Source organism: Cricetulus griseus, assembly GCF_003668045.3.
Source record: "Cricetulus griseus strain 17A/GY chromosome 1 unlocalized genomic scaffold, alternate assembly CriGri-PICRH-1.0 chr1_0, whole genome shotgun sequence".
NCBI lineage: Eukaryota > Metazoa > Chordata > Mammalia > Rodentia > Cricetidae > Cricetulus > Cricetulus griseus.
In genome coordinates, this window is record NW_023276806.1 from 25076221 (window position 1) to 25148309 (window position 72089).

The 72089-nt window shown below is 37.7% G+C and overlaps 1 long non-coding RNA gene and 1 other non-coding gene across 6 annotated transcripts; both read right to left on the reverse strand.

The window, feature by feature from the left end:
• Window positions 1–3870: 3870 nt before the first annotated feature.
• LOC103159931 lies at window positions 3871–39105 on the reverse strand. Of its 5 annotated transcripts, XR_004771853.1 has the most exons (7): window positions 38967–39105; window positions 15964–16124; window positions 15609–15763; window positions 14872–14994; window positions 12964–13858; window positions 6122–6206; window positions 3871–4509 (listed from the first exon to the last, which is right to left on the reverse strand). It is a non-coding gene; the product is annotated as an uncharacterized LOC103159931 (long non-coding RNA). The 5 variants fall into 5 exon arrangements; XR_003481277.2 differs by lacking the exons at window positions 3871–4509; window positions 6122–6206 and having other exon boundaries at window positions 12395–13858; window positions 15613–15763; XR_003481273.2 differs by lacking the exons at window positions 3871–4509; window positions 6122–6206 and having other exon boundaries at window positions 12395–13858.
• Window positions 26310–26453, reverse strand: LOC113831587. The gene has a single exon (XR_003481348.1). It is a non-coding gene; the product is annotated as a small nucleolar RNA SNORA48 (small nucleolar RNA).
• Window positions 39106–72089: the final 32984 nt, after the last annotated feature.

Here is a 72089-nt window from a genome sequence, read left to right on the forward strand (position 1 = left end):
TAAAGTGGCTAGAAACAAACATCATTACGGCCGGGAGTGGCAGTAAGGGAGCGCTTTATGCACCAGGCAGAAGAGAAGTGGGGACAATCTGCCCTGACTTGCCAGTCTTTCTCCGAAAGAGGCTCTTCCGCTTCCATGACAGGGAAGCATAAAGAGACAGAACCCTGGAACATGCAACATGGGAAACTGATAAGCCACAGGCAGCCGAGCTAACTCAGGAAGGAAGCAGATTCTAGAGAAGAGGCTGCCAGAAGGCTTTGTCAAACAGCATTCCTGCATCGTTCAATATGAAGGTAGCCAGAGAAAGCAAGCAAATTTTCAGACTAGGACTAGAAATAGAAATAGAGTAATTATGAGGAAAGAAGGGTGATACGTGGGAAAAGGGTCTGTAATATATTTAATAAATGTGAGTCACCAGAATTAATTAACCTGATTTGAAGGGGAACACACACACACATTCACAGATTCAACTCTCTGTGAACTCTGACCATGAATAGCACACAGTGATTTGCTTCCAGTATTCGACTAATTATGACATTATATTATTTTCTTGAGTAAAAAAGAAGTATCTTTTTGATTGTAAGGGTAATACATGTTTAGCCAAGAAACTTTGGAAAACACACGGAGACCACTTGAAAAATCCAACCAGAGGGACCCCGGCCACATTCAGATGTAATGACTGTTTCCTCACTCCCCCCCCCCCGAATCGAAAACGTTCTCTTTATAGAATTAATTTTCCTAGGAAGACTTTATGACTATTTTCCCCTGCTATTAAAATGGCTGAGAAGCAATGTGGGTACCGTATGACAGGCAGAAAAGAGAAAATGGGCTGAGGAAGAACTAAATGCAGGCGACGGACTCAAGTTATGAAAGAGGCCAGAAAGATAATTGGCTTTCTAGTTCTAAGTCTATCATGGACTTTTTGCTTTCGGTGGTTGATAAGTACATATTCAATAGCGAGTGGACAAAATCCAAATTGAAGTCCCACAGCTTCTGCTCTGACAAGCAGCTCTATCTGTGTGGACGTTCACCCAGAAGTATAGCCTTTGGTCTGGTAATTTTTTAATGAATTTATTTATTTATTTTACATCCTGAACAAAGTGTCCCCTCCCTCCCCTCTCCCAGCCCCCCCCACCCTCTCCTGTTCCCGCCCATTAATCTGCTCCCCTTCTGTTTCTGTTCAGGAAATGGCAGATCTCCCATGAGTATCAACAAAGCATGACATGTCAAATTCCAGTAAGACTAAGTACTTCCCCATGGGCAAAGTGACCCAGTATGAAGAGTAGGGTCCCAAAAGCCAGTAAAAGACTCAGGTGTGGTTATTTTATCATCACCATCATTTGTAACTTTTTGAAATAAAGTTTAAAATTTAAAAAGTAATATTTCTATTAGATGTACGATTTCTTATGCAGTAGACAAACACAATGCTCTTTTAACAGCTTCTTTTGTCCACCAATGTGTCATTGGTATTTGGTAGGGCTACAGATTTTTTTGAGTTAATCTGGTATCCTGCCACTCTGAGAGAGACATACATGATCCCCTGGAGAAGGGGAAAGGGTCAAGATCTCCTGAGCAAATTGGGAGCACAAGAAGAGGGGGAGGGGAGCTAGGAGAATGAGAAGGGGAGAAGAGGAGGGATGCAGAGGACATGAGGGAGCAGAAAGGTTCAGTCAGGGGAAGAATAGAAGATAACAAGAATGGAGATACCATAATAGAGGGAGACATTTTTGGTTTACAGAGAAATCAGGCACTAGGGAAATGTCTGGAGATCTACAAAGATGACACCAGCTAACAATCTAAGCAACAGAGGAGAGGCTACCTTAAATGCCCTCCCCTGATAATGAGATTGATAACTAACTTATATGCCATCCTATAACCTTCATCCAGCAGCTGGTGGAAGTAGAAGCCGACACCCACAACTAATCACTGAACTGAACTGGAATCCAGGTACAGAGAAGGATGAGTGAAGAGCAAATGAGTCCAGACCAGGCTGGTGAAACCCACAGAAACAGCTGACCTGAACATCGGGGAACTCTTGCTCCCCAGACTGATAGCTGGGTTACCAGCATGGGACTGATCCAGACCCCAGGAACATGGGTTTCTGTGAGGAAACCTAGGAAATCTACGGGACCTCCTGTAGGAGTTCAGTATTTATCCCTAGCATAGGTGTGAACTTTGGGAGCCCATTCCACATAGAGGGATACTCCCTGCGCCGAGACACATGGGGTTGGGCCTAGGTCCTATCCCAAAGGATACAATAGACTCTGATGACACCCTATGGAAGGCCTCACCATCCAGGGGGAGCAGAAAGGAAATGTGATAGATAGGGTTTTAGTTTAGGGGGTGGTGGTAGGGGAGGACAGGAGGGAGAAGGGAACTGGGATTGTCATGTAAAACAATCCTGCTTCTAATTAAAAAATAGCTGGAAAAAAAGACAGACACGCTGATGAACTTAATAAAATGATGGGAAAAGAAAAAAATAAAAGCTTCTTTTGTAAAGTTGGACTTTCACTAAGTTTTGCTTTATTACTGTTTTTAAGTCACCATATACATAAAGGCATGCACTTTAAATTTTTACTCCTTTTTGAAGTCCAAATAATCTTCCAAGGTTAAATTATTGAATTATAGGACAATAGTTTATCTCTTTTTTTGTATGACCATGCACTCACAGTGAATATGGTCACCTGCATAAGTCTTGTATGGAGCATGGAGCAACTTCCAAGGCCCAATCCCGAGTGTAGGAGAAATTGACAGTTGATGGCTGATATGAGGGTGAGAAGTTGCTTTTTTGTGGAGTTTCCCACTGGCAAATTACCCATCCTTAGTGGATAACCCCACAGCTATGGATGTATGGAAAACGCTTTTAGGATTCTTTGGATTGTAAAAAGCCAACAGAGGACTTGAAGTTGGAAGGCAGCTATGCTGGGGAGAGGGACTTAGGAGGGGTTGGTGGGAAGGAGTGAAAATATTAGGATATACTTATGAAAGTTTCAAAGAATAAGAATAAACAAAAAATGGCCTTAAAGAAAATGCTCTTGAAGGAGAAGTGTTTCCAGTTTATTGCAGCTCACATTTTAAAATTGTTCATATTTTAAAGTTAAATTTATTAATCTATATGATTGCTTACTTTCTGACTTATGTAATTATTAGATTTCATTACATATAATGTTAATTTTATTGGTTTAATCTGCTAATTTTAAAAGAGATTAAAATGTATAAATTTCTATTTCTTTAAGTGCAAAAGCATTTTGTTTCTGTGTATTCTTCCTATTGTTCTTTCAACTATGGCATGAGAATTAATTCCTTTAAGTCCTACTCATGATAAATATCACATTTTCTCTGTGTTTATTTTTAAATTGCATTTATAATGTCCAGCCATTTAGAAGTTTAAAATTTTTATTTGATCTCTTTGAATTTTCTTATGATTATTTTCCATATGCTTTCCAGTTAAAAAATTTAACCTAGATAAGAATACATAGACCCAGAGTCAAACATATGCTGTTCAATTTTCTTTAACAGAAAACAAAACTTCCTTTTTTCTTTTGTATATGTATGGTGTGTGTGTGTGTGTGTGTGTGTGTGTGTGTGTGTGTGTGTTCACATATGTGTGGATGTGTATGAGTGAACACATGTGTGAGAATGTGTACTGAGGCCTGAAGCTGACATCAGTCAAGAGTCTTTACCAGATCACTCTCCAATACTCATTAAGGTAGAGTCTCTCAATTGAGCCCAGAGCTGGTTTATATGCTATTCCTGCTGGATGGGAATTCTCTTTCTGTCTCCCAAACACTGGTATTACAGGCAGCAGCCATGCCCATGTGACGTTTATGCTAGGGCTGGTTTATGCTAGTGTCTCCAGATGGGGACACTGGTACTCAAGCTTCCATAACAAACACTTTATCAGCTGAACTATCTCCCAGCCTCCATCCTATTCTATTGTCTTAAGGTTTTCAATTTTTGATTTAACAAAGTATTTAACTTAAAACTTGCTAGTGTGAAACATAATAAATAGGGTACCTTTTGCCCTCTCGCCCATTAATTTATTTAATAAACATGTACTCAAATTTGCATGCTACATTAACTGTATGCTGTCTTGAGTCACTCTGCAGCAGGCATGTGTGTGCAAAGTAAACCCGGATTTACACATCTTTGTATTTTTTTGCGCAAGTGAATTCAACAACGTCATAAAGTGGCAGGGAGTGAGGTCCTGCGTGTTCGCAAAGAGGTAGTTATGGTGCTCCTGAACAGAGGTAAGCAGATGGAGGTATGCAGAATGGTGAAGGAAGGGGGACGTTTGATGGGGACAACCCACAGGATCGATGACGAGGGGAGAAGGACTTACAGGAGCTAGCTGAGATGATGGAATTTTGAGGTTTCCATGGGACTGGAGATACTGGCAGTCAAAGATGCTGGTACTGCTGAGGGTTAATGCCCTCTTGAAATTGGTCATTGCTGTGGCTCTCCACTTCTAGCCTGGGGTTGAGTCAGGTGCATGAAAACTGAAATGGTCTATACAAGAAAGCAGTGTGATTGAACAGAATTAAAACAAACCAGAGAGTAAACTCCAACAAAGAGATGGCATGTCTCAGGAACAGTTTAGAATGGCACAAAAGAGGGCAAGAATTTTATAGACAGGATAACAGCAGACCTGGCCCTCAGACAGGCAGGAGGAAGGAAGACACATCTCTAGACAGCAGTGGACTAAAGCCCGCCTCCAGACCCAGAGGGATGATCCCAAGGAAGGAAGTACAGAGAACAGAAGGCAGGCACAGTGACGGTGCTAAAAGCTCATGAAACTGGAAACTGGCCCTTGCTCCCAGCCTCCATATGTCTCCTCCCGATCGCCTTTCATCTCTGCAATCTGCTGCCTGCTCTAGATCTCTCACTTTGGCAAAGCAACCATACAGCTTCTCTGGCCCTGTCCTCCTCATCCCACAGCTGATGGCTTCATTTCTGCCTCTGCTCGCTTCCAGAATGATTCTAGGAACTGACCTTGTCGTCTTAGCTAGAAGACCTCTAGCCCTTAGGATTTGCACAGGAATCATGGGACTGTGGCCCATCTTCCTCACACTAATGGGCCAATTTTAAGAATCTGACCTTAACTTCAGTTACTGTATACAATTATACGTCTTGATTTCTACTGCATAGTTTAGCTTCCCTGGAATTTTTCAAAGGAGAACTGAATGAAATTGGGGCGAAGGAGGGAACCACCAAGGAACCTAATTCCCAATCAATACCTTTTAGGACTTTTACTAGAATTATGTGTCTGTAACTTTTAGCTAAAGAAAACACTCAAAATTCTGGTTCATGCAAAATAGAACTTTTTTTGAAAATAATAGTTCAATCTCTGATTAATGAGCTTTCAAGGTTTTTGTTATTTTCCCCTGTTTTGTCTTTTTAAACTTCAAGAAGTGTCACACTTTCAGGCAAGGTGTATAAGTTTATTCCACTTTTGTGTTGTCAGAACCTTCCCAAGAAGTACACCACTATCTTGTGTGTGGAGTTTGGTGTATAGATTTATTTCAGTGTGTGTGTGTGTGTGTGTGTGTGTGTGTGTGTGTGTGTGTGTGTGTGTGTGTGTTCTGTTTTCTGTTTTTAGATATAGGACTTTAGTCTATTTGTTATTCTCCTTAATGAAAATATGAGCCATGAAGGAGAATCTACATTGGCCTCCACTCAGCCAATATTTTGTTTCTCTGTAGAACTCAAGAACTCTGTGCCTTTTCCACACTCTCAGAGGCTCAGCTATACCATGACCCTTTAAGTGGTAGATTTACTAGACATCATCTGAGGTTGTCCTGTAAGTCATTTACTCCATTTCAACGGTTGGCATTTTAAATTTAAATAACCCTTCTGCAAACTACTCATGTATGTGGAAACAAACCAGAGAAGAATATTTCTGTGAAAATAAAGTTGAATGCTTTGAAAAGTCTTGATAAAGTTGAGTCATAAATTGTGGTTGAATTCTGTGTACAAAAATAAAGGATGTGGAAAGGTGGGAGACTGAGTTTTGCCCTCTAAGGGCTTTAAAAATGAACTCTGCCTTAATGAATTCACAGCTGAAAATGTTAAACGCTGAACTGTAAATATAATGAACTGAAAAAAATAAGTCAAGGCTTACCTCTAACATCAGGTGAACTGACTTGCCAGTTCCAGCAACAGTGGAGAGGGCTGAATGGACTGTATGTTCTTCAGACTCTGAAAATCTAAGTTTAGAGATGATGTATCAGACTAAGACCTTGCTTTACCACTATGGTAACATTAGGAATTTTAGATTTTAAAACAAAGGACCACAATGGCAAAGCAAAACACAACAACAAAAGCCTCTACATCTTAGAATATTCATTAGTTACAAAACCCAAGTTCTCTTCTTTTCAAATCCACATTTCTCAAAAAAATAGATTGACTCCTTCATTCACTACACTCTGGGAGCCCAGGATCAGGCGTAGTGCTCTGGACCATGCCTGGAACTGAGATGGACAGGCCTCATCATTCTCCAGCTTCCCTAATGACCTCACTGCACAATGAGGCTGCTTCCTGCTTCAGCCTGCCTCCTTTTTGCCTGCTCCTCCACCTCCCTGTCTTTGTTCTGTCTCTCTCTTGCAAGACTGATTTGCATGTACTCACTTCATGCAGAATTTGTGAATGAACCTCTTATGTCCTTTCTTTAATTTCCTGATTATAAAAGCAAAACATGGCCATGACATCAAACTGGAAATTAGACCTTGTCATGAAAGCAACTTCAAATTAAAAATCATGCATGAGAATTGCATCTAGTGGTTACTACTCAAATCCAACTGATACTTCTGCTGTTTCTTGCTTAATATAACAAATAGAAATAATAGGATATCCCTGTTCAGTTTTGATATGCATGATGACTTTCTACATAGGTATTATAAAATAATTTATAGTGACCAATTTATTTTATTAGTAAACAAATTTTTGTTTTTAGAAGTGAAGCCTATTATCTGAATTTGTGCTAGTTTTTGTAAGTGTTCTGCCTTCCCTGTTGCTTAACATTATCTTGCTTTTATGTTTAAGCTTTTATTTTAATCTCAAAATAAGAATTTCACTTTTAACACATTGTCCAGGACTTTGTACATGCTAGGCAAGTGTTCCATTACTGAGCTACCTTTCACCTTCCTGACTGTTGAAAATAAAAGTAAAATAGATGGTTTGCCAAAACCATACATGTTGAAGAATGTACTCCTACTTTCCTCACCTATACGTGACTTGGCCTAGAATTCCTAGGTCAGATCTTTGTCTTATGAGAGCTTCATATTTCAGCTTTTTTTTTTGAATTTACTTTTATGAAGCAAAAGTACAAAGATATGCTTTAGCTTTTATGAGTATTGTTTTTTTCTTCACCTATGAACTAACAACTTTATTGGCCTATGTCTAGGACTAATTTCCAAAATTAACTCTGTTAGAGCAAATTCATCAAGGGCCAGCAATATAGAGAACATGGGCATTGGCACCTTCTTCTAAAGTCATAAAATTGTATTTTCTTCGGATAAAACTGGCTGCGTCTCATATAATAGTAAATGTGTAGATGCTGATAAGCAGTCTTCAGACTTATGAAGCAACATAAATTTAGAAAGACTTTGGCAAAAGTACTAGGATACATTATTCAATTCTGTTTTAAGACTTATAAACGTACCCATTTTATGACTCTAAGTTATTGCATATTTGTACATAACAATGATTTGTAAGTACATTCATGAACACCATTTAATTTGAGTGTCATCCCAAGTGTGTGTGTGGGGATGCTAGGTTACTCTATATTTTATATATAAGGAGTAAGAGCCCAAAGAAACTCAGTGACTCTCCCAAATTTAAAGACTAATTGAGCTTGCTTTTGATGCCAGATATGATTTGATGTGCCCATTATGTTGAAATTTTTATGTAATATATATAATCAAGAGCCTGGGAACAGGCAAGCAATTCATGCCACCCAAGGTAAGGCAGGATTTGAGCCCAATGTGTACTGAGAAACATTCTGTCCACCTTAATCCCAGTGTCCCTAGGTTGATTAGATAGACATTCCCCCCACCGTGTTTCTACACAATATCCATTTTAAATATAAACTTTCTGGCAAAAAACACAACTTGTTTTTCTTTGAAGGGGGAACACTTGAACATTAACTAATAAACATGGGAGAAAAAAAAGAACTAGTGTGAGAAATGTACAGTAGCTAAGAAAAAATGGAAAGTCATGTTCATTGAAAGGAGCAGGGAAATGTTCTTTCTATTTCATAATTATCCAGTATTGCCTCTACTTGAAGGCATGATCACCTAGTTAAAGGCCTAGCATTCATATCTGTTGAATTGTCACCTAAAATTGAGTAGGCCTGCTATAATTTAAATATTTTTTTAAATCTGATAAACCTTATATGTATATAAAATATAAATTCCAATACATTTTCATATTAAATAATTTACAGCAATGTAAAAATTAATGAATTTTCTATACATAGCCCTTTTTTATTTTCTAACTACTAAAATAGGATAACACATTACAGTGCAACAAGAATTCAAATAGAACATTCAAAATATCATGCCTGCTGTTTGATTACTGGGTAGTGCCCATCATGATTAAGAATGCCCATAGCTTTTGTTTTCTACATGTATGTAGGACTTGAATTTTCTTTTGGTGGCCTCTTACTCCGCATTTTCTACCTATTAATGCTCAAAGGGACAGGTGGCAATTTTAGAGCTTAGGGGCTGCATCACTCAAAAGAAGCCCTAGACTTAAGATGGTGACTTCTGAATGCCATCATGTCTCCCCCTGCTCTGGAGGAGAGCACTATGTCCCAAGAGTGTTTGCTGTACAAAAACCATTGAAAGATTTGGCTGGAAATAAAAGACTAATGTTAACACTTCCACAATGCAAAGCAGGGATGTGGAACTGTCTCCCATCATCCCTTTGCAGTAAGTTTATCACTGTATTAAGAGATGATCTCTGACTGTATAAAATCAATAGCAGCTGTGCTTGCAAAGGTCAGTCAACATGCAAGGACTGGGTGGGTGGTCTTCATGCGCCCACACTCCAATGTCTTCTGAGAATAGAAGAGTCAGTTCTCTGGTAACCTGAACACACTCCAGTGGATAGCCCCACACCCAGAACTAAATAAAGAACAAAGATGGGAATGGATAGATTGATATTAAACAAATATAAAGGACTTGAAGATGGAGGTTAGTAAGGCAGATATAGGAAGAGTTGACAAGAGAGGAGTTGGGGATGAATATGATCAAAACACATGAAATCTTGAAGGAATTAATGAAAACATTTATTTCAAAAAGAATATCCACTAGGGAGAGCTCATTTTAAAAATCAGTAGTATATATTTTTATTAATTTTATAAACATTTTTCTTTTTCCTACAATATTTTTGCAACTAGTGACTTTCTTTGTGAGTTTCCCCACTGGAAACCTGATCCAACAGAAAACGAAGAGTTATGTCACACAGTGATCAGTATAGGGAATTCTTAGCATTAACTTGTGACTACATGTTCATATTACAACCATTGATGTTTCTGAAGAATAATCGACAAATAAGTTGTCAACCACCGGTCTTAATCAAAACATGAAACAAATTTGAGATCCATACATGCCTATCATATAAAAACTAACAAATTATTTTAGGCTACTCATAAAAACTCTTGGGTAATTTGCTAAACAAAATTAAAATTCACACATAATGAAATTCTTGATACTGATAAAGGGCACGCATGAAAAATATAACTACTGTACTCAGGTAGTCAAAAAATAGGTATCCTCCATTAGTACTTAACCTATACAGGCACATTTTGTGCATACAGTATATAGTATAAATATTATGTAATATATACAGGATTTACAAATATATATAGATTATACATAATATGTCAATATAATCTTTTATTATTTTCATAGATTCTCTCTTTTGGTGATACATGTGGATAGCATAGATGTAATTAAAAACTCTTGTTTTTCAATATGGTTTTAAATATAGTCCTGCTCCTTTTAAATAAAAACAACCAACAACTAAGAAGGTGCTTGGGAAATGCAGACAATAAGAAGGCTGGACAATACTTCTTCAAATAGAAATAGATCTGTCCCCTGTTCAACGATGGTTCAAACATTCATTATCACTCAAGTTACTGCCAAGCAATTGAAATCTCTCTAATTGCGAGTACCTAAATGTAGCTTATTGCCTTCCTCGTGCATCTCCCGACTTCTCTGGGTCATTTCATTCGCACCTCTCTTTCCAGCCATCTGGGATCTCTAGCAAGGCGAGCTTTAATGCTGAACACCTGGCCTGACTGTGTCTGCTGCTCTCTTTCACCTGCCAGCCCTTTGTTCCTCCCGAAGATTGAATGAGCTCTGCAAGTCCTGTCAAGCACGCACACACTGCAGCTTTTCCTGTGCTTGGTCTCTTGCGCTAGTCCTTAAGTCTGCTAAATCCTTTCATTATTTCACCTCACCCACCTAGCTGCTCCATCTACTTTGTGATCTCTAGAAGCTAAAAATCCACACAAGAGTTATCCACACGTGGTACCTCTAGAAGGCTGACACAGAGGGAGGAAAAATACAACTGAAAATAAATCACACAGAACCATCCTGCTCTTGTTGGAAAACAGTTGCAAATGACCTGGTGGTAGCTCAACTCTGAAAATTCACAGGAGGCTATTTGAAAGTATATGTCATCGGTAGGAGAGTGGGGTTAAGCAGCTATTCTACAAATTAGGTACTCCTCACTCCAAGCTGGGTTTTTCATTCTTTGCCTGGCACCCCTGAAGATCTGTGTCCCAGCTCTTGGGTTCCTCCTACACACAAACCTCCTTTTACATTTCCAAAAATAATCTCTGATCTGACATTCCCAGAGATATTGAGTCTATACCTCAACTTCCATCTGTTTCCTACTCTCAATTTCTATAGACTATACAACTAAGAATATGCTAACTTGGCTTAACACCCACTCCTCTTAATTATTCACAAGTCTTTCCAAACTTTAGCCTTTTTCGAGCTGCTTCTTTCAGTCAATACAGAAGATTTCCCAGTTTAACTCAGACTCAATGACATGTCTCTGACCAGGGCTTCTGTCAAAAGCATGTCACTGCAGTGTTCAGTGAGACAAAGCTGGCAGCATAGTTGCCATTCCAGTTGCCTAGAAAAGGGACAATGGAAAGAGATAACAAAAATTCCTGTTGGGTTTGCTGATTAAACAGCAACAACAAAGAAGAAAAGAAGCCAGATGTCAAGGAGATGTGTGTGTGTGTGTGTGTGTGTGTGTGTGTGTGTGTGAGAGAGAGAGAGAGAGAGAGAGAGAGAGAGAGAGAGAGAGATTAGAATATTTCAACAGTCAAGTCCTATACTCCCTGCACCACTGTATGCAGAGGCACAAGCCTCGTTAGTTCTAAGATTCCTGGTTCCATATTAAAATACTATCATAACAAACAAGAGAGAGAGAGAGAGAGAGAGAGAGAGAGAGAGAGAGAGAGAGAGAGAGAATATTAACAAAAAGCTCTGAAGTACTCAGCATTCAGAATGAGATTAGTAATTCGATGATACACTTTGTTGAAATCATAAGGATGAAGGTTTTATCATAGGCAGTCTTTGAATTAGTTAGGGGAAGCTAGGCTTTCCCTGATTCACCTTCAATAAGATGCTCCCAGAAATATTTTTGTAGATTATATACAGAAAACAAAAGAATACCAACTCAGCCATGTGATGGTAGAAGAAGTTTTAAACACTGGTTCTTCCCTGTTTCCTATTCTGCTGCACTATGGTCACATTCCTGCCTGCTTTCCCCCCATTCCAGGATCCATTGTCTGCCTGAGACAGAAGTAATTTTAACCAGTAAGCAATGAACTATAATTAAGAAATTTATAACCCAAACAGTATGGGAACTTGGATAGCATATATATGTATATATATGCATATATACATATTCATATATTTAATCACAAAACAGTGAAGAGAGAAATTCTAATCTGAGAATTGGGAAATAAAGAGAAACATTTCAAGCATAACCTGTTGTCTGTTAAACATGAGGTTAGGGCTATTAGTGGCTGAGTTTTATAATTCAAGGGAAAATATAGTGAGACTGGTATAACAGAAAGCACAGCCTGGTTTATAAATGTCTGGTATCTGATTTCAGCTAAGGAAGTGAACTTTCACAATGCCATATGGAAAAGTAGAAGGAGAGGGATCCTTGGTTTAAAAGGCAAACATTGGAAGAGGGTAAAAAGCACTGATTATAGGATGATCTGCCACTCCATAGCTACGGAAAAGTCCAGGAAGACAGGATACAGGAATCCAAACAATAGGTAAAGGAGACATGGGTATAAACAGATCTAGATCACCCCCAGGAAATTTCAAAATGGAAAAAAATAGAAAGGATAGACCTGGGACATGTGTGAAGATATTTTAATGGCGATTTGGAACCTCTGGACCTCAATGACTTCTTTCAAGATTCCTTCTATTGTCTTTCTTCTGATAGTCATTTTGGAAGTATTTTGAATGAAAGTATAAATGACATAATGTATCTACAGTAAGAAAAAAATAGACAAAGATACCCCTAGATAGTTTTCCAATTTGCATTTCTTTCACTGGTCCAGTGGCAGTATTACTCTCTATGGATCTTGATCATGGGTACACAAGTGTCCTAGGTTGTTTTCTATTGCTGTGATGAAACACCATTACCAAAAGCAACTTTGGGAAGAAGGGGTTTATTGCAGTTTATATGTCTTGATCACAATGTATCATAAAGGAAGATCAGGGCAGGAACCCAAGTCAGTAACCTGGAGGCAGGAACTGAAAGAGGCCATAGAGGAACACTTCTTACTGGCTTGCTCTGCCTGGCTTGCTCAGTTGGCTTTCTTATATACTCTAGGGATACCTGCTTAGGGATGGCACTGTTCACAGTGGGCTGGACCTCTCCACATCAATCATCAATCAAGAAAATGCTCCACAGACTTACCTATTGGCCAATCTGATGGTAACATTTCTCAGTTGTGATTCCCTCTTCTCAAATGACTTTAGCTTGTGTCATCAACAGAAAATTAGCCACCTCAATGGTTCCTTCTTCTCCTTCCAAAACACATATTCTTAGCAATTTTTGTAGGATGACTTTTTCAGCAACAGTTGCACCTTGGACATGTCAAAATGGCTTCTACCTTCACTATCCACCTGACCAATATTTAGTAATATTAAAACTGTGAGAAAGTTGTAAACTCTGAAGGACTTATTTCATTGGTCTTTTGTGCCTACATGTTATGACAAATGCACTCTTGGTGTTTGATCAGTCACCATTTTTTTGTTCTCTTATGATTCCTTTAAAACATGGATTCTCCTGTGTTCTATTTGTGTTCCATTCTCTGCTCTCTTTCAGGGCAACATCACAATTTATACTTCTGTAAAAGTCTTAGGTCTCTGAATCCCAGACCAAATATCTCTTGAATATTCTAAATGACATTCATCAAAATTAACAAGAACTAGATGGGTTTCCACTAACCTATTGATCTCTGAAAGGTGTGGGTTCATAAATGGACACAGAAAACATATAGTCAGCCATGACAGACTACAAATTCCTTTTCAAATTTCTGCTCTGTGCAGAGTGATGTGTGTAGATTTAGACAACTATAGTCAAGCAACTCTAGAACACAGAGGAACAAGGAGGGAGTTGATTAAAGGGATCTTGAATCCTTTACAAGTTTTCATTATAATATCATTTCAAGGGCACACGAAAAGTCTATTGTAAGTTCTGAGTTTTCACCTTCTTATTGAACTGTTTCAGTTTTCTGCATGCTTCTTATTTCCAACACAGCAAAAGGTTTACAGACTTATCCTTCCTTTATCGCTGCACCATTCTTGTTCTAAGGAGAGAAAATGTATCTCTGTCAGGGATGCCTTTCTACATTACAAAGCTACTGGTTATTTCTTTGTATAAAATGACAGCTTGAACCTTTCAAGGAAATCAGCAAATATTAATTTAAAACTTAATATAAAATTTCACACTTCTTCCTGGCACTTGGATGCTGTAAGCATATATGTATTATTGTTCATTATAACATAGGGAGACCAATAGGGTTCATCCAAAGCTATAGAAAATGGCCCTTCCCTTTCTTGTTCACACACCTTCTAACTTCGCTTTCTGCATTCCAAGCATACACGAACACCACCACCTCTAAATGTAGATTTTTTTTTAAAAAAAAAAATCAAACAAACTGGTTTTCGTATTTCAACTTGGCTTTGATAAAATCTTAATTCTGAGCTGCCCTTTAGAAGTTTCTCATATTCCTCCACTGTGGCTTACGAGCATGGCAATGCTACTCACAAAGTACTTTATGTTAGGACCAATGTTAATTCTGATCCTGCACAAACAGTGGACAATTATAAAAGCAATCAAGGCACACGCAATAGATATGGTACAAGGAACATAATTCGAGGGCAAGTAGAGTATGCTTTCTTTGCTCCATTTATGAATGATGCAGAGAAAACAGCTACTTCTCTTGCTTATCATTTTGTATCATGAGCTCAAAAGCACAAATAGAAGATGACTAGCAATGAATTAATTTCTTGATTGTAAATAAGCAATAATCACTATTTCCAGTGTTTCAACTATTGGTTTTTACGTTCAGATACCTAGTTCTGCTACCTGGGTTTCTTATTTTGTATCATTACAAAAATTCTCAGGGGCTTAACAGTGAACATTTATTATTTCTTTCTGCCTGGCAGCTGGCCTTGGCTATAACAGGAATGGTTTACTGCAACATGATGTCACTCCTTATCCTTTTTCTATTTTGCATGAGCACAATTGCTTTTTCCTTTTCCTTGAAGATGTGTGACAAGGTCCTTGTCTGATGTGGCTGCCCAATCTTGAACTTACTCCAGAACAATGAAGTAGACTTTTCCTTATAAATTATCCAGTCTCGGGAATTTTGATGCAGCAACCAAAAAGTGGAGTAGGGTGAAGAAGTATGAATGAGACTTCCCATGCTGTTAAAACAAACTGCAAAGACACAGTTAAGGTAGACTATTGTAGTTACCATTATGGGAGGGAAGGTTGTCTAAAACACAGTATTTTCAACTCTTTCATGTTTAAAACAGATTTGGCTGGTTAGAAATTTAGACAGGATGCATGAAATATTCTTTGGGTCTTCATTGTTCTTAGGAAAACTCAAAGTCTAGGAATTGCTGGCAGATGGGGATCAGAAACATGAGAAAGTATACATCTTTTGAACTCTCTGTCCTCATCTTGTGAGATTATTCAAAGGCTGCAGAATCTTTGGGAAATGGAGCATGTCTGATACAAGAAGGGAACTAGAGGCAGGCCTTTGAAAGTTATACCTGCCCTGTCACCAGCCTGCTTTATCTTCTTCCAGTCTGTTGTCATGAGGACTGCCTCATGTTCCTGTGGTCATCACAGCCCCAGCATGTTTCTACCATGTGTTCCTGGCCATATTGGACTAAAACATCTCACACCATGGCCTCCCTTCCTTATGTTGTGAAATACATTGTCATGGCAATGAGAAAAGTGACTAATAAAGAAGATTCACTTGCTCACATCTGGGACTAAGGGCTAAGAAGATTAAAACACTACTAGCATGGAATGGAGGAGCCTACCTACTTGTGGCTCCCCACAGTGATTGGCTTCCACAACACATGGTAACCACAGAGTAGTCAGATTTCTCAGGCGGCAGCCATAAGCTCAGAACTCCAAGACAAAGCTGCATTGTGTCTCACAACAGCCTTGGAAGCCATACGGTATTCATTTCTTCCTATGTAATTAAGACAAACACAAGTCCATCCAGATTTGGGGAGAAAGCATCCTTTGCTTGAAAATAGAATGCTGAAGTCACATTGTAGGTAAAATATTATTGTAGCTCTCTTAGAAAAATGAAATGTTACAAAATCTGTTATGACCTGACATTTTAACTCTCATCCAGTCATATTCCTCACACATGAAAAATGCACTCACCTTCCTCTCAGGCCTCTATTATAGCATCAGCTTGAAGTCCAATGACTCATTACCTAAATCAGGTCCAGGCGTGGTTCAGGCTCCATGGTTTGATTCTTGGTGTTCTGCTCCTCCCCTCTAACCTCATGATGAGTGAGCTAAAGGGCTTCTTTGTCAGGCTGCTGTGGGAATGATGGCTTCAAGAGTTTTAGCAGCACTAATTTTTGACAGAAGAGATTTGGGGGGGCGGGTATGACTGATTTCCTCAGAAAGGATTTCATCTATTTTAAAGGGTCTCTGAAGTATGAGAGTTGATTTCTCTGATGTCTTAACAGGCTAGGCATAAGTGGTATGCAGCTGATCCCAGCTGTTTTTGAGGCTGAGATCGGAGGATTGTGAATAGGAGGCGAGCCTGGGTACATAGTGAGACCCAATGGCAACAGGGAAGGATAAGGGTAAGGTCTTAACAAGGGTTACATGGAAAGTCCTTTTGTTTTATCATAATGCTAGTAACTGAAACAGTTGTAATCCCACTCTGTTTCTTAGGAGAAACTGCTGCAACAAACTGTAGAAAACACAACCCATGATAGTAGTGATGCCAGGAGACCCTGAGCTATATAGGATTCCAATGTAAATGATGCACCATGCTTCCTGAAACAGTTATTTTTTAGCTTCTTAATCAAATATTTAGAGGATTGTCTATTTTTTGGGTTCAGTTCTAGGCACTAGACGGAAAGTGGTGGACAAAACATTGTATCTTCGTCATACTCAGGGTGAGACAGACAAAAGCTCAGCAGACAACGTAGTAGATCTGGTGCATTAAGTGTAGAGAGGAGGGGAAGTAGAGACTGAAAGAGAGGAAATTTAAGTGGCAGATTACAAGTTTGAGTAGTCTGACTAGGGAGGGCTCATTGAGATGTTCTGAGCAAAGATCCAAATCCAGTTAAGGTAAAGAATACCTGAGGGCATTGATTCAAGAAGCTTACCCAGTAAGAAATGCAAAAAACAAAAATATAAAAAGTATTTTAAAACTCAAGACATTTATCCTAATAAACAAGTTGTCCTTATGCTGAAATCACTGAGTTCAAAGCCAGCCATATAAAAAAGTTTAAGACCCCATACCCATTTGAATATCAAAAAAAGCTGTTAGAAGTTCTTCTTAAAGATAATTAAAAGCATTCTTTCCTGTTTTAAATTGGTCTTTTCTTGGGAATGTTTTAGTCAGCCTGTGGACAATCCATGAATACTGCGAACACTTGTCCCAGGAATCCAGGCATCTGCCCTTGCCATGCAAACGAATGTCCTTCCATCTGCCCTACATGTGGTTGTCCCAGGCTTGTTTCCTAAAGTCTCCCCTCCATGAAATAGTCTCTAGTCACTCTATCCAAGACTGATCTCTAGAAATGCTTTTGTCCCCACTTTATTTCACTGGTGTTGTCTCCTTCCTGATTAGGGTATAGTAGACCCCTTTGAAGGAAAAGATGTCTCACACTCAAAAGGTGTGCATCACTTACACTACTGAATCTGTGGTCTAATAAAGGTAGCATACTTTTGGTAGGAAAGCACAGATTTAGATCAAGCATGAACTTAGGCTTTACCAGACATCATGCAAATTGAACAAATACTCAACCAATCCAAGTGTTACTTTAAACGTTTATTACAAATCAAATGGGACCCACTTGCCAGAATTACGCTGAAGGCAGAATGAAGGGCCATACTGCTATTAGAGGCATTCTTCTGAGGATATAGTTGTGCCATATGCTGGACCGCATGATTGGGCAGTACTGCTTACTCAGCACCATATCAAACAGGACAGCTCATCTGTTACCCAGGGACCTTTGCCTCAGTCTAACAGTTTCCGTAGCTAAAATTCCCATGTCAATCTCATCCTTTTTTTTACCTTGAATGGTTTTACTCTTCCAAATAGTTAGAATTCTTAAGGTGTTTTTTTAAAAAAAAATGGTGAAAGGGACTGCTCCTTTATAATTGTAGGGATTGCTGTTATCGTCCAGGTAAGCAGTGCTAAGTCCACCTGCTAAAGATGAGCAAGCACACTAGGCAAAAGCAGAAGTGAAGGTGAATATTTCTGCTCCAAGTACTTTTTGATAATTAGCAGTTTCACAATAAAATTTCCAAGTAGTTTTTGGCTTTTATAGTTGTTACAATAAATCTTTCTGCCACCATCTTGAGTTCTGCTTGCTATGTTAAGGCCCCAAATAATACACAGAGATTTCTATTAGGTACAAATGCTGCTTGGCCAATGACTAGGATTTCTCATCTGTTAGCTCAGTCTTAACTATCATAAATATATTTTATAAGACTTATCTTATTTAGGATGCCTTCCATTGGCGTCCTCATCCAGGGATCACATGGTGACTCTGGAGGAAGAGAGAATCGGCCCACTTCCTTCTTGCCCTTGTTTATATATGAGTCTCCCTGCTATGTCACTTCCTGCAGATCACCACTTCTTTTCTACATTTCCCAGAATCCTCCTTGACTCCTAGTCCCGCCTAACTTGCTGCCTCATTGGCCAAACAGTACTTTATTTATCATCAATAAGACAAACACATACACAGAAGCACTTCCTCCATCTTATAGTGAGTACCAATACAGTTATCGAGCACCTACCAAATGTGATTCAATGGCGTAAAAGGCAGCCATTGCTTTTGTGCAAGCTTACACATATCTTTCTTCAGGTCCTTACATTACCTTAAAGTTATGGTGTGTATTTAGTTATGCCAATATGCTAGAAAGAAATCCAAAGGCAAGATGAGGCAAAAAAAAGAGAGAGAGAGACAATCAAGGAGAGTCCCTAATATATGCCTGAAGAGGATGTTTTTCTAGAGACTTCCCTGTGGAATTTTGATTTTTTTAAAAAATAGATTTAGTTACAGGACTCAATCCTACCAACCACAATGTTCTTTCTTAAAAATTTATTGCTGGTTGTAGCTCTCTGGCATGTAGGATGTGCACATATGTGTTGAATTTTTTAATTTTGTTGTTTTTAAGTGTGTGTGTGTGTGTGTGTGTGTGTGTGTGTGTGTGTGTGTGTGCAGATGAGTGCAAGCATCCACAGAAGCAAGGAGCATTGGATCTACTTAGAGCTAAAGTTACAGGTCATTGTGAGCCTTCTGCTGTGAGTCTTCAAGGAGAACAGTACAAGCTCTTAGTCACCGAGCCATTTCTCCAGCTCCACACAAATGCATTTCTAAGAATAGAAACAGAAAGTTAGAGTGATGTGGGAAGTAGCAAGAAAGAAACAATGCAAGCTCATGGAGATGGGGGAAGCCTGTCCTAAAAATGCACAGAGCTCTGGAGGGAAGCTGGCATACTGTAGGTACTCTATAGCAAATATTTTCTGAAAGGATGGATCTATGGAAGGGTGAATAAGTTAACTGGAGACATTCAAAACTATAATTATAAAATTGGGCAAAATTCAAACCTTCCTTTTGGGCCATAGAAAGAAAGACTTTCCCTTTTATTGCTTGGTGTCAACCTAGAAATATTCCTCTCTGCTCGATCGATTGATATCTCTTAATGATGACAGTAGAGGTAGTTTCTAAGTCGAAAGTAAGATACTTCAATAATTATGTCTTCTAACTTTTAATATTTAAAAGATTTATTTTATTTTTAATTATGTATATATTTGTGTGTATCTAAGTATATGCACAGGTATGCAGATACACTAGGGATCTAGTGGATAGCATCAGGTCCCCCAGAACGGTAGTTATAGGCAGTTGTAGGATGCCGAATTTGGATCCTCTACAGGAGCAATGGTGACTTCTAACCACTGAGACATCTCTCTTGCCTGACTTTTAATTTTTTGTTTGTTTGTTTGTTTCAAGATGGGTTTCTTTGTGTAGCATTGGAGTCTGTTCTGGAACTCGCTCTTTTCTGTAGACCAGGTTGGCCTTGAGTTTACAGAGATCCACCTGACTCTGCATCCACAGTGCTGGGATTAAAGGTGTGTGTTACCACTGCCCAGCCTTTTAATTTTTTGATATTCCTTTTTGTCAGTGTTTCATTTCTGGACAGTGGGAATTTGTTTTTAAACAAAGATCATGTTGGTACTAAGTTTATTTCACACTTTGTTAATTAGTTAAATAGTCAAAATAGTATTCCAAATAACTTCCTTGTGTACCTCATTATACCTCTAAGAAAATTGGGCTCTACATAAATCAGGAGCATGGCACAACAGAGCTTGTTCCAACTCCCATTTCTGTGGTTGTCATATGTTATTATAGAAAGCTTGTCTCCTATGGAAACATCATGAAGAAAATCTTCAACTAGATAAGAGGCACTAATTTACCTCCTTATAGCTATGCTGGTCACTAGTACTGTAGGGCTGGATATGGGGTCAGAGTAGGTAATGCCACTAAGCAAGAAACAAGACAAAGATAAATAGCATGTGTCAGTGTGTTCAAAAGTCAGCCATAGGCAAGAGCAAAGATAACACAGGAAGGAAACAAAGAGTGCGGAGCTATTACAGGGCTGGAGAATGAGAAAAATGTGAAATTCTTGGACAGTAGCCAGAATTCAGAAAATATATAGAAACAGAAAGGGTCAGAACAATAGCAGGCAGGAGAGCAGAGCACATTATGGTGTCCGTCAACCTTAATCACTGAAGCAGATCCGTCCTCCTCAAGGGATTTTTCACCACTGTATGTACCAGAAACAACACTGCATTGCAGGCCTAGACACAGCATAAAGAGGCTGAATTGGCAGCTCCAAACCAAGAGGTCAGGGGAACACTACAAGCTGCTGGAGAGCAGCTCCTGACACCTTAGCATGCATGCCTTCTGAACTCTGAGTTTCCACGATCTGTCCTGTTTCCTTTGAAAAGGGAAATTAGTTCTACAGTATATATCATAGATTCCCAGATGGAAGCCTGCAATTGTGGATTGCTGGAGTCCACCGTGGATGACGGGATCTTTCTTCTTTCCTCTATCAGGAAAATGTGACTTGTGAAGACTGTATATTGGTGTCATATGTAGGGCTGTTCTCTGTGCTCTTCTGTCCCTCATCCTATGTACCAACTCACTTTTGGTACAGATGTACTTTGAAATGGCACATTGTCAAGATAAGCAAGACACTGTGCTGGCTAGAGATGATGAAAAGATGAGGACATGATCCTGCCTTTGAGGTGTTTACAGTCTACACAGCCTGGTAATCATGGCTAGAAGATTTAGAATACTTAGAATGGGGGAGTGTTATTATATTTATTAAATCATTTAACTCCAACAACCCTGTAAAAAAGTGAGAATCCTATCCACTATTTAAAGAGGAGAGACTGACATAAATGGGAGCCAAATAAATCACTCAACATTATACAGCTAATGAGTAAAATCCTAGAATACAAAAAAAAGCACAATGATTCCATAGCCTTATTCCCAAGCATAGTGATGTACTCTTATCATGAACCCAAAAGTTATAGATCACAACTATAAGGGCAATGCTCAGGACATATGGATGAGGTAAGATAATCCTGTAAAGTGGTGAATGAGTGAGGCTATGTCCACTGTCACAGGACTCTTGCTACACTTTTCACTTATCCATGTCTAGCATTATTCACAGAGGGAACAAGGTCTACTTCCAGGCGTTAGAATAAAAATAAAGACTGTACATAAAGACCACAGTTTTTGGTTTCTTATGCAGAGTGACCATAGGAGACACTTAAGAAAAGATGCCGTAAACCTTCCATCTGAGACTTTGAAGTTGCTACAGCAAGTTGTAGAGGAAGTATTTCAAGACATTGATATAGACAGTGAGTTTCTATTTAGGAAAGAAGAACACAGGCAATACAAGAAAACACAGAAAGCAGGAATCTAGCAAAACTAAGTGGCTAATGCACAGCAAAATCAACAATCAACAGGATGAACAGAAAACTTCTGGACTAGGAGAACATGTTTACAAATGACACATCCAGGAATGACAACCAAAATATGAGGAACTAACAATAATGACCAGCAACAAGATAAAATTAAGAAACAGTCTAAAGAACAAAACAGACATGTCTCAAGAAGAGTCATACAAGTAGCCAACAAACGCATGAAGAAGCCATCCAAATTCTATAATTATCAGAGGAATGTAAATCAAAATTATAATGAGGTATGATGTCACCTGAATTGGAGTGATCACTATGAGGAAAAAAAAAGTAGTAGTGAATTCTGGCAAGAAAGTAAGAAAATCAGTCTTAGATACTGTCAGTATTCATGTGAATTATTACATCTATATGGGAAGACAGTATGGAGAATCTTCAAAAACAATATAGAACTCCAATATAATACAAAACAAAGGAAACAGAGCTCTCCTTCCCTCCTTTTCTTCCTCCTTCCCACCCTTTCCCTTCTCTTTCTCTCCTTTCTTCCTCTCTCCCTCTGTTCATAAGCCTGTTCCCTGCTCTGTCTAATTTGAGGTAGGGTCTCAATATATAACCCAGGAAGATCTGGAAATCACTGTTCAGTTACTATAACTAACAATTCTCTGGGACTCCTAGAGCTTGGCTTATAGGCATCCACTAACTCCATGATCTAGGAAGTGAAATCTTTATAGCAAAGACAATACTTTCACTCCCCTGTTTATACTGTGCACAATAGTCAAATATGTAATCATATCCATTTAGTGTCAGTGAGTGGATATAGTGTGGCATAGTTCCACAGGAGAATAGTAGTCTGCTATAAAAAGGGAATCCTGTCATTTGCAGCAACCCAGGTAGGACTTTGGGACAACTATTACTTTAAGAGAAATGCCTGACAAAAAAGACAAATAACACATATTCTTGCTCAGCTGATGAAACCAATAAGTCAACCTTGTAAAGGTATGGAATGGGAGAGTGCTTATTAGAAGGGAGGGAAGGAGAAACTTTTTAAAAGTAAGAGTAGTGTTTAAGGACTAGAAACAATCCTGGGGGAAGAAGACAAGGACCTGGGTAGACAATGGGTAGAGCACATGATGAATACACAGATGGGAATATTAAGACAAACCTCATTGGTATTTTTGTATAATTAATATGAATGTTTTAAAAAGATAAAATAAGGTTTATTGGAAATAACAAAAACAGTATTATGAAGTTTGGCAGACTAAGTGACACTGAATTGTACCCAGAATGACCACTAAATATTTTCAAGATAGATAGGAGAAACAGAATGTGTATAAGATGTTTGGAAAATAAAACACTAATTTTTTTATAGAGTTGATCCATTTTGTGTGTGCACTATCCACGTTTTTGTTGTTGGTGTTTGTTTTCAGGGACACAGTGCTTTTGCTTCCTTCCAGATATATTAAAGTTGAAACATACTTGTACTTTAACACAGAACACAGTGGCCAAGTATTCTGTTTACCCTGTAGTGTGTGTGCTGTCCCTTCTGTCTACAGCTCAGGAGCAAAGCTGGTGGACCATGATGAATGAATGTGGCTCAAACATCTCCTTGAGTGACTTCTGGGAGCTTTTGCATCTACTGATGGTCCTGCTTTTGGCTCAGACTCTGATATCAAAAAAATCTTGACATAAATTTGTGTACGAACATGCTTTCAAATTGTTAAAATCTATTCTTCCTGTGAGAGTACTAGCATACATATGAATACATCCTTACAAATGTATATGACAAGATTCTTTTTTCTACAACTACATGACATACCAGCTTGAAATAAACCTCTACATTCCAGAATTAAAAGTACAACAGTAAGTAAATAAATACTTTGCCAATAAATTTCCTGCTGGGAGTGGCATTAAGCATGCATCAATTTTGAAGGATCAAGAAATAAAAACCTAATGTCATTTCCTCTGGTCTTTTCACCAGCAAGGTACCTCAAGCCTCAGTAATTCTGGACTCTTGTCCCTAATATGATGAGAAATCCCCACTTCCCTGTGCAAACAGATGTATTGTCACCATTCTTTTAGAATTATTGTTTGACTATTTGGTAATTATTGATGTTGTATTGGGTCTTATTCCATCACTTCTGTTTGTTCACATGGCTTAGGGGCATACGAAGTTATTACATACAAATAATTGCATGCAACTGCTTTCGTAGCATTCTATCAGAAATATGGTGGTTGTGACTTCAATGACAATTACAGAATCATCTTTATCTGACTACTCAAAGCAACGCTTGAAGTGAAGAGTATCAGTACCATTCTGAGGTGAAGAATACTATCCCATATGTCTCTCATGACCCTTTTGCCATGATTTGAAAGCTACAAGATTATTGTTTTAATTTTTTCTTAGAAGTTTATCAGACTCACTTCTTTTGTGGTGGGAGGGTGGTTCGAGGCAGGGTTTCTCTGTGGCTTTGGAGGCTGTCCTGGAGCTAGCTCTTGTAGACCAGGCTGGTCTTGAACTCAAAGAGATCAGCCTGCCTCTGCCTCTCAAGAGCTGGGATTAAAGGCATGGGCCACCACTGCCTGGCCCAGAATCAATTCTTAATCATCATTATTAGCCATTTCATTTTAGACATATTTAGTACCAATATTCAGATGTTTGTTTTGCCAGAATTATATAGAGAAATAGTTTCATTTTCTCTGTGTAAAATGAAAATATAACATTTTCAATGCTTAAATACTGCATTAGTTCTTACTCCCTCACACATTACTCAAGTGAAGTCTGCTGTGATAACAATCTTTCCTGCCATTATTTATGCCTTGTTCCCTCTTATATTAGATAAAGGCTTAAGATTACCATCCAAACCCATTGCATTAGCCTGATTTTTCTAAGTAAAGGTCATTCTTTTCCTTAGATGTATATCATCAAAATAATGTATCTGCCTTGCTGCTATGCGTGCTAACTTAGTCCTCTTCAACATAGCACAATCTGAAAATTGCATTAACATATTGTTTACTCTCATTTCGAGGTGATTAATGTGGATATTAGACATGACTATAGCTAACATCAATCCCTGTATGAGTGGGTTGGATATTTCTTCAAAATAAAATAACATTTTTATCATTACTTGTGATTTGTGTTTCTATCAATTTTCTTTGCTGATGGCATGAGAAAGTTACATGCAACTTAATTTTATCTTTTGCGTGTCTATCTCAGATTGCTAAAATCAAATATGTGCTTCTGCTGCGTTTCTCACATTCATTCATGGTTTCTTTTTTTAATTGTGGACAGCCCAGGTGACATGTAAAATTAATTTATAAATCCAGGTTGTCTTTGAAAGGTGACATTATCATCCTGGAGAGGTTTAAATATCTATAGGGATTTTTGTAGGCTTTGTAATATTGCTGGCCTTCTTAATGTCAACCAAGAATCTTCATTTCTTTTTCATTTGCAAAGCTAAAGCATCCTTGTGACTTTTTTTATAATACCTCCATGGAATTTATTTTTTTTTCCATCATTTTACTTAGTCTCTAATTTTAATAGTTGCTTGAAGTGTGATTTTTTCTTGTTTGTACACATGAAAAGAAATGGGTATTTGGCACTTAAAATTATTTTGTTTTGTTTTAAGCAAATAGGCAATTAATAAATTGTTTTCCTAACTCTCTTTCTGAGCTATGGACAGATAAAACAACATGACCAAAAACAACTCCAAGAGAAAAGGGTTTACTTCCTCTGACTACACTTAGGTAATAATCTGTCATGAGGGCAGAACTCTAGAACAGGAACTTAGCGATGGAAACAAAGACAGAAGCCATGGAGGAGTGGTATTTACTGACTTGCTCCCCATGGCTTGCCCAGCCTGTGTTCTTATACCACTTGCACAGTGGGCTCCTTCCTCTGATACTAATTATTAATAATTAAAATGTTCCACAGACTTGCCTACAGACAATCTGATAGAGGCATTTATCTTCTTCCCAGGTTTGAGTCAAGCTGACAAAACAACCACAACATAAAACCCACAATAAAACAGGGTGTTCTCTTACAATGTATAGATTAAACTAATCTAACCACTGATAGCATCTAAGCCATTTCTTCTCAACACAAATGGGGCAGTTTGGTGTGGTGGTAACATCCCCATACCCCATTCTTCTACAGATGGATTAGGCTAATGAATCACACCCCCAAAACCTGCTATGTGAGTAATAAAACCTTATGTCAGTGGTAATAAATGTGTCATGAGACAGGGACCCATTTAAGAAGCCTACACATAGGGATCTGAGCAGACAGAAAGAACTACCACTGAGTACTCACTGAGGTGCCAGAGTAAAGTCTGAACCATCAATCTCATTTCTAGGCTGACTAATTTCCAAATACGCAAATGTCCTTTCTTTCTCTGCAAAACCATCCATCATACAGAAGGCCAAAACATTCTTGAGTAGTTATTGAGCATACACTCTGTAAACTTAAGAAGGAATGAATTTGCTTAGGTTCTGTCATTAATTCAATTTAAAATTAAACTTTACAAAATTAATTATTTATTTCTTTATTTTATGTGCCCTGGGCATGAAACAGCTTTGGCCACCAAGTCAGCCATCAAGCTAGGATAAACAAAGGAATGCCATCCACTCTGCCCCTGGCTGATATAAAAACAACACTACCAACAAGGTCTCTCTTTGTCTACTGCCAGGTGTTATTTATTTATTTTTATTATTTGCATTATGTATGGGCATTATGTTGAGGTCAGTGACAACATTTGAGAGTTTGTTATTTCTTCCTATCTTGGGGTCAGGAGACAAACCTACTCAAGCATGGGTCCTCAAGATTGTGTGGTGAACACTTTTACCTTCTAGATCATTTGGCCACTTTTCATCTTAATGTACATGCCATAAATCACAGAAGTCTATGAAGGACATTTTTGTAACTGGCCCAATGTTATGGAAGCATGGTGAATCACATCCAACCATAGCTGCTACTGATTCCCAAGAGAGGGAGGGAGAATGGACGCAGAAGATTTTCACAGCATGGTCAAGACAGAACATCACTGGGAGTTGCAGGGGAAGTTGGGGGTGGTTATGACCAAGACACACTGTACATGGATGATTACTTCAAGAAAGATAAACAAAGATAGAGGAGAATTAAAAGCTGACAATTTTCATGGAAATGAGAGGACAAAGTTTCACAAAGGGGATAGAACAGGCATCAATGAGATCAGCATCAAGAGAATGTGAGCGTTAAAATTCAGTACTTATATGAATTGAATTTCATTTCTAGGCTTTAAGTAGACACTCTGGTATGCAATGGGAAATCAATCTGAGGTAGTTATTGAAGAGATACATAAGAAGAGAATAAAAGAATAAAAGCAAATGTATCATATATACCATTTCTTTTTCCTTTTCTTTCTTTTTTTTTTTTTTTGGTTTTTCAAGACATGGTATCTCTGTGGCTTTGGAGGCTGTCCTGGAACTAGCTCTCGTAGACCAGGCTGGTCTCAAACTCACAGAGATCCACCTGCCTCTGCCTCCCGAGTGCTGGGATTAAAGGTGTGCACCACCAATGCCCAGCATATATACCATTTCTTATAGAACTAAAATGATCACTATTTCACCTACATCACAATCTCAATATGGAATTGTTTTAACCAGAGTGTCTTCACTGTGTGTTCTGAAAATTATGTTCTATCAAAAATCTATGGATTCTCTATCTATTTACCTACCTATCATCTATTATCTATCTATCAATTATAAACCCATTATCCATAAATTATCTATGAATCATCTATTATGTACTTTTCAATCTATTTACACTCCTATGCAGCTATCAGCCCTTTATATATTAAAAACCCATAAAATCCCTACCATCTATCTATCTATCTATCTTTCTATCTATCATCTGTCATCTACCTATTATCTAACAACTTTATCTACCCACCTATCATTTATCTGTTATTAACCTAACAGAGCAAGGGCAGAAGCTGAATTATTTCTAGAAATCGCACCTTTTTCCCCTCTGCTTGATTGCTTTTTCAGGAATAGCCACAACTTTTAATGGCTCTAGCACCATGGCCTGAGGTTCCCCAAACTTTCTTGTTTGAATATGAAATTTCCTTGACAGTGGCTGGTCCCAAGCTGATGATGCACAATTTTGCCAAGCTCAAATTAGGAAATGACCATCTTTTGTCACAATTTTCCAGGAAAAGTCTAGGAAACCTAAGACTAAGTGGTTTGGAATATACAGATCTGTAGTCAATTACTAGCTAATATTGAAAATGAACTATTATTACAAAAGCTCCTAAATTTACACAAAAGTATTTTAAGAAATATTTTCAAAGTGCAGCTATAGTACCACTTACCAAAGTAATGCCAAAATACAAGAAAAATAGCCAATTAATTTATTATCTACTTTGAGTAGAGTGCAATTACAAAATGCCACCTTTACTGTGAGAATTCATTTGAACCATCAAGTGTCACCCTTTGTCTATGCTGAAGCTGAGGCTTAGACCCTGATGAACAGCCACAAGTTTGCAGAATTGTGAAGGGATCTCAATGAAGTTAATAGCAGATTTTCTGACACAAATAAATCTTCCTGGCATATGGAATATATAAAATGCTTGTGACCAAATAACTTGTATTTGATCTGTTAGCAAGAACAGAACAGACTTATACAGTGATGGAGAATATGCTAGGATATTAAGAACATCTTGACTTTCCAGTGTCTATAGTTACACAGTAGTTGCTCTACTTGTTTCCGTTCTTGGCCATCTAACAGGGCCACTCTTGTCGTTTGTCCAACACATGTGTCCAGGAAAGCTGACTGTTTTAACAAATGGCTGTGCACAACGGTGAGGGAAGGCAAATAAGAATCATCTTTGACCTTTGGCAGTTAACACAGACTTGAAGGAGACAAAACATTTATAATTATTTTTAAATATATGATAATAACTGACATTCAAGTTGTCTATGAACAACAAAAAGCAGAAAACAGAAAACTATATATTTGCAAATGAAAACACATTTTAGCACATTTTATAGTCTTTCAGGCATTAATTTTTTATTTCCTTTAAAAGCATCCAGTAATTCTATTAGAAGAACCCACACAGTGAATTTAGTAGCACCAACCTGATGTGTGTTTCCATGTGTGAAGCATACTTTCAAATGTTCTGCATATAATGCCTTGCTTAATATAATGAATGCTCCCTGTGTTTGTTGAATCAGAATGGCCCCCATAGGCTCATATATTGAATCTGAATGCTTAGTATTCAGGGTGTGGCCTTGATAGAGGAAATGTATCACTGGAGGTAGGCGCTTTTATGTGGGTTCTTGGTGATATGAACTCAGATGTACATGTTTTAGAGAGCAAGCCTGTTATCCACTGAGATATCTCTCCTGCTCCGAAAACCACTAGTTGTTGATAATTGATTACATATTAATGTCAGCGAAGAAAAAGATTCAGAGGTAGCCTTGTGTTTTGGAGCCCATGTCTTAGGGCAAACCAAATTCCTCCAAATTTTAAGCTCAAACCTAAGCTAAACTGTTAGGTTTGCTTTGGGAATAGGTAGCTTTCTTTATAAAACTGAAAAAAATTCCTTGTTTTATTTAAATTAGAAACAATCTTATTTTACATATTAATCACATTTCTCTCTCCCTCCCATCCTTCCATGCCCCCCACCAAACCCCATCCCATCCCCCTTCTGCTCCCAGGGACGGTGAGGCCTTTGATGGGGGAATCATAAAAGTATGTCACATTATTTGGGGAAGGCTAGGCCCTCCCCCTTGTGTCTAGGCTGAGAGAGTATCCCTCTATGGGGAATGCACTCACTAAGTCCATTCGTATAATAGGGATAAATATTGTTCCACTACCAGAGGCCCCATGGACTGTCCAGGCCTCCTAACAGACACCCATATTCAGAGAGACTGGTACTGTCCTATGCTGGTTTACTAGTGGTCAGTCTGGCATCCACGAGTTGCTCCTTGTTCATATCAGCTGTTTTTGTTTGTTTCCTCAGTCTGGGCTTGACCCCTTTGTTCATCACTCCTCCCTCTCTACAACTAGATTCCAGGAGTTAGGCTCAGTATTTATCTGTGAGTTTCTGCTTCTGCTTCTATCACTTATTGGATGAAGGCTCTAGGATGGCATATAGGGTAGTCATCAATCTCATTATTGGAGAGGACATTTAAGGTAGCCTCTTCACTTCGATTGTAAGTTGAGGTCATCCTTGTAGATCTTTGGACATTTCCCTAGTGCCAGATTTCTCTTTGAACCTACAATGGCTCCCTCTATTATGGTATCTCTTTTCTTGTTCTCCTCTATTCTTTCCCCGACTCAATCTTCCTGCTCACTCATGTCCTCTTTGCTCCTTCTCCCTTTCTCTTCTCCTAACTCCCTCTCTCCTCCCCCCTGTCCCCACGCTCCCAATTATCTCAGGAGATCTTGTCCCTTTCCCCTTCTCTGGGGGACCATGTATGTCTCTCTTAGAATCCTCCTTGTTGCCTTGCTTCTCTCGAGGTGTGGATTGTAGGCTGGTAATCCTTTGCTCTACGTCCAATATCCATATATGAGTGAATACATACCATGTTTGTGATTTTGTGACTAGGCTACCTCACTCAGCATGGTTTCTTCTAGTTCCATCCATTTGCCTGCAAATTTCAAGATTCCATTGTTTGTTTGTTTGTTTTTCTGCTGAGTAGTACTCCATTGTGTAAATGTACCACAATTTCTTTATCCATTCTTCAGTTGATGGGCATCTAGGATGCTTCCAGATTCTGGCTGTTACATATAATGCTGCTACAGACATAGGTGAACAGATGTCCTTGTTGTATGAATGTGCATCCTTTGGGAATATGCCTACAAGGGGAATTGCTGGATCTTGAGGTAGACTGATTCCCATTTTCCTGAGGAACCATCATGCTGACTTTTAAAGTGGCTGTATGAGGCCGGACAGTAGTGGCGCACGCCTTTAATCCCAGCACTCAGGAGGCAGAGGCAGGCAGATCTATGTGAGTTTGAGACCAGCCTGGTCTACAAGAGCTAGTTACAGGATGGCCTCTAAAACCACAGAGAAACCCTGTCTTGAAAAATAAATAAATAAATAAATAAATAAATAAATAAATAAATAAAGTGGCTGTATGAGTTTGCACTCCCACCAGCAGTGGAGTAGTGTTCCCCTTTCTCTACATCCTCTCCAGCATAAACTGTCATTGGTGTTTTTTATTTTAGCCATTCTGACTGGAGCAAGATGGTATCTCAGAGTTGTTTTGATTTGCATTTCCCTGATGGCTAAGGATTTGATCACTTTCTTAAGAGTCTTTCAGCCATTTTAGATTCCTCTATTGAGAATTCTCTATTTAGTTCTATACCCCAGTTTTTAATTGGATTATTTGGTGTTTCAATGACTAGCTTCTTGAGTTGTTCATATATTTTGGAAATCAGCCCTCTGTCAGATGTGGGGTTGGTGAAGATCTTTTCCCATTCTCTGGGCTGCCATGAAAACATTCTTTTGCTGATTTTAATATATACCTAAGAATTTGGACCACATATATTGCAGAAAATGCCTTTTTTTTCCAACAATCTGGATCCTATCATATTCATTAGAAAATCTGGCTGGTTTTCTATTGAGTTTTCATTGGAATAATGACCTCTGTAAGTCAGACAAACTCAGTGTGTTGCTTTTTTACTACCGTGTTCCACCATGTCTTAGCTTGCTGACATCTATGTTTTACTTTCCTATAAATATACTGTACATAGTGACAGAGATAGAAATATTTGTCATTGTTATTTATTATTGTTTATTGTGGAATAAACTTAACCCAACATGTCAAAGAGAACAAGGAAAAGATTTATGATTTAGGGAAATATAATTCCCATGCTTGTAGACATGCATGTTTGTGTACACAGTATGTGTCCATAGTTTATCACACATGAACAAATTTGGCTTCTTTTTTCACAAAGAGAACATAAGAAATTCTGCTTATTACCAAGGACAGCGGTCATTATCCCACCTCAAGATGACAGTGCATTGTCTCTAAGCATTTCAGTCTTTCTAAAGTAAACAATTTTGTTTTACCTTATTTTATCCTTTGTGTAATAAAGGAAAGTGTTAAATATCCTCAATCAAAATGTGGATTTTCAGATGACCTGAGCTAGTGAGAGTTCACTGACTCAGGTATGACAAATGGGAAACCTGCATAAGACCCAACTAGATTCCCTTAATATAGGTGACAATGGTGGGAATGGGACAATATATGAGGCCACTAGCAGTGGGTCCAATATCTAACTCTAATGCACTAACTGACTTAGTGGCGCCCATTATATATGGAGAGATACCTTGCTCAGCTGAGACACAGGGATTCGGGAGTGGAGAGGGCCCTCCCTTGGTCCTGCTTCAATGAGATGATAGGACAGACTTAGTAGACTTCCTAGGGCAGGCCTTGTACTCTATTAGGAGCAGATGGGAGGTAAGAGGGAAGTGGGGAAGCAGGAGGAGAGGAAGGAGGGGGCACTGGTATTGGAATATAAAAAATAAATTAATAAAAGAAATTTTTTAAAAAAATATATTTTATGCTGAAATCTCTGAATTTACATGTCAGGAAACACCCTTGGGAGATTTAAACTTCTTTCCTGAAAAGTTAGTGGTGTGCCTCCAACCTCATGCTCTGACATGATTGCCACAGCTTCCATTCAGGTACAGGCTTCTATGACAACACACATTTGAGCTCTTCCAGTGCTGGCTGAGAGTGAGTCTCTAAGGAATCCAACTGAATTATTAATAATGAATAACTTAAACATACAATCTTAAGTGCATGAATACTGCTAATGGTTTAATATCCAGTGCTTTCTAAACTTATAAATATTTCTAAGGTGACACTGCTGACTTTCTATGTAAGAGATAAAAAATCAATACATGGTATCACAACTAAAAATATTAGTTACCTAAAAAACTTGATGTATGCTGTATAACTTTATATCTGGATTTATAATCAAATGTGCCTGATTTTCATAAAATGGTTACCAATGGTAGACAAGTTGAGATGGAAACTATCTTACTAGTGATTGGTTACATCCTGATAGTACATATGTAGATGCTAAACCATCACAGAATGTAAGAAAATGTCTTTTCTATGCACTATTTATTATTGACTTGAGAGTCACCAGTGATACAATCTATAAGTTCTATGTTCAAAAATGAATGGCTAACAATGCAATAATTATATTAAATGATGAAACTAAAAGTTAGATTTTACATTAGATACCTTATAATGTTAATATCTTCAGAGACCAGGATGAGTATTACAGAATATACATAACTTCTAAGTATTATAGAATAAAACAGATTCCCTCTGGCTTGTTTTATTCATGATCCTAGATTTTTCATATTATCTTATAGTTTTTTTTATTATTTGACCATTTGTTTAGAAGTTATTTATTTAGTGCTTTTGTTGTGGAATAATCCTTTATATTGTGTGAAGATGTGGCACTATGATGGTTTAATAAAGAGCTGAATGGCCAATATCTAGGGAGGAAGAGGTAAGACAGGACTTCCAGGGAGAGAGAGAAAGAGAGGGAGATAAATCTAGGTGCTAAGGAGGTGCCAAAGGACACAAGAGTAAAAAGGAAGTGCAAGATGGAAGAGAGGTAAAAAGCCATGAGGCAAATGTAGATCAATATAAATGGGTTAATTTAAGTTATAAGAGCTAGTGGGACAAGCCTAAGCTACAGGCAGAGCTTCCATCATTAATAATAATGCTCCATTTCATTTTTTATGAGTTGGCTACCCAAAGAAAACTCTGACTACATATGGTGTCAAACATGGAGGCTCAAATGTCCAAACATAGGGCCTGAGAAAGGTAAGAAAAGTTTAGGACAAGGAGCTGGATGTGGTTTTCTAGTCTTGCAGACTCTTGGGCAGGCAGACTCTCAGAGCAAGGCTATCAGCCACTACCTGAATGTTGGAGCCAGCCACCAATGCCATGTGCCAGCACCAAGTTCTAAGCTGAGCTATGAGGAGACTGGCATAACAGTTTAAAATTTGTGTAACTGGGTCAGAGAAGCTACAGGTGCTCAGTAAAAACAGATATAGGCAGAAGAAAAACCCTTTAAACAGGTTGCAGAACTTTAAAAAATGTGCTTAGGCTTTAAAAAGAAAAGGAAATGGGTATAGACAGTCATAGAAAAATAGTTTATAAATAATAAGATAAAGTCTTTTAAGATAAAATAAAAAGGTTAAGCCATGTAAAGATGGAAAATACACAGATAGTCTGGATCCTTGTTGATTTTGGACTTTTTGATTGCTGAAGAGCAAACAGCAGCTGCTGAGAGACTTGGGATTGTAAGAGGGACTGCTGAATTAAACCAGCCTAAATACTTTAGGAATGCCTTAACTTTAAAATGCAAGTCATTAAATGTATTGATTTGGGGAAGAGGTTATGCTTTTGGTTTTATGAAAAATTAAAGGCTGTGGATTCATTAACCTTGGTTAATAGAGATCAGATTTTTATTGGGGAAGACTCTCTGAAAATCCTGGCTACAGATATAAAGAAATAATAGATAAGCTACAAGACAGGTTATGTATATTTTACCTGCTCAAATATAAAAGAAAAGAAAAATTATCTCTGGCTGGTTTGTGTACAATGTGCAGACATACTTGTATTAATGCAGATATGTATATTACCTTTGAAAGTTTGTATATTTTCAGAGCAAGAGGACCAACACTAATGAAAACTGGTGGCCCAGGAGATCCAGCCTCTCAGAATGTCTCTATTACACTTTCCTCAGTGTTCTGTATCCAGAACAGCTTCAAGGCTGCTAGCTGAGAGGGTCTGTCCTCACAGACTATTCTAGCTGGGACTACAGATAAGCCTTGCAATTTCCCATTGCATAAAGACTGGATGACAAATGTTATGACTAGCTCTTCCAGGACTTCACCATCATACCAATTTTCTCACAGTCTCTTAAAGATTCTTTCACTCCTGGACAAGAGGAAGCAATCTAAAGAACACAATACCCACATTCCCAAGAGGTAGGGTGGGTGGTTTTTGGTCATTTAGTGGGTTAAGGATGTTTGTCATCATTTAGGGGGGATTGGTTTTTCATCATTTGTGGGGGGGGGTTGTTACTGGTCATGTTCATGGAGAAAGCTAAAAAAGGAGGGTAGATTCAGGGGTCCCTTTCTGAAGGGACAATGGATATAGTATGAAAATAGTGGGATTAAAGGGTGGATTATTGAGTCTACTTTTGATCAACCACTAGTCTCAAATATTTTACATTTTGTGCATTGATACATATTTGAGGTTATTTTTCTTGTTCTGTATATATGTTTCTATTCTTTTTTTCAAGTATTATACCTATACAGCTCATTTAAAAGGGTAATGTAAAAATTCAGTCCTTGAAAGCTATTTAGGATAATAAAGAAATACAGGTTAATAGTAATCTATAACAATCAAACTTATAGTCTTGTTAAGTATGTTTTCAACTTCATACAAAGGTATATTATAAATAGGTGATCTTCAAACACTTCAAAGTCCTACAGAATATGTCATTTAAAATGTTTTAATAACATAAGGCTTTTCATAACAGTGAGATATGTCAGCTCCTGGCAGCACCAATTTACTTCAAAAAAAGATGATGGACATCAAAGAACATTCATATATAGTTAGCTTTATGCATATGAAAAGTTATCCATTTGAGCAAGAAGCCACGCTTGCCTAAACTGCTGATAGTATGCTGTCCAAACTGGGCAAGCAACACACAAAAGAGAGCAACTGCTGAACTTTGCCAAGACAATGTGAGACAGTCCTTCAAAAATTCCTACTTCACAGAAAAGTCTGCCAGACATTCTAGGTCTGTAGGCCAAAGATGAATGTCCCAATGTTGCAGAGGAATGTTGGGTGCTGTCCAGGAAGCCAGCTGTGTCTGTTATTTCTATAGTTTTGGAAGTGGCTTCCTTTACATTTCCTGTTTACTCAGCTAATGTTATATCCATCTTGGATCTCTGGTGGAGTTTAAGATAAAATAGCAATGGTTTCAGTTTTCTTTGTTATCAAAAACAAAAAAGAAACTCACAAAAGAGGTATAAAATGTATGAGGTTGAGACAAAAGTCTTAAATTATTTATCTAAGAAAATGTTTTGAAAAAATGAAAATGGTTTGAGGTCTAAAAAAGTTTTGATATGGTAATACAAATTATGATAGAAAATGATTTAGATATAAAACTTTAAATTCATCAAGATGAGATGTATATTAGAGTATTTTCTCTGAATATGCCAAATGGACTGGATATTTTAAATGTAATTCTTACCTGATAATTGTTCTTATTGTTTATAGTTTTATTATGTTCGGGTTTAAACCTTTCTTTTTCATTTAGACAAAAAGGGGAAATATTCATTTACCTTGGGTGAAGATGTGACACTATCATTGGTTTAATAAAGATTTGAATGACCATTAACTAAGCAGGTAGGACTATTGGAAACAGAAAGGTCTCAGGTGAAAAAGAAAGGCAGGTTTGCCAGATGGATGCAGAACTTGTGAGAGGAGAGGTAAAAGCCACAAGCTAAGTGGCAGCATATAGATTAATATAAATGGGTTAATTGAAGTCATAAGTGTTAGTTAGAAACAAGCCTAAACTAAGACTGACCTCTCATAATTAATAGGAAGTCTTTGTGTCATTATTTGGGAGTGGCAGTCCTAAGAAAAATTCATCTACATGTCTTGTATATATACCAGGTACCTGATTGGTTGGAAGGACTTTAGATCAGTAACAGAGCAAATGGAACTTCACTAAATGGAGAAAGATAAAAGAGAAGACCCTCTGAAGTCCTAGTCACACCTGATCCCCGAGGCATGTAGCCCTGGGGAACTTGAAAACCTGACAAGGTGCTGTCTAAAAGCTGTGGGGTTACACTGATGCATTGGGCCAGGAAACAAAGTCACCCCGCATCATCTTCCTTATTTAAGATCCTGTTGCATAGTTATCATGGAACTCCCCCTACCTGGGTCCTGCAGAGTAAACAAGCAAATTCCTCCATCCTTTTGGACTAATGAGGAGATGCTCCAAACTTTCCCACTGTTTCAGGATGTAGTTCATATAATGGCCAGGCATGCATGCAGAGAGTCATGTGGGCCATGGAGAAACAGATGAGTAGCATTGCTCACTAATTTACAGATCCAGGGACATACAACTGAATAGCCTTTTCTAAGTGCCTTAGTTGGTATACTTTTCAGGGAGCATCCAGGCAACCATGCTCATTCTTCGGTGATATTAAGAAGCAATAAAATATCCTGGTTTTAGAGTGCTACCGAGATGCAATACTAAAATGTTAACCCAGCTCCAAAGGCAGTGCTACACATCTACCCAGGACATATCTATCTACACATTTATCCAGGACATATCTCCAAGAAAGTCTTCTACTGAAAAAACAAACAAATGAAAAACTCTTGGGAAAATTCATCTACCAGGTAGAAAAATACTAATATTAGGACAAAGGAATGATGCAAAAAGAAGGAATACAATATCCCCCTATTAGTAAGACCCAAAGAAAACAAAATCAATGAATTAACTGACAAGGAATTCAAAAGAGTTATTTTAAAAATACAAAACAATTCAAAGAAATTAGGAAAATGATTTGAATTGTGAATGAGTAATTTAGCAAAGATAAAAAAATTCTTGAAAGGGGACAATTATAAATTGTAGAGCTTAGGAACTCAGCAATATTATTCTGTCTATCTGTCACATATCTATCTCTATCTGTCACATATATATACCTATCTCTATCACCTATCTACCTCTGTGTGTTTGTATGTGTATAATATACACATGCATAACTAGAGCCTTGAGAAAAAACAGAACTGATTAAGTGGAAGAATAATTTCTAAGTTTGAAGATAAGTGTTTTCAAATAACAAAATGAGATTTAAGTGAAGAGGAGACAAACAAGGATAAGAGGTGAAGAAAAAGAAGAGGAGAAGGGGTGTGTGTGTTAGTATTTAGGCTTTTGTGCTGGCCTGCCTTTGGACTTCTGACAGGATATGCCCTCAGCTGCATCCACTAGGAGCACCACCTGTGCCTATTCACTATGTTCCCTTTAAAAAGGGCCCCGCCCACTTCCCATCCTTCTCTCTCTCCCCCCTCTGTCTGTCCATTCTCCTCTCTCTTTCTCTGCCTCTCTTTCCCTCTGATGCCCCTATCACTGGAGGCCAGTCTTCTCCCTTCACTTCCCTCTTTTATGATCCTTTTGCCCCAATGAAACCCCCTCCACTTGAACTCTGTCAAATGGCATCTTTCTCACACACACAGCTTTTTAAAAATTACAACAGTATGGACAGGAGGAGGAAGAGGGAAGAGAAAAGGAAAGACTAAATTTGAAAAGTTAAAAAAAAATCTTTACACCTTATGGGGGACCATTAAGTAAACAAATGTTTGCATTATACCCCATTCAGAAGGGGAAAAGAAATAGAAAACCCATTCAAGACAATAATTTCTAAAATCTTTCAAAATATTGGAACATATTTGGAGACAGCAATGTGTATGAATCTCAATGACATTAATAAATTTAGCTAACAAGGTTCCTATCTGAATCATTTCCCAGTCAAACTGCCAAACATCAGACAAAGAGAATTCTAAAAACAGCAAGGAACAAGCATGGAGTCTCCCCCCTGGCCTATTAACAGACTTCTCTAAAGAAATCCCACAGTCAGAGGAGAATGAGATGATATATTCAAAGTCATAAGAAAAAAGACAACTGAAATGTTATACCCAGCAATCCTATTCTCCAGGAATAAGGCTAAATATTTTCCAAGACAAACAAAAACAGGCCATTCACTACTGTCAGATTGGCCCTTCTGAGAGAACCACATAAGGGACTCCTATATCAAGAGTCTGACGGCCAATGAAAGCACAAAATTCAGTAAGGGGGAAAAAGAGAAGTAGCTCTAAATAAGCATTGTTTCTTTGCTGTGATTTTTTAAATATAATACTTTTTATGATTTTTGAGAATGTCATACATTCTTTATATATAGTATATCTTGTTCATATTCATCTTGTGTCTTCCTGTAACTCTAATTCCTTTACAATCCACACCCTATACTTCCAGCCACTTGCCAGCTTCACACATGCTACCCATATTCATGGCTACAAGGTCATTCACCGGATGATCATCAATCTACCAGGGAACATACTATTAAAGAAAATTGTTCTCCCTTCCCCAGCAACCACAAACCTGCTCCTCAACAGTAGGTGGAATTTCATGAATCCCCTTCCCACTCCATGCTGGAGTGCTGACTGTGTCTATCTTGCCAGGAGATCACTGCTGTGAGTCAGTGAGTGCAGTGGTCCTACACTTTCACCCCAGTCTGATGGAGGAGGTTCTTCTGTATATGTTTGTCTTATTGGTTGATAAATAAAGTACTGTTGGCCAATAGGGAAGCAAGTTAGGTGGGACTAGGAGTCAAGGAGGATTCTGGGAAATGTAGTAAAGAGAAGTCTTGTGATCCAGGCAGGAAGTGGCATAGCAGGCAGACTCAGATTTTGAGTAGGGACAAGCAGGAAATCGCTCTCTTCCTCTTCCTCCTCCTCTCTTCTCTGGGAGCCACCATATGAGCCCAACAAGAGAGGACACATGCCTCTGGCATCCTCAATCAGATAAGTCTTTATAAAATATATAGATTAATAATTATGGTTGATACTTAAGACAGAGATAGCAGATAAGAAATCCTAGTCATTGGCCAGCAGCATTGTAATTAATATAAGAATCTGTGTGTTATTTTGGGCACCCACGTGGCATCGGGGCTCAGGTGGCTTGGCGGAAAGATTTATTGTTACACCAGTCCTTCCCTGACCTCTGGCTCTTGACATCTTTCCACCTCTTTTTCTGCTACGGTCCCTGAATACTGAGGAAACATGGCATATAGAAAACTGAAACCATGAAGATAAGCAACAAAAGAAAAATACAGGAACAAAGAATATGCAAAAGAATCAGGAAAAAAAAAAACGAACCATTAACAGAATGACAGAAGTCTACTCAACAATGGCATCACATGTAAATGGATCAAATTCCCCAGTTAAAAGAGCCAGACCAGCTGAGAAGAACAAAAAACTAAGTCCAACAAGATAGTGTCTGCAAGGAACACCTACCCAGAAAGCAAAGGGTTGGAAAAAGTTAAGGCACACAGATGGAACTTCAAAGTGAGAATAACTGCTTATGCTTATATGACAGAAATAAACTTTAAAGCAAAATATATGAAAGGATAGAAAGCATTATTATGAAATGAGAGGTATCAAAATAACAACAAGAAATAATAATTATAAATGGTTTTGCACTGAATACTAAGGGAACCTAATTATATAAGGAAAAGATGATAGATCCTCATTCAAAAACATTTAGAAATTTCCATATCCCACTTTTATCAATGGACAGATATTCCAGACAAAAATTAATGAAATATTATTACCAGATTCAAGCTTCAATATAGAACATGTACATTTAATATGCATTTATAGAACATTTCATGCAGGACCTAAAGAACAAACCTTATCATCATATGGACTATTACCTAGGATGTTCCACATGTTAGCCTATAAAACAAATCTCACCAAATTCAAATAAATGGAAACCAAGCATGTAGCTTCTTTGAATACAATGTAATAAAGCTAGAAATGAAAAGAAACATTAAAAATTTATAAACACTTAGCAATTAAACATTAATCATTCTTAATGACTAATGGATCAATGAAGAAATCAAAAGAAAAGTTCAAAACTACTCTGAATCCAATGGAAGTCAAATCACAATATGATAACTTGAGGCATACAATAAGCATAAATAGTAGTTTATAAAATATGAAAGATCACATAAATGTAAAAAAGTAATACAATTCAAGAATATAGGAAAGCAATAAATAAATTGAAAACTAATAGAAGGAAATATATAACAGATCACAATAGAAATAAATGAGGAAATTAATACATGTGGGAAATTAATACTGTATACCAGTATTAATACTGGTAATACATGTGTGTATTACCAGTGAAACAATGAACTATTTTTCTAAAATAAATTAATGAAACTGTCAAACTAAGGCTAAATTAACTAAGAAAAGAAGAGAGAACTAAATTAACAAAATCAGAGAATAAAAGAAGAAATTACAACTAATAGCAGAGAACTACTAAAGATTGTTAGGAACCATTATGGAAGATCATGTACAATAAACTTAGGTAGCATAGAGATGTACAAATTTCTGGGCACATACAAGCTACCAAAATTGAACCATGAGGATATCAAAATAACAATTTATGAGATATAATCACTAACAAAACATTTCTTCAGAAATAATAGTCAAGATGTAAATGGTTCTATTGACAATTTTTACAGAACTTTTTGTTTTGTTTTGTTTTTTGTTTCACAAGAATGGGTTTCTCTGAATTTTTACAGAACTTTTAGAGATCTAATAAGAACTTTAGGTGAACAGCTGTCAAGTATGGAAAGTATGTCATGCTCTGAGGCCAGCAATACACTCACACAACCTTACACTCACACAGCTTTACACTCACACAGCTTGACACTCACACAACTTTACACTCACATACAACATTACACTCACACACATTACACTCACACACATTACACTCACACACAGCATTACACTCACACAACTTTACACTCAGACAACATTACATTCACACAACTTTACACTCACACAACTTTACACTCACACACAACATTACACTCACACAATATTACACTCATACAACATTACACTCACATAACTTTACACTCACACACAACAAGAAGGAGACAACTAAATGTCAATAGCCCTAATGAACAAGATACAAAAATTCTCAACATAATACTAGAAAAGTGAGAATAATAGCAAACAAAGGACTATGTACCTTGCTCAGTGATTCAAGGACAGTTCAACACCCACAAATCAATTAATATGAAACATTTCATCATTCAAATAAAAAATAATAACAATATTTATCATCTCAGTAGATGTTAAAAAATATAGGTTCTTTACAACTACATACTAAATACTGATCCTTTACCCACAGATAAGTGTATTCTGAAAATATGCTCATCAAGGAAACTTCTCTTTCCAAAAAATGGAGACCAAAACAAAACAAAACAAACCACAATAAATCAAAATGCAGAGTTGAAGAGCCCAGTCCCAGTGGCTACATCTACAATACAACTCCTACATCTAAGGCTCACAGATCATTGAAGAAGAAGAGAGGGTAGAAAAATTGTAAAAGCCAGAAGACTGGGAAATTTGCTCTTAAAATGTATCTCCTAGGAATATCAGAAGAGCTATACCTATAAATATCCTTTCATGGCTATAAAAATACTATAAAAATCAGGAATGGAAGGAATTTACCTCAAAACAGTAATGAACATGTGTGACAACCTTACAGAGCTTCTACCACTGTAAATAAAAGGAAAGCTGAAATTGTTGCTCCAAGACAAAGATTCCATTTTCACAACTCATGCTGAATATATAAATAAGAGTCCAGACCAAGAAATAAAGCAAGAAAAAGAAATGAAGGATATCCAAATAGAAAAGGAAGGAGTCAAATTATTACTGTTTAAATATTCTGACATTACATATAGAAAATCTACCTTCATAGCCCACAAACATGTTTAAGGAGATAAGTTTTATAAAGTTATATGTAGGGAGACACCCTAGCCCCGCCCAATAGTCCTGGGACAGGTACCAGGTGGACCCGGGACTCGCCCATAAGGGCGTGGTGAAGGAAAGCCGAGGTGACGTAAGGGAGCTTCTTAAGGGGCTGCACATGGGGACCTTGGCCCCCTTTTTTGTTCTGGCTGCGCTTGCTGGGTTCTATAACCTAGCTCTGGCCTGTGTTTTGCCCTGGTGTTTTCTTGAATAAAGAGACTTTAATCCTAACAGTTATGGACTATAAAACCATCATAAAAATAAGTAGCATATTTGTTATTCATTAATAAAGTTGTTAAGAAAGAAATCAAAGAAGTGACCCAACAACAGCTATAAAAAGTATATGAAGAAAAATTTAGCTAAGGAAGTCAATGATCTCTGCAAAGAAAATAACAAAACACTGTCGAGAGAAATCGAAGAAGACCCACCAAAAAATGAATAGAAATCTCACGTTATGGTTTTGGACTTGAAAAATTAACACTGTTAAGATATCCATACAAAATGTTTTACAAGTCATGTATTAACTGTTCCTACCAAAATATCATTGAAAATTTTCAAATATAAAACACACTCCACAATTTTTTTATGAAACTACAAAAGATCTCAAAAATAGCAAACAAGTTCTGAACAAAATGAGCAACACTGGAGACATTATTACAACGACTGATATTGAAACATGCTAAAGGAAATACAGTGACAGAAACCAAAATACAGGCAAATAACCTGAACTGATTTTCCCCAATAGATTGTATAAGTGGTTAACAAGAATATGAAAAAGTTTATCATCAGAGAAATGCAAACCAAGACATCCACAAGATATTATATTACCCCTCTTAGAATGGCTATTGTCAAAAAGAAAAAAGTAAAGACTAGCAAGAATGGGAAAAATAGAATTTTCATATACTGTTGGTGGGAATATAAACAAATACACCCATAAGGGAGTACAGTTTGGAAACATGTGATATAATGTGTAATCTCCTTATAATGCTATAATAAAAGCCATATGATCTACCAATCCCACTTCTGGTTATACAGTCAAGGGGAATGACATCATCATCAGGCACAGTATACTTGCATGCTGGCTGAAGCATATTCAAAGTAACTAATAGATAGAATCAACCCATGTGCAAAATGAATGATGAATAAAGTAGGATATAAATAATGTATTGAAAGCAATGAAAAGAAGGAAGTCTGTGATTTGTAGCATTATTGTAGACATTAAATCAAGATTAATAACTCAGGCACAAAAAGACAAATGCTACACTTTCTCTTCTATGTGTGGGTGCCAAATGTTGATTTTACAGAGAATAAAATAATACGTGCCAGAAGCTGGTAAGTATGGTAAAGGAAGATATAGGGTGTTATTAATTGGTTTCCAATTGACAGTTTAATATGGGGAATAATTTCTAATGTTTTATAGCACATTGGAATTACTATATTTGATAACAATTAATTGGACATTTAAAGCTATAGATATGTCATTATGTTTCCATGACACAAACATGTATGAGTTGCATTTACTTCTGTTATACCACTGTAACTGAAATTCCTTACAGAAATACTTGAGGGATGCTTTATTTTGCCTCAAGGTTTCAGAGGGTTTTAGCTGATTATAGTGAGGGGAAGCATAAGATTTTCTTTTCCTTTCTGAATTCCTACGTATTTCTTCAAAGTCCCTTTAATGTGTGTTTATTTGGTTGTTTAGTCATATGTAATTTGGAGGAACAGGATATTGCTTGATTGCTTTGCAGATGGACGAACTTACTTGTTCTTCATAAAAATCATTACAGGGCTCCTGTTAAGACAGGGATCTGCGGTGTCTAGTGCCTCTGGGACATTTTCTACTTAAAAGAGTACTCTATTTTCTGATCTAGGTGATATGGACCTCGACACCAGAATTCTCCGACTCAAGTGGAAAGGAGAGTCTGAGATTCTCACTCAGTTTTTCAAAGATTTTCCACACAAATGTACTGTTTTCATTATAACGTTCCCCACATTCATCTCCATGTTTCTTTCTTTCAGATTCACCAGCAATTAAACCCCTGAAGTACACCCATTTGGGGATATGATGTAGCCTAGTTTCCTGAAATTGGACTGCAAAATGGTTCTCACCCCCCATGGCAAGGACAACAGATCCACATAGGAACACAGAATCTTCAAGAAGAATTATAATTGGCTTGATCTATCAGTGGTTGAGACACTGTTTCAAGACAGTTCAACATCACTAGTTTTTAGAGCACATTGCTTGGCAGTTGATCTGTCAACATCAAATCATAACAGTGCATTCTAGAACTAGACAACTTGCAGCAACTGGTTTTCTTCTTCTAGCATGTGAGTTCCAGGAGTGGAACTTAGGTAGCCAGGCTTGGTGGGAAGCTTAGCCATATCACTTGTTGAGGCATCTTACAGGTACCAGTGCCTATGTTTAAGGCCATTTTTCAAATGTGATATTTTACTTTGAATTCTCTTCTCATTTCGATAGACTTTGAAGAATGCCTTGTTCAATAATATTAAATTCTAACTAATTTTGCAGTTGATAATAACTATAAAGATAACTATAACAGCAAAGAGTAGGTAAAAAAGATCAGCTACTAATTCTTGAATTCTTCAAAAAACATATTAATTATAATTGCTAACATTTCTCAAGTGCTTGCTATAGTGTAGGCTGGGTTTTAAGTGGTTCATATATACCATTGTATTAATGCATTAAAACTATGCAATGAGGTGGTGTATGAACACTGATATCAGACTCCAGATTCCAATTTCTTAATCAATAACCCATTATATCTCTACATTTGACTGATACCATTGTTAATTACAGAAAGCAATCAGGAAAGGATTCTAAAAGATGAGCTCTTCTAGCTCCCTCAAAAGCAGGAAACTGAGGCACTTCTTCAACATCCATGGAAGGTTCTCACTCAGCTTTGGTGAGCTGTGGTGTTTGAAATTTAGCTGCTGTTTTCCGTGGTCAAGCTGAGGGAGCATCATCTCTGAGTGGGATCAAAAAGCAAGGTGCAAGGGGTTTCTAGGCAACTGCAACAGTAACCTTGACCTAAGAGCCTCAGCCCTCATCTTGTTCTTTCCCGGGTTTCCTCATAAGTCTTTCCTGCCCCTGCCAATCATCTTCCTTTCCCCTCAAGATAAAAGAAGAATTAAAGCCTGTTTCCCAAGGCCAGAAATAAGCTACCTTTTCAAGTTGCTACCCTATTATTGTTTCCTTAAATTCTCACCCGCCAGTTCTTAAGCCGATGAAGGTTATACACGCTTTCAAAAAGTAAATTAAAAATCGTGTTCTGTTTACTTGTCATTCTGGAAAACGTGAGCTTCCCTTTGAGGGAAAAAAAAATGCGTTTCTGAGAAGGCAGGGTCAAGAGTTCCTTTTCTCACTTCTTCTCTCAGCCAGAGAAGCCCGGTCCCTCTTCACTGGGTTACCCCTCAGCCACAGCAGCAGGTGATTGATTGTCTGCTAAGTCAAGCACCAAGGACAAGGAGTTCCTCATTTCCTGATGCTGCTTTTCGTGCAGGTAAAATGAAAAATCAAATCCTTCCCCGTCTCTGCATCGCTGTCCTTTCTGAACATGGCATTAACTTCCACAAAAGAGCCTGGTGGCAAAAGGGGTGATTAGCTAGATGGGCTCTAACAGCTGGGCTCCAGGAGTCTAAAGTGCGGTGGAGGAGGGGCAGTCGCCATCCCGAGTCTGGTAGTTCTATCAAACAGCAGCAGCAGCAGCAGCAGATGAAAAGCTTCCAGAGGCGGGGGCAGGGGAGAGCCCAGATTGTAAACATCTCTTCTCTGTTGCCTAGAAGCCGTGGCTGCAAACAATCTAAAGACTGCGCCTAGATTTTCAAAATTTCCATTCTATGCAAAACTCCGCTTCTTTTTAAAAATCTGCGGCCATTTTACGAGGCCATCATGCAATACGCACATGCATGATGACCTCGTATCTACTGAGATATATGCAATGCAATATGTGCATACATCACAGTAACTTCCCTCCATCACATATAATTACTTACATTGTTTAACAAAACCTTGTTAATGTTAGCACATTAACCCTGAGGCTTCAAAACAAACAAACAAACAAACAAACAAAAAAACACCTTATAGCAGATCACCTATGGGATGGACTGCTATTTGTAAGAATCGACAGAAAAATTCAAATGTCCATTATTTGTTTGTGGTGCAATTTTGAAGATTCCTGGATAATATGTTTCTCAAATATGCTGTGATGGACAACAAGTATTTGGTATTATAAATTCGTAAAATATTTTACTAATAACCCAAACAATGTTATAGGTTGTTTGGGAAGAAATGAACTACTAAATATGTGCATGCAAGTATGTGTCACACACACACACACACATACACACACACACACACACACTCACTCACACACACTCACACACACTCACACACACACACTCACACACACACTCACACACACTCACACTCACTCACACACACACTCACACTCACTCACACACACACTCACACTCACACACACTCACACTCACACACACACACACACTCACACACACTCTCTCTCACACACACACACACACAAAGGGAGGGAGAGAAGGGAGGAGAATCCGTAAGAGAAGGGCACAGTGGTAATAGTGGAAGATTTTAATTACCTCAGTATAGAACAGGATTACAGGAAGTGGAGGAAATAAGGCTGGGTCTGGTGCCAAGCTGATTTCCAATTTAATGTGTACTCACCCAAAAAGGACGGAAAGAATGCTAGGTTTAAGATTAAGTAATACTCGGAACTCAAAGGAAAGAAAGGCTATCGGAAGCAGGGATTAAATCTCATTAACCATATGATCTAATCTCAAATAGAAGCTCGAGTATTTAAAGACAACATGGAAATTTAAGAAGACAGAAAGTAAAATACAGCATACAATCATTAAGTCAGCAAAAAAGACAAACCAGTGAATTAAGGTCAGGGTAAATAGCAGGGAGGTGTTTTGTTTTGTTTTAAACCCAGCATCACCCTGAATGGCAGTCTTACCAATAAGTGGTAAAGCCTTTAGCCTTTTGCTGCATCGAAGTGGAAAAATGAATGCTTCCAGAATGACACAGCACAGCAAAGGCTCCCCTTGCCTTCTCATGATTCAGAATGTTTAAAGAAATAGAAAATAAAACTCTTCCTTACTTGGAAGGGAACTCTAAAGAGAACTGAGTGCAGGAAGGGGGGCAAAGAACTGAGCAGATCTGAGGGCAAACTTGCTTATGACATTAAAAGCCTACAATCCAGCAAGGCAGCTATGGGGCCATTAAAGGGATGAGGGGGAAGTCAGAGAGGATGAGGCCTCTTTGCTGAGAGCCAGAAGGAGTCCTCTGCCTGGTATTTACAGAAGCAACTGAAGGTCACATCCTGGAAACTGGGATACATTTTCTTGAGGGGAAACGGGAAATGTTAAAAGGATTTTATGATTGGGTAAGAGCAGATAGTTGGGCAATTAGAGCTATTAGAAGTTGACGGGGCACAAGACCCTGCTTAAGTATGTCACAGAAATCAGAGAGCTGTGCAAATGAAGCAGGAAATGCCTTCTGCAGCATCTCTTCATAGCTTGCTCAGGAGGCTGAAGAGTCAGCTTTGGCAGTGGCTCTGGCACATAGTACTGAAAAGAAACCCCAAGAACATTTCAAAATCACACTTAGCAATAATCTGAATCACGGCTGGAAAGCAAATAGTGCTGGCCCTAGAGACATTCGCGGTCTGGTAAGAGTTAACATTAGCTTTAGATTTACAAATCATTGAGCATTTATGAGCAATTCTACAGAGGTGAGCATGGAAGTTGGTCGGTATTTCCAAAGTTCTTGGTGTAGACTGATCCCCTAAATCTTGCTGCATTAAATGAGGCAGGAGAGTAAACAAGTGTAGTCTGAGCTACCTATAGACTAAAAAACGTACACATATGAAATGGAAAGGAACATCTTTACAGATCCTGGTCTTGGGTTTTATTGCCATCATCATCGTCATCACCACCACCACCACCACCACCACCATCAATAGACCACTTATTAAACATACAGTGCTGCAACTGTAAGAAGGGAAAAAGATGGGAAGAGTTGCTCTCTGTCTCAGGGTCTGGATTTCACACTGCCTCATATTATAACTTTTCATCTTTTTCTAACAAAATATCATGGGGCCAAATCAATACTTTTATATTGGTTGATTAATGTCTGTTGTGGTTGTCTATACGAGCATGTATGTACATGGCACAGCATACATGTGAAGATGGAAGTATAGCTTACAGGAGCCAGTTCTCCTTCCACCTTGTGAATTCCAGGGACAAGTGCATGCCATTGGGCTTGGCTGTCATCACCTTAATCCAGTGAGATGTATTGCTGTTGTTATCATTATTAATTTTAATTACAGTGACCCATTGTTAGAGGATTGTTTAGAATGAGCAACTGATCTACCCTCCAAGCTCCAGCTATGTTTCTCTGAAAGAAAAAAATGTAAATGTTCATTAAACTGTGGAGTTAAAACTTGAAGAATAAATTGAATTATTTGGTGTTTACTAATCATTTAAGAACTGCATTACATTTTCTTTGCCTTTCTCTTCCTTGTCTCTTTCAAATGTGTGCTGAAATTCCTTGAATAGATTGGAAGATTAATGATAAAACATGCAAACATTTCACAACTGGCTCCAAGAAATGTCTACTTACTATCCATGGATAGTGTAGCAGAAGCTAAAGTGCCCAGAAGTCAGAGTGATACAAGAATGCTCATGGAGGAATGTCAGAACCACAGGCAAGCCAAGGAGAAAGTGAGCTACAGAAAAAAAGTGAAGCTTCCCAGGTGAAGGTGAAATGATAAAGATATTTAAACAGAAAAACTGTACCTCCAAAATCAGTAAGAGAGGGCCACAAAGTGAACTGCAAAACAACATGAGCAGTATAACTGGTGTGGATTTTCATACCTCTTTTCTACCAAACCCTAGCACAGTAACTACATTTATTAGTGGATTTAATTTCTAAGACTTTGTTGAGAGTAAAGAGCAATGCAAGAAACAGAACAAAGTGAGTGAAGAGCTGACAATTTAGAACAAGGATGTAATTAGAGTAGTATACATTTGTTTAGCTTTTGAATAATTACCAAGAACCATATAATTCAAAAATTGGAAATTCTGTTGCTCATATAAGAGGAAATAAAATAAAATGAAATAAATATGGTAAAGAAAATGGCATGATTTGATCCATTTAGCTCTGTGGATGCAGAAGGAATGCATGTAATTCATGCAAAAAATAAAATAAAAAATCATCTTATGTTTCATTGGCCATAGTACTGGACCAGGACTTGGGTCACAATAGAGAGTTTTTACACTTGAGCTTTTGATTTACAGGATGTCTGTGTTTATAAGTCTGCACATAGAAAAATGATTGTTTCATCTACCTAATTCTGAAAGAAGGTCCTCTTCTGAACTGAAAATTTATTTTTGCATGTTATTTACTGTTTCTACTACTTATGTGAATAACTTTAAAGTCAGAGTAAAAAATATAAAAATTGCTAAATTTTATTAAAATACTTATTTATTATGAACTGACCATTTGCAAATAAGAATAGAATCTACAAGTCACTTTAACTGTCAAAGAAGTAATGAAAAAATAAGTGTGTGTGTGTGTGTGTGTGTGTGTGTGTGTGTACACGTTTATGTATATAATTGACTTCAGCTAATCAGAGCTCTGGGCAAAGAAAGGGCTTTGAATTGCCTCCTCATATTTGCAAATCACTAAAAATTCAATTGTATTCATTTTCATTATAGAAATAAAACAAACTCTCCACTCACAAACGATTGATGAAATGTAAGAGATAAACCTTCAGAATAACTTTAAGGTAAGTATCAATAAATAGTATTAAAGTAGCAACCTATGTTTAACAGCGCCATATAAATAACTGACAAATGAAGGTTTATAGAAAAAATATTTCAGTGAAAACCTGTCCCCACCTTAATCTCTTGAAACGGCGTCTCACTGAATCCTGAGTTCAACATCACTTCTGAGTGAGGATGGCTTTTTCAGCCAGTCTTTTTGTTTCTGCCCCTGAGTTGATGCCTGGATTCTGTGTAGGTGTTAGGAATCCAAACTGGAGTCTTCAGGCTTGTGCTGCAAGCACACCTAGCCACTGAGTCAGATGCCCAGCTATATTAAGTTGTTTAAATCTCCTTTTTACCTCTCTTTGTTTGTTACACAGTTCATAATTGTCATTGATGAGACAAATTGCAGAAGAACACTCCCTATTGGTCTTATTTTTTTTGAAATGTTTTCTATACAAAGGCTCAAACTTGGGACTCCCAATTTACTGCATGCTTTTTTTTTTATATGTATTGCTATGTTTCCTTTGACTTACCAGATAGTAATTCACATTTGGATAAAAATGCTATTTGTACCTTGCAAAATTTTGTGATTTGTTCATAGACTGTTGTTAATATTTCAATTTTAAAATTTTGAACACAGTTTTAAAACAATTATAAATTCTCCATAGGTTTATTTAAATTAAAAACAACCTTATTTTACATACCAATCCCAGTTCCATCTCCCTTCCATCCTCCCATGCCCCCACCAACTCCCCACCCCACACAGTCTCCCCCAGTCCACTCCCCAGGGAGGGCAAGGCCTCCCATGGGAGATCATTAAAGTCTGCCACATCCCTCCCACATTAGCTGTCAATGTATCTAATGCCCTAGATGAATAAATTCTCCATAGTTTTTAGCAACTTGTATATATGCTGAGTATTTATTCTCCTATAGCAACAGATGTAAGCTGTGTTTATGAAAACCCTTATACAGATAAAATATATTTCTGAGTATTTAAAGAATATTAGAAAATTGATAACTATATCCAAAAAAATCAAAGGATTGCCTAAGAAGAAAGAAAATAAAAGGTATAGAATTAGATGTATTTCCATTAACATACACAATTGATATTAAAGTTCTGTTCATATACAAGCACATACATATGTACCCTAAGAAATTTTGAGTTATATGTTCTCTTAATTTAAATTATTTTACTATTCATGTGGTATTGCTGCAAGAAGAGTTCTACAGTTAATTAAAGCATTTGCCACTACATATCAAAGTATATAGAATAAGAACTTTGTGAATTTTAATTATATATAATTCCTACTAATACTTTGCAAGGCTCCATTGAACTGCTTCCATAAAGTCCAAATCTTAAAAGTTGTGTAATATTTTGAGTTAATGTAATGTTTTCATATTCTTAGGGAATATCTAAAGTTGTTCAGATACACCTCTACATGGAAATATTTAAGTTTTTACATATATCCAATGTAAGGCACTGGAATAAAGAAGGTAAAGACAGATACTAAGACAGTACCAGGTGGCTATGGGAGGAGGGGAGGGTGAGCGAATGACAAAAAAAGAGGAAAAAAAGAAGACAAGGCACCATAGACTGGAGAACATGTTAAAGGCTGAAATTTCTCATTGTGACGAATGCTGTGAAGTCCAAGATCAAGTGCCTGGTAGCAACAGTGACTCAAGAAGTCCCACCTCTTGGTCTATTGAAACATCCCTTCTAGATTCACGGGCATCCGTCTTTGATTCTCACAGCTTCAGGGAGGAGCAAGTTCTCTCCTACAAATGTACTCTGCAATCCTATTCATGAGGACTCTGTACTCATGCCCCAACAACCTTCCAAAGCCCACATACTAACACTATCACCGTATAGCTCAGGACTTCAACATATGGATTTTGTGAATACACAAATGCTGTTATGAAGGGAGGTAAATTTTAGGAAGAATGGCACCTTCCTGGCTGTAGATGAAAGCTCTTTTACATTGAATGGCTCTCGAGGGGAGGCGGTGAAGCTGACAACTGATCTGGGAAAAAACTGTAAAGAATGCTATCAAATAATAGCTATTAATATAGGAAAATTATACCACATTGCTAAAAATAGGATTAAAATTATAAAAAGTGCACAATGAATCACCTCTTTGTGAGTAATAAAAATGTTGAATTAGATATAATCATACCTTATAAATGATCCTCTCTAGCTGGTGGGTTGAAGAAATTGTTTTGCTTTACATGAAGTCTCTAATAGTACTACAATGAATAAGTATATGCTCGTGAAATAAATAGTGTTTTTAACTTCAGAAATAAAAAACTTGGGGTTGGAGAGATGGTTCAGTAGTTAGGAATACCTTCCAAAGGACCCAAGTTCAGTTTCCAACACCCATGTGGGTTAGCTCACACCACCAGTAACTCCAGCTACAGGGACCCCAACACACATTCCACATCTTGGTGAGCACCACCAACATGTGGCATACTCAGACATAGACACATACAAATAAATACAAAAGATACCTTATAAATCAAAGTAAGAATGTACTTTTAACTTTTAAACATACAGAGCAATATAATCTAATAGTTTGGAGTTGCTTCTCCAAATTATGAAATTGTTTCAAAGAGATTATTCTGTGTGGCCATTTAATTTTACAAATAATAACTCTGAGGTTCAAAGAGACACTGCATGCCCATGAGTATTATGACCCAGTCTTCCAATATCAAGCCATATTAGGTCAAGGTCTAAAGATCTAGACAGCATTTACTTTTCTTTCACAGTATATGGAAGTTGCTGTTCCAGCTTGCTTCCTGTAGCTGTACCAAATGCCATGACCAAAAGGAACTTGGAGAGGGATGGATTTATTAACTCATACCTCTGAGTTGCTATCCACCAGTGAGGGAAGTTAAATCCTAAAGAAAAATGCTGCTTCCAGACTTGCTCCCTGACTTATACTCAACTAACTTCTTACATAGCCTGGGACCAACCTGCCTGTGATGGAACCACTCACAGTGGGATGGGCCCTCCCACATCAGCTGTCAATCAAGACAATATCTTACAGACATGACCAGACATCAATCTGATCTGGGCAATTCCTTATCTTAGGTTCCATCATCTCATGTGACTTTAAGTATTGTGTAAAGTTGACAACAAAATCTAGCCATCATAGTTGTTTTCTTTAAAAGAAAAAAGAATTACCACATTTGGTTTATCTCTTTAAAGCTTTAGCTTTTCCCACTTTCATCTAGTTACCTGCAGGTTTCATGATCTAAGATTTTCTTTACAGCTGAATAAAATCCCATTACCTATATTAACTATGTAGTAAGATAACCCAGGCCCGGAAAGACAAGTATTACATATTGTTTCTCACATATGAATCCTAGCTTTAAATTCTCTAATTCTGTTTGTTCAACTTGGAGTACTTGTAGTAGCTAGAAGACTAGAATAGGCCATGGTGGCTGTGACTTAAAAAAGGAGATATAGGAGAACATAAGAAATAGGAAAGTAAGCTAAACAGTGGTGGCACTCCTTTAATCCCAGCACTTGGGAAGCAGTCCAAGACCAGTCTGGCCTACAGAGAAAGTTCCAGGACAGCCAGAGCTCATTCACAGAGAAACCTTGCTTGAAAAACAAACTAAACATAATAAAAACGTAGAGAAGGAGAATGTTGGGATAGAAAGGCTTAAACAAAGAAGTTGCAGACATTTGAAGAAGACAGTGGGTTAGAAGTGGGAGAGTTAACTAAAATGAAGGGTATGTGAATACGGAAACCTACTACTTTGTGAGCTGCGGTGGTTTTCATTAAAATGTACCTCATGATCTCTGGCATTTGAATTATTGGTCCTCAGTTGATGATGCTCTTTGGGGATGCTTAGAAAATGTGGCCTTGTTGAAAGAAGTGTGATAATGAAGATGGGCTTTAAGAGGTTCAAGACTCTTGACATTTCTAGTTCACTCTCTATGGTTTATGCTTATGGTTCAAGATATGAACCGCCATCTTCCCGCTCCTACTATGATGTCATCACTCCACCATCATGGCCTCTAATTCTCTGGGCCATATGCCCTTGGTCACAGTTTTAATCACAGCAGGAAAAACTAAACAATATAGAAATTGGTACTAGGATTCTATTGCATTTCTGTGAAGAATCAGACCATAAGGGTTTTTTATTCTTTTGTTTGTTTTGGGGGTTTGGGTTTTTTATTTGTTTTGTTTTGTTGTTGTACGTTTTTTTGTTTGGTTTTGGTTTTGGTTTTTCGAGACAGGGTTTCTCTGTGTAGCTTTGGAGCCTATCCTGGCACTAGCTCTGGAGACCAAGCTGACCTCGAACTCACAGAGATCCGAATGCCTCTGCCTCCTGAGTGCTGGGATTAAAGGCATACGCCACCAACGCCCAGCTTGTTTTGTTTTTTGATTAGTTTTTTTAATATGGAAGACTTTGGAACTTTGGACTAGAAAAGTAGGTGAATGCAGTGTGCAGAGATTAACAGCTGTCCTAATAGTAAGTTGGAAGACAGTCCTGAGAACAACATAAACCTTGGAGACCCAGCTCAGTAGGGTGCAGAGAACATTCCTATGAGATTTGGGCAAAGAATGGCTGCTTTCTGCCTGTGCCCAAAGAACTTGCTTGAGGCTAAATGAAAAGTAATGAATGGATTTCTTGTCTTCCTTGTTATTTCTGTTTATTCTGCCTCTTCTTTAGCTATTCATTCTTGTTCTAGCTCCACTGTAATGTTAAGAGATTATCCATTATACATGTTGCCCCTCACATAATGGTTATACAGAACATGATGGGTTTTCTTTTTGTTTATCAAATGGGCTACTTTCAAATTACATGTATTCAAGTTTGTTGACAATTTAGTTTATGCTGAAATTCTCTAGTGAGTTTTTTTATTTCTATCATTATACTATTTTAAGTCTAGGTTTCTGTTTGCTTGTATATGTAGTTTCAGTATTTTTATTAGCTTTACATTTTGTTTGCATTGTTTTCCTAATTTGATGTTATATCTGTATCTGTATTTTTTTTAAATCTCATACCATTTCTTGCTTCTTTAAGGTGATATATTAAATTGTTAGGCAATTTAAAATAGAAATAGATACCGTTTCAAGTAGAAATAGATTCTCATTTCTTTGGGATTAGTTGCCATTTGTTGATAACTATTTTGCCCAACTTTTAGCTTTAATGTAGCCTGGCTGAGGTATATATGTTAAAGTAGCAAATACTTCTTGCACTCTTTACAGAATAGTCTCAAGAGGTAAAACTTTTCCCATTGACATCTAGAGATATGATTGTCTCTAGGTTTTAAGTCAGCAGGGGTTGAAATCAGGTTACATGGCTGCTGCAGATTCTATGATGGTGTCCTTTATCCAAATGACCCCTATAGCTGTTAACCTCTGCCAAGCTTTTACAACCTTCCTAATTCGCAGAGCTTCCATGAAAGCTGATGTGCTGTGGCAGATGGAGTGGCTACTTGCAAACAACAGAAATGGACTTTGGCTAACTTAAACAGAAAGGCAAATCATAGAGAAGCTATTATACAACTCATAAAAATCACTGCTAACACCATGGAACTAAGCTTGCAAAACAAGCTGGAGAGAGGAAAGCTTATTAGTATTCAAGATTCCATCTGAAATCACTGCACAAAGCTGGTCTAATGAGCACACTGTTGCCACGCCACTGGTATCTAACCTCCTAGCATGTGCCACCTTCATTGCTGCATTGGGTCTTTGTCATTATCATTGCTCCACTATGCTGCTGTCCCTGGAAACACACGCCTGCTACCTCATGGTCACTGCTTGATGGTCTGATGCTCTGATACCGTCTGTGGTCAGCTTCCCTTGGTTCACCAGATTTCAGCTTCGGGGTTCCTACATGAGATGGATTGAGGTTAGGCAGTCAGGGAACAAACATTTCTGCCCAGGCCTTCCCCTCCCCCTCCTATAAGATTCACAAATCAGAGGATTTTTCTAAGCACAAGGAAAGTCCAAATGTTGGATGGCCAAATATGTACACAAGACACAAGTAAAGGAGTGATCAGAGTTTATCTGTAACAGAAAGAAATATGCTAGGAAACAAAGTACAAGGAAGATCCAGATCTAAGAAACTTTCCTCAGAATAAAATTAGTATGGAATGAAATTGTTGCTTTAGAAATTGGAAATTCCCTGCTCCTGCTGGAATGTTAAGTGAATGCAGTATAGACATTAGAAAGGAGTGCTGTAGAATGTTTTCAGTTTAACCAATTCCTTTATAATTATATTCAGCTGAAATCAAGATTTTGCCTCACACTGGGTGTTTTCTATGTTTGTACTTCATTTTAGACCATGGTCAGGTTGCAAATCCTTCCAGGGTTTCAGGACAGCCAGAGTGCATCTTGTCTCTAAGCATACTGCGTCAGCATGGTAAGTCCCTTTCTGTACACAGAGCTGAACAAACATCATGATTATACGTCTGCTGTGAAACAGAAATGATTGGGAAGCTGATGCAAAGAATACAATTTTAGGTATCGTTACCACATACATTTCTGTTCTATATATGCATGCATATAAAATAGACCTAAATATATAACACATGGGATTTACCTAGCATGTGGTTTATATACATATGTGTATATATGTGTATGCTCATGTACATGTACACACGTATTCCTGCTGAAAATTAAAAGTGCTATGTAACGAATCTTTAAGCAGGCAAAGCTGGTTACAAATAATATTTTTTAAAAAATGAAACATATGCCATACTTTTAGATAAAACTGGCAATTGCTAACATTCATAATTCCTTATGCTTCCGAATTTCATTAATAATAATGGTACTCAATTATACTATCATACTGCTATTTGGTGTCATGTTAAGTGCTTAAATACAACATCATCTAATTTATTCTTTGTAAAATTTTATTGTTTTTTGAGACAATCTCATGTAGACCAAGCAGGCCTCAAGCTCACTATGCAGCCAAAAATAACTTTGAACTTTTAAAATTTTTACTTTACTTAGTTTTCGGTTTTATTCTTCTGCTTTAAATTTTTATTATTTTATGTGTATGAGTGCTTTGACCACATGTATGTCTGTGGACCCCATGTGTGCATGGTACCCACCAAGGTCAGAAACTGGGTATTGGATCTCCTGGAAATGGATCTACGAAAGATGGTTGTGAACCACCACATTTGTACTAGAAATTGAAGCTGGGTAATCTGCAAAAGCTGGGAGTGTTCTTAACTTCTGAGCCAATTCTCAGTGGCCCCAACTTAGAATTCTTGATCTTCTTGCTTCAGTCTCCCACGTCATGGGATTACAGAAGAATGTCATGATGCTCAACTGTGTCATATAACTTAATTATGATAAAAGACTAAACTGGTTATTCTCCTGCTGCATCCTGAATCTGTTATGACTGCTGTCCAACTTTTCAAAGGTGTATGGAGGAAGCATAAGGAATATAACAAAGACCTATCTACTTCTACATCCTTTTTTCTAATAATTATTGCATGATTTTTGATGACTTTGCCTTGGTGTTTTTGCTATTGCTCACAGCCACCAATATTGCTATGTATCTTAAAATGTAATTTTAGTATGTGCTTGAAGCATTTATGTAGTTCACATGCTTGCATGCAATATTCAGTATTCAGTTTTACAGCTGTCATTTATCTTTAGTATATTCACCCACACCCCCCCACACACACACACACACAGAGAGAGAGAGAGAGAGAGAGAGAGAGAGAGAGAGAGAGAGAGAGAGAGAGAGAGAGAGACTGAGAGAGATAAAAGTGTAGCTAGCTTCCCTTTAGTGCTGAAGAGGCATCTGGGCTCCAGAACCTTGTAGCTGGGTATCCCTTACGTCCAGAATCATCATCAGACCATGCAGATGCCATGCCTCCAGAGGCTTCTAGAATAAGAGAGAGGAACCTCAGGAGTACATACCAGCATCCCAAAGTCCTAGCATCAGCATATCATTTTGTAAAGACAGGTAACAATTAATTGTTTTTGTTATAAAATGAATCACTTCAAATGCCAAAGACCAACTGTAAAGCTGACCACACTTACTGGGAATCATTTCCCCTACCACCTGTGAAAAAGGCTCTGTTGAACCCATGGAAAAATGTCTCTTCACCACACAAATGATTCAGAGAAAGAGCTCCATTCTGTCATACACCGACTGAAGAGCTTCCTGCTGCTGGTAGTGCTAAAGTTCTCATGCCTAGAAATATGTATTTATTCACTCACTGTGGGGCCTCAGAAAGTGAAAACACGTGCCAGCTATTCTGAGCACTGCTTTCTTTATCAAGGTAACTGGAAGCTAAATGAATAATCAGGAAGGTGTGTTCTAAATTTGGAATAATAAAAAATACAATTACATATTATTAGAAAAATTTCCTCTCAAGTCATGGAAAAAGTCCTATGAATTACCCCTATCCAATTACAGAGAACCTTTCTTATAACTGTATTATACAAAATCCTTCTCTTTTTAGAAATGGAGATAACTTCAAAACAATTACAAAACCATCCTCAAATCCATCAGAAGTTTTGGAGGATAATAGAGGTTGTGGTGGTGGATGGGGTTGTACACTTGACAGAGGCTGCCTGGTGGTCAGGACCAACGGTAGGAGATGCTGAACAAAACATATGAACTCATGCATGAATGCACACACACCATGGATATGTATGTATATATGAAAGGAAATGATGGTCAGAGAGTTAGGAAATCACTAAGTCATTCTCAGAGTGAATGGATTTATAAGGACTTGAATTTTTCTTCAGTACCAATCTATGCTCAATCTCCTTGGCAATACTTCCTAAAATGGATTATAGTTCCTACACAATGGTGTCAAAATATTCCCAACAACAATAGGGTAGTGAGAATATTAGTAATGTGTAGCCCTGTGAGCTAGCCTCCTAGAACACAGAAAAATATTATATAGTTTTTCTTTAACAGGTAAAATTATTATTCTCTGTCAAGATGGGAAACTTTTATTCAGTCTATAGCCTTTATAGATGAAAAGCAGATTGAATTATTTGAAAAACAGAAAATCTTAACTCATGGTAGTAATTAGGATGATGGGGCCTGGAACCCTATAGAGTAGGTGGCATCGTTTAATTTCCGGAGTAAATTGAGTGGAAGTGCTTTAAATTCATAAAGTCAAAGGGCAGAAGAGAGAATATGGTAGGTGTGGGGTGGCACTGACCTTTAGCATCTATTGAGATTGTTCTAGAACATGTTCCTAGAAAAAAAAATGAGAAGCCACTAAGATGATGGTATAATATATTATAGCCTATTTATGTATTAATGAATGGCCAGCAGCTTGGGATCAGCTGTGCCAAAGGAAGTCACAACCCCTCCATGAGTTTGCAGGTTTATACTTTACTTAGCATATCAACCAAAAGGAAGACAAGACCTTCATGAGAAAGGACTCTGGGACACTACATACATTCAGAAAGCTTCTTCCTACTTTCTTAAGAGCAAAACTTGACCCATGAATTTCAGAATGGCTCAAAGGTGTGAGAAGAAAGTGGATGCAATTATGCCATGTCTCTCTGTGAAGGATATCCCACTGTGATGGCCATGGAGAAATATACTCCTGAAGGGTAGCTTCTCAGCTGTACATTGACTTTGAATGAGAAGAAAACTGGACTGAAGTAATTTTCAAGAGTGATTTAGCTTACTGGTCAGGATAAATGAACCTGAGTCTAAGATCAGGAAAGGGTATTCAAGGAATGAAATAAATAGCCTGTCCAGTTAAGAGCCCTAAGTGTGGATCTTCATAACAAATGCCCATTGAAGATGTGGAAAGAGTGAGCTGACTCTAACTAACAATTGTGATTATTTTAAGGAAATGAGACCTATGTCACATGCCATGAACACAAAAGTATATATCTGACACTAGAGCCATTGATTGCAGTGTTTGTAAATACATCCATGTCCCATTATGATCCAAGAAGATAACCAAAATTCAGACTTCTCATGTATGAGGAGTAGGTCATACCACTAGGCCAGTAGGATGAAGCTGATGCATGCCTGTTGTAGACATGGGGTAAACCTTGAAATAAAAGATGTAGCTTTTCTTCTCTCTTTGCATGTGTGCTTTCCCAGAAATCATTACTAACTATAGGATCTGATAAGCTAAACCTCATTTGTGTAACCTTAACTAAAAGGCAACCTTATTCAGAGGATCGATGATGGTCAAATTTGGTGACCCCTCTTTTACTAGCATCACTTCCCATTCAACAGCTGATGTGAGTGTTAGACACTAACAACTCACAGATGTTCTTTTAAGAAATGGCAGTTCATCAAACAGAAGCTGCCATATCCTATATCCATGTTCCCCACTGGTGAGGGCAGAGCCAGTGAATGACTGATGTTATTATTTCTTGAATTATCTTTGTAAGCCAGTAAACACAGTCTGGTGTTGCCCATGAAGAATCACTAGTTGAAACTCTTGTTTCAGACACTTGCATAAACCTTAGTCTGTTAAGATTCCTTTCATATCATTCGGAGCAATTTCATCCCACATGCCATGCTGGTGTATCTCTCTAAACTCCCCTTTCACAATGTCACCATTTTCTTTAAGGATTCATGAGGTTATTGCTGTAGGTCGAATTGTTGTTCTTTGCTCAAGTTTATATGTCCAATCCAAATATCAAGAACCTTATATTTTTATTTCATTTAACAACAAGATCCTCACCAAGTCACTTTGCCTTAAATTGAGTGATATGTGAGGGCCCTATTGTATGTGACTGAGATGCTTATTAGAAAAAACATATAGCAGAGAAACAGAGGCACTCTGGGAAGGCCCTGTGAGGGGATAGATAGCACCTCTATAAAAAGCCTCTTGAGGAAGGCAGTCATCAGCAAGGCAAGGGTAAAATCTCCAGACTAACCAAACCTATTCACACCTGGATTTTGGACTCCAAGCCTCTAGAACTTTGAGAAAATAATTCATTGTTTAAACATCTAAGTATATGGTACTCTATTATAGCAACCAAAAAAAACTAGTAACATTTTTAATGCTTACCATGTTAAGACTGATTACATTAAGTACAGTTCTATTTAACAAATATTTTCACTGAATGTAGTCACTACATCAAAGACTGAAGATACAGAAATGAGTAAGAAATGGTAATCACCCTCATATCCTCATAGTCTACTTAGGGAACAGGTATACTGATTGTCCCAGAGGGGAACCGTCCTTGGAAAATGTATGTCAGCATGATTCTGTCAGAAGAGACTGGGAACAGAATCAAAGATAGAGCAATTGAATCTTGTTTAAAATAATAAATAAAAACAAGTAGAGTCCTTATTAGGTACAATGTACAGATGACTTTCAGAGAAGAAATCATAACATTGGAATCACATGGAGAGTAGGGGTGAATGGAATTACCACAGCAAGTAGAGTAACTGCTTACACTTCCGTTGTTCAGTCACCATGATGTGTTAGGTGGCATTTGTGAAGTGTCATGTACGTTCTTACTAATACTATTAGCATGAGATGGTTTGTGAATGATTGACCCACTGAAATAAAGTCCAGAGAAGAGAAAACAAGTTTTCTCCCTTAGCCAATGTCTTTGTGTTACAAAGACTTCGGCTTTGTCCTAAGAGGTCCGACTTTTGTCAATGGCTCTTGCAAAGCATGTTCTAAATGCCTGGGACTTCTGTGGTAGTTGGTGGTGTGTTCATTATATTATTCATGATGGGCTTCAAAATTGATATAAACAAGATGTGTGGTTGTTAAGTATTACAGAGTGCCAAAATAAGCCTGAGTCATGCTTTAGCACATCAATCATCCTGTGGAAACTGCTGAAGAAAGGTGTGTGGGGATGGATGTAGTAGTGAAGTTACCATGTTAGGCTCTAACCAACACAGTCGTGCTTGTTTAATGTAATAGTATTTGAGTAGACAGCCACAGATTTTGGCAAAAAACCTAAGATCTGGAAAAATCCTTTTAGTTTTCTATATGAACATAGTATTGAAAAGAACCATAACTATTCCTAGTTAAGTTAGGTTTACCTTCTTACTTAGTCACTTATTTGCAATTTTTAAATATATGGATGAAAGTATAATAAGGTACTATTCAAAGAATTATTAAATCTCAATAGAAATGTGAAAGTGACTTATAAACTGTAAAATATTAATATGAGTAAATAGGAAAGGCTTTCTTTCTCCATCAAATTGTTCAGCTGACTATCAGGCAGTACATTCTGGAGAAGCAAAATCAATAGGGCATATAGAAACACAGAAAGATAAGAAATGAGTTACTGTAAGGGACTGACTTATATGATTATGGAGGTGGAGAAGTGTAATGATGTCCAGTACAAATCAGTGGTTCAGGAAATGAGTAGAGCAGATCTGAGACCAAACAGCCATAGCCAGAGACTCAAGGAAGCCAATGATGTGAGACCAGTTTCAGTGATAAGGTTCAAGAACAAGGAATCTCAAGGCTTGAGGGCTGGGGAGACAGAAGTCCCAGCTCAAACAGAATGGTTTCATCTGTTCTTGCTCTGGCCAGGTCTTGAATGGATCAGATGCTGTCCACCTGTCTTGATGACAGTGGGACTTCACTCAATCTAGTTTTTCAAATGCTTAGTTCTTTGGGAAACATTTTCAAAAGCATGCCAAAAAATAATATGTTACCAAATCTCTAGGTGCCTTGGCTATATCAACTTGGCATAATTAACCACCACAAGCTGGTGGACTCACAAGTGTTTACATATTTAGTTTTCTTGCCCATTAGGTTGTGAGATAACTTCCATCACAGAGTTCATGCAAATGTGATTTCATTATAATCTTTAAGGTATCAAAATTATGATTTGTGTTTTTTAAATTAACTTTATCCAAAGCCTGATGTTTCTAAGAGAGATGAGTATTAATAATGAAAATTGGTCATTAACTTTATAATTCTCTATTTACCAGGTCAAGCATCACAGTTTTGGCGAAAAAAAAAGAAAGAAAGAAAAAAGAAAAAAAACATCATCTGGAGTGATAGGTATATACATCTATACCCATCTATCTGTTATCATCATCTATCTATGTCATCTACTATCTATCTATCTATCTATCTATCTATCTATCTATCTATCTATATCTGTCTCTCTATCATCTATTCATCTGTCATCATCTCCTAAAACCTCAGAGAGTAAAATTTCATGTCTCTGTGTATATATGCATTTTTATATATGTATAATTGTTTATGTGTGTGTGTGTGTATATGTGTGTTTGGATTTTATGTAGCCTAAACAAGCAAAAGACATATAAAACTTTATCAAGCATTTTCCAATTACCTTTCAGTAAAAATATTAATTAACAAACCAGATTCTCATAATGACTAGATAATTTCACACTTCGTTGGTTGACTTTTAAATAAATATAAGGAATGAAATTGACATAATCTCAGTTCCTTGTTTTCTTATTTTACTAATGGGAACAAAACAGTTGTACTTTTATGGAAAGAAAGTCTGTGGTGGAGAGTCTGCCATTGATGATTATTGGTTCTAAATACAGAATAAATTCATTCTTTCACTCTAAAATTCTTACATTTTTTGTAACTATATACTCTTTTGAGATATTTTCCCTACTGAGCTCACTTTTCCTTTCAATTCAAATAGCTGAGACACTTCTCATTGCTGTGGGGGGATGCACATGGTAGAGAGGAAAACACATTCCTAAAAAATATTTCTTGTCTTTTGTTTCCCAAACCTAGGTCTGCAGGGCAGGGGAGGGGGTAGCAGGACGGTCATGGGCAGAGGCAAATGTCTTTTAGAACTTCAAAGAAAAAGAATTCTTTCAAACTAAAAAGAGATTCCATGAAAGGAGGCGGGTGACAAGAGAGGTGACTGCCCTAAATGTCTAGGGCTGGGGGATCCTTCATGGCTGCAGTCTCATAGACAGCAAGGCCAGGAAGGGAACACTCACAGGTGGCCAGGGTCTTTGTTACACTCTACTGAGATTCCTCTTCCCCAGTCACCATTCAGAAACAGCAGGAGAGAGAGAGAGCTGAAAAGAAAGAGCCAACCCGGAAAAGTGGGTATCTGTTTGGGGCACGTAAAAACTGATGCTAGATTGCCAGGTTTTCTCTCCACATCCCCAGTACCTTATGGCTCAACACCCAGTTATGATCTTGGAAGTTTGGCACTACCATAACAAGGCTTCACAAATACTTTCAAATAGGATTGAGTATTCCACCAGACCAGCAGGATTAGGATTTAAAACATTTTGGAAATTGCTTTAAAATGCAGTATTTTATTATAGCATATCGGGGTTATATTACCATGAAATTTTAAGGGCCCAACATAAAAAGTGTCAGAAGTAAATGACATATTAACATAATTTAATGCATAGCATTATGAAACCATGGATATAAAAACTAACACCTTTAAAACCCTTAAGTATTTTCCAGGCCAAATGCTTAAAAGGAAAATCATTGATCAACTTTCCCTAATTATTTTCTATCATCAATTCTCCACTAATACATATAGAACAATGACTATCAAATAAACGAAGCAATAATAAAATGTGAAATTGCCAAAGAAAGACCTAGAGGATACATCATCTAGATGCCATGTAATCTAAGGAATATTAACCGCTTGCTTAAATGCTGAGGCAAGGATAGCATTATTTTGTGCTTATATGTGCAATTATGAATAGGACATATATCTTACAGACAGACTCCATCATTCAGTTAGCTGAAAATTATTTTCCCCTACAATTTCATCATTTTTTATAAAAATAGACAAATTCCTACTCTTCTCCAGAAAACAGAGGAACAGTCATCGTCAGGCTGCTAGTCCTATGACCTAGAAAGATTTTTCTTTTTTAGCTAAAACTTTCAAAGGAAAAAGCAAGATTAAAATAGAAGGCAAATTTTCAAACAAGTATGAATAGTACTCTTAGTTGACCTATCTCTCTTTTTCTTCCATGGCTAAACTATATAATTCAGTCATTTTCACTTTACTGAACCTCAGATAACTTCCAGGTCTTATATTATGACCTGGGAAGAGAAAAAAACTTAAAAAGTCAGAATGCCTTTTGTCAAGCTCCAGTCTAGGAGGTGAGCATACATATGTAAACAGTTAATTGTATAGACTTAGAACCATCTGGTAAATAGAAGTTATGTTGAGAGTCCTGGGGAACTGAAGGGAACAGTACATCTGTCCAGAAGGCAGAGAGACAAAGGAGCATCAGAGATGTTTTCATAAATAGCATGCTGTCTGTGTTGGTCTTTGAGAAACATGTCATTGGTGTTCACTTGTGCCTGAATGAGAAAATGCCCCAGTTATGAAAATCTACATAAGCAAAGAGACAAAGAGATAAAACTAAAGTATTCCTATTTGGTAATGTCAAAGAAATGACATTTATTGCAGGACAGAGAAAGCAAACAGACAAGCCAGATGGAATGAAGTGAGAGAAGCTTGCAATTGCAAGAAAGGGAGTCCAAAATTATGTTTTATTTTTACATTTTCATTGCATTTTTTTTTTAGGTTTAGAGTGAATAGGTGAATTTTCTCTTTTTTTCAATTTTTTTTAAAATTAGAAACAAGATGTTTTACATGTCAATCCCAGTACCCTCTCTCTCCTCTCCTCCCCTGACCCCCACTAACACCCTACCTATACCCTTCCTGCTCCCCAGCAAGGGTGCAAGAATGAACGATGTCTTTAGGTTAAAATTAACTAAGCCAAAAATACTTATAAAATTTTAAGAAGTCTGGGAACACAGAAACAAATTTTTCTTTAATCTTTAATATTAATGGAGAAAACCATCATATACCTGAAACTTGGTCACTGTTATGAATAACTAATTCATAAGACTATATTTTTAGAAAAAAATATGTATTTCCAATGTGCTATATCTACAACCCAAACTGTCATTGCTTCAGTGTTATTAAAATAGCTTCCAAAAGAACCTCTTGAATCTATGTGCCTCTTTCTTACCCTTTACATTTTACACTACTATAATGCTTATTCATAAACATACTCACAAGCACGCACATACATGTGTACCTATACATGCCACACAATATCTCCTTATATTTTCATTTCATTGCATGCGTGTTGCTTCCGCCTTTACTACTATGTAAATTCTGTGAAGACAAAGGTGATGTCTTTTGATTTTTATATGAATAGATATTTTTTTTCATTTTCTTTTGAGATACAGCCTTCCTACATGACTGGCCTTGTACTTGCTATGTAGCTCAGATGATCTCAAACCCATTCAATCCTCTCAAGCACTGGGATAACATGCAAGTCCATCACACCAAGCTAAGCATTTGGTTTTGTTCTTGTGTTTACTCAAGAGCTCCTGGAACTACAGTAAATGGACTTACAACATTAGGACTGTGGTGCTATGACTTATAATTGGATATCTGTGCTGTAACAATAAGTCTTTCTGCCAAGCCACCTGAGCCCTGTTGCCATATGGGCTCTTTCCACCAGGCCACCCAAGTTCTGCCCACCACCACGTTAAGGTCCCAAATAACACAGAGAGACTTATATTAGGCCCAATGCTGCTGGCCAATCCCCAGGATATCTTACTTGCTAGCTCAGTTTTACTTATGATCCACAATCATAAGACTTATGGAGGAAGCCTTCCGCTGGCATCCTCTTCCTGGGTCACATGGTGACTTCACAGAGAGGAGGAGGAAGAGAGAAAGGAACCACTTCCTTCTTGCCCTTGCTTATATATGAGTCTCCCTGCTATGTCACTTCCTGCCTGGATCTCTTTACTACATTTCCTAGAATCCTCCTTGACTCTTAGTCCCACCTATTTTGCTTTCCTATTGGCCAACAGTACTTTATCATCCAATAAGACAAACACATGCACAGAAGCACTTCCCGAACTTGGGCGGCCTGGCGGAAAGACTTATTGTTACAGAATGGTGTCAGTGGGTGGGACCACCCCACACCCGGAGGCTCACAGAGGAAGAGGGGAACCTGCTGCCACAAGTCACCAGGCACAGAGAGCCACCTTCCCGTGACTAGTCAAACAGCGGAAGAACCCAGGCAGGTGGTGGTAGTGTTATGAACTTCCATGTAAACTTCAGAAAAGCTTAAAAATGGATTTTAGCCACAAAAGAACAGAGACAAGCATGACTTCTTGGTAGCAGCATTTTCTCAGGTGGTCTCTGTTTGCTAGAGACAAGCAGAGACTTGCGTGGTTTCCTTAGGAGAGGTTTCCTGATTCAGCCTAAGTGGAAAAAAACACAGGGCTTCCTTTTAAGAGGCCCGGCTAGCTCAGTTGGTAGAGCATGAGACTCTTAATCTCAGAGTCATGGGTTCATGCCCCATGCAGCTGGCAGTGGCAGTGACCGCACAACTCTCAGAGCTTATGGTAAACATACCTCCACCTTCTAGGAAATCATCAGCTAAGAAAGCCACTACTTTAATTTTGGTGTGGTTGTTTAACAGTTAAAAGTTTGTGTGGCCAGAGAAAGGTAAAGATTTACCTTTTTTTTTCAGTAAAGATAGATTCAAAGAAAGAAAAACCTCTAAAGGTTTACAGTGTGTTAAAAAATATATGTAGGCTTATGAGAAAAAGAAGCAAAAAAAAAAAAAAATAGATTAGCTGGGTGTGGTGGCACACACCTTTAATGCCAGCACTCCAGAAGCAGAGGCAGGCAGATTTCCACAGAGAAATCCTGTCTCATAAAAGGAAAAAATAAAAATAAAAGAGATAGAGCAATAAAAAAGCCACGTAAAGATGAAAAATACACAGAGAGTCTTGATACTATGTGCTATATTGTTGTCTTCAAATTGTTTGATTGCTGAGGAAAGAGTTATAGCTGCTAAAATACATTTGATTATCAATGCTGCTAAATTAATCTAACTTATACATTTTTAAATGCTTAGACTTCAAAATTTAAGTCTAAGAACAGGCTACTTGGGAAAAGATTTCTTGCTTGTTTTTCCACAGAAAATGAAAAGCTGTGGATTCCTTCCAGACTAATATGGTTTGATTAAACAAGACCCCTGAAGCAATGGCCCAACCAATCCTATGTCCGAAATAGCTGAGATGATGCAGTCATAGACCACTACAGCCAGGATTTGTGGGTTTTCTTAGGATCCCCATGACATTGCCCCCATCCAGCAGGAAGCAGTTTAGAATGAATGACACCCAAATTCCCAAATATTGTTTATAAATGTTTTTTTTCATTTAAATGGGGTTGGTTATAAATGGTAATGATCACAGTCAATCTCTTTTTAAAGGAAGAAAAAGGGGGAATAGGATATGGAGATAAATACTTTACATTGGTATGGATTTTCATTTATTAATATAAATTTAAGGTCAATTTTGTGATATGCATAATTAAATACAGATTATATAGTCACCTAAATAGTCAAAAATTATAATTAGGTTAATTAGGTTTTCTAGATATACAGAGATATATTTGAGATATATATTCTTCAAAACTTTCAAAGACCTGCAGAATAAATGGCATTTAAATGGTTTAGGGTTTTTCTTGGCAGTGAGACACAACTGCTCCTGGCACACCAATTACATCAGAAAGGAGGATGGGCATTGAAAAAACTCGTTATGGAGTTTGCCTTCAACATGGCAACATTAGCCATTTGGGCAAGAAACTGCTCTTGCCTGAACTGTTTGTTGATATATAAACTGGAGAGAACTCGAGCGGCCTGGCGGAAAGTGCCCATGTGGCTGCAGGACTCGGTGGCTTCGGAATAAAGCTTTATAGTTACACTATGCCCTTTCTTTTTTATCTCTTTTATCAAGCAGGGTTAAAGTAGATATATAACACAACTTCTGCATCTAGGGTTCAGGGATCACTTTGAAGATGGTGTGAAGAAATTGTAAGGGGCAAAGTAACAGAGAGTTTGCTGTGAGATTGCACCTTCTGGAAGTGTCAAATAAGCTACACCCATTAATTCTCATCAATATGGCTGCCTAAAGAAGACTGAAAAGAGATGACACCAAGCGATGTACTAGCATGGGAGGAGGAAACCTCACCGGGACCTCAACCCTGGACAACTCTAGGCAACTAAGGAATGCTAAGAACAGGAGAAGTAGTCTTTCCAACAGGTGGACCTCTGTTTGGTTATCTAATCCTGAGTGGTCAGTCCTGAGATCATATATATAGAGTGGCATTATGCAAATTGAATGAACTGTATTGTGTGTGTGTGTGTGTGTGTGTGTGTGTGTGTGTGTGTGTGTGTGTATAAACAGATGGAGAAAAAGAACCAATGAGCTTGAAAGAGGGGGAGGGTTTCTTGGAAATGATTAGAAGGGGGAAAGAAGGGGAGAAATGATGTTATATTTCAATTTCAGAAAATAATTTTTTTTTAAATTAAGTAGATGTCTTTCTTTGCTTTCTAATTCTTTTGTTATTTCTTCCCATGGGTTAAATATTGGAATTTAGAAACTGAGAAAGATACTCAGGTAAGAATACAAAAATTATATGCAGGTGAAAATTTGAGCTTCTCTCCCTTACTTGAAACAGAATTATTTCAGTTATTTATGCACATATTAACTGAAAGTTTACATAAACAGAAATAAAGGTTTTTGCTGTCTCATTGAGACTTGCAAACTTACAAAAGTTCCTCATGATACCCAGCACCTGTGCTGTCTCTGGCCTGGTTTAGAATATTATTAAGTGGCTTTACCATTTCAAAGTGCTTTGCAATAATTTATAAGTCACTTTTCACAAAATCTTCAGGGGAAATGAAGACAGCCTATGGCTACTTAGCTAAAGATAATGAAAGAAGCAGAGAAGAAGGAAGACATGCTGACTGCATGTTTCTCATCTGTGGTGCTGGGTCCCAACTTGGTTACCCACTTTCCAGAACAGAACTCTACACTGACACATGCTCTACATGCAAGGAAAAGAAAGAGATCAGAGTGGCGTAAATCAGGAAGTTCACTTGTCCTAGTACTCTCTCTCCCTCTCTCTCTCTCTCTCTCTCTCTCTCTCTCTCTCTCTCTCTCTCTCTCAAACTTCATACATCCACACTGAGGAATGAATCACAATAAACACACAATGTTGTCTTAACACTTTGTGCCACAGACATGCATGACTAGGCCATACCATCTGGTTTCTATTTTACTAATCCATGACAGTTGTATGATTTGAAATTCTTTTTCTACTTAGTGAGTGCCATTACTGTTGAGTCACTTTTAGTTGCATTCACTCAATATTCAACAACAAGTACTGTGGTAGGTTGAAGTAGTGGTTTTATGTTTTGCTTCTTTTAACACACTGTACTTTATTCTTTTATGGCTTCATGACGTGAAGAGTTCACTTTTGAACCCCTTATCTTCAGATGTGCAATGTGTTTTACTCTGAACAATAGAATATGGTGCTGTGACTCAAGAAGGAGTTTCAATTGTCATGACAAGAATACTCTTTCACCAGCCAATGGGCCTCTGCCGATAGTACATTTTATAATGTACTATCATACCTTCAGGTATGAGCTGGATCCTCCAAATGAATGCACAAATGTGTGAATGAAAACAATTGCGCTGATTGTTACAGACATCAAGGTTCGGATTGGGTAGGATGAAAAGAATAGTTTTTGCAACAACAGAATAATGTAGATACCAAATATGCACAATGAGACATAAAACAAAATAGAATTTTAAGGCTATGTGAGCTCACAGTTTTTAACATTTTCAAGTCCCAGATCATTATTAAAATAAATAGGTAAGATAATAAATTATAATGATAAAGTAAATTTTGTGAAGAGGAAAGTGACAGTTGAAGGAATAGAGTGGAGAAAATCTCCATCCAAGAGAAACCAAGGTGGGACATTTGGTTATAGGGGGGAGGAAGAAGGACGGATATTTTAGATGCGACATAGACTGGAAGGGGTGGGGCTGCTTATAGTTGGTATAAATCAATTGCAGAACCAAAGGGAACTACAGTAATGGGCATTCTTCAGCACTCATCTTCCAGCATGCTGAAAAAAAATGAAATAAAGCATCAATTAACAGGACAGCGAATCCCTTATATATTCAGGAAAATATAAGATGAACTCATTGTCATTGTAGACAAAGACCTCAAGTGGAGAAAAAAGTTACTTGTATATTGATCTAGTCAACTCCATTTAAACAAATGCTAGTTGAATGACATGAGATTATCAGTCTGAAACACTGCCAAATCATTTGGAAACCAAATATTCCATCACTTGCTCTGGTCTTGGTCCTGGAGACAACTGAGGCTGAGAACACCAAATTTTAGCCCCAAACCAAATCCAAAAGCCAGAACTCAGGTCTTATTGATCAATCCTGACCTCTTTCAACCACACAATACTTATTACTTTAACTCTGCCACCCTCTAATTCTACATCCTCTTTGATCAAATAATCCACTGAGTCTAATTCATGATGCCTATGTACTCATGGGGGCAGGGACATTCACTGGAGCAAGGGCAACCTACTAGGGCCACACCCTTAAAATAAACCACTCTCCCTCAACTATTAAACACCAACTTTAGATAGCTCCTCTGATAGTGGCATCGGCTTGTAAGTACTTCTCCCACACATGCTGTGATTTTGATCAGCTTTATTTTATGCATGACTTGTGCAGGCAGCCGCAGTTTCTGGGAGTTCATAAGTACACAGCAGTCCTACAATATTCAGAACACACAGAAGATACTGTGTCAATCCACTCTTTCCTTCCTCTTGATTTTATAATTTTTCTGCCCACTTTTCTGTGATGTTCCCTGAGCCTTGAGGGGGAGGGTATGTAAAATAAGTGTTGAATTTATACCTGAATACTCATAGACATTTATTCTCTTCATTTCAACCAGTTTTGGCTTTCTGTGTCGATGGCCATCTACTGCACAAACAAGTTTCTCTGATGAAGACTGAGACGTACGGGTATAAGAAAAAAATTCAGAAGGTAACTTGGTACTATGTATCTTTAAGAAAG